Consider the following 72,089-nt stretch of genomic DNA (forward strand, 5'->3'; position numbering starts at 1 on the left):
CCAACAACCTAGCGTTCCACGTGCCAGTCCCCGGTGATTCCTGAGACGAGGACGTCTCATTTTTCGAAGCGAGAGCGAATTATCACAGTGTAAATTTTGATAAAAACAATTTTAGTGACATGTTTTACCTGACTTTGAAATATACTTTTAATTATCTGTAATTACTTTAAACATCACGAAAAACTTTAATTATGCTAATTACTATGTTACTCAAAATGCGCCAATTTAATCAATTTACTCAACATGTCATGAGTTATTCTATCTAAGCCATCTGTCACTCATGCTCAGAATTGTGCTAATTGTCATTGTTATACTTTATTATTTACATGTTACATACATCATTGTTAAGCAGTCAAGTCCTAGGCTTCGGATTGTTCGGGTGCAATTTTTGGATTTCCAGAATTCGCCCTACCGACCTAAGTTATAATAAAGTGCTATTCCATCGTTAGCATTTTTATGTTTCATTGTTGCCGGAAAGTTTTACACTTACTTTCCCCGGTGATAATACTATCAATAATTATCATTCCAGGCACAAAAGTAAAAGGCTGCTAAATAAGTTTGTCAAGTTGGTCACGTCTGCTGCAGTTTGGAGATTTAGAACTTTACACATGTTAGAGATACTGGAGGCACATAATGCCCGCTGTGATAATCAGTCTTGCTCGCGTATGTACATAAACATTATAGAGTTTACATCAGTTGTCTGTATCAATCTGTTTTTGTGTTCTCTGTATAAACTGACATGCATTTAAACGTATGTCTGATTATTAATCCCGTTATTATGGGACTCATATTGTCGAAGCAAGGTGTTTATGCATTGTTATAATCACGAGGATACCTTCAGCCTTTCCCTAAAGCTGATGAAAATGACGTATCTAAGCTTTTTTAGGAGCGAGTTTCCTATCTTAAAATTAGAATATATGCACTATTTTCTTATTCGCAATATCTGTAAATCTATTTTCCTACATAAATATTTAGGCCTGCCGTTTACTGAGATTATACATTGCATTTTTAAATCTTTACACCCTGCTCAATTTGTAGTTTAAACTCTAATTTCAACATTTCTCCCATTTTCACAACATCCTGCATTTAATCGAGGAGACCCCCTTGGTAGCTGTTTGTCATTTGTATGTATTGATGCGCCTCTGGCGCGCTGACTATGAGGAGTTGATAAAACCAACTCCCAGAAATCGATATTGTCGAGTCAAACCGTGACTGCACAAAGTATCGGCATCGTACCAATCTCATTTGCTCTGGGCTCAATATTTCTTCTTTATATATATATATATATATATATATATATATATATATATATATATATATATATATATATTTATAGAAGAATACGATCATGTCATAAACTCAGGGATTCTATTGCTATATCGCTTTTACAGCAATATGTGTGTTTCGGATCGGGGAAAACGGAACTTAAAGACGCTGACATTTTCAGTGGTTTGCGTTTATCATGGACTTCAATACCACTGGCCCCGTGTTTAATTTTGGGGATTCACCTTAGGGATATTCCCCACATACGTGTCATATATCTTTCTTTAACAGAATATTATAGGCTTAATCAAAATTTTTATTCTAAGCAGAAATGTCATTGTTAATAAATTGCTCTATTCTATGTTGCATTATGCGATTTTTCTTAGAATAAAAAACGACTTAATAGCTTTTTTTAATGGCGATGAAATCCTCTTGGTATGTCTTATATGTGTATTAAACAGGAAATTTTTTTTGTTTCTAAAGGTTTGATGTAGAGTAAGTAATCGAAGTTGTAGCTTAATTTAAGCGTAATCTTATATAGGATAATCATCAGGATCATCATTCGATAAAAAGCTCCAGTTCTGAGTTGCCGTGCCTTATTAACGACTCCCTCAAACTGAACTATGAAATCAGATAACTCGCCAGAAAACATAGACACATTTATATTAACAAAAATAGCTTAAATTAACTAGATAAAATATGGTAGAAATACATTAATCTAATGCTCTATTTACATCAGTGGGCTCTTGTGACGTCATAAAACCACAAAATCAAGAACGATAAGCGGGCAAGAAAAGTAACAAGTGGAAAAGTTTTCACTTTTATTTTTCTGTAGAGCAAAGGCCAAAAAATATTACTATGACCTTGGGTAAATAACAACGACTGACATTGAGATAACATTACTTTAAACTTGTTTATTATCGTATGTAACAATGAGAAACTGATAATTATCTGAAATCGTGAGTAAAAATGTCTAACTGATCAGGACGGCCGATATTTTTGATGACCGTAATATATACAACGGTTATCAGTTTGTACTCAGTGATGAAATGCCCACAAAACCTGGATAAAAATGGTTAAAAACAATTACTAATGATGGTATATGTTTGTATAGATGACAGTTAATACCCCCTTGAACTTATGTAAATTTGCCTTCATCCCTTCACCATTTCCAGACCTTGGTTTCTTATAATATAAATAAGAGTTAAGTTTTGTATAATAATAAAAAGTTTCACAAAGAAATCTTATATAAACTAATGAAAAAAACAAAGTCAAAAGTAGAAAACTACCTTTTACCATATTCATCCTGTCAAAATTAACATCTGTTAAATTCCCCTTTATTTTCCCTGTAAACTCCTGCTATTGCAAAGCTTTTCAATTAAACCAATACTGACAACATTTATTAAATCACCAATGGAAAATAAACATATTGTCATGTTAGTTAGTCAATTTATGTTTTTGAAAAGCAGAAAAATTCTAGAGGCAAATTAAAGTTAGTGCTAAGATAAAGAGCAATACATTTTCTTCCATAATTATTTAATGTAATTCATCATGAATTGTTCTTAGTCTTTCTAGAAACATTAGTGAACATGAAAATCTGCATGAACAGTATTTTTTATACGCTGGCATGTTTTCTATGTGGCTTTAAGAATTACTAAAATGCATCTTACATGCATCAAAAACAAAGTAAGCAACATCTACCCTTAGGGCTGCTATCATTTCTTATGAGAAAAGTGTCGATGTACAATGCTAGGCTTTTCACATTTTTTGGCATTGTTTCCTATATAAATGATGAATTAAAATTTTGTATCGTTACCATTTTATTTTAATTATATTATTTGATTCGCTAAACAAAACATGTTGACTACTTAAGGACATTGGCAAGTCAGGGTTTTCCGGAGAAAAAAGGTTTAATACATGGGTTTTTCACTTATGAAAAAGTTATTGAGAGTGATCTCCCGTGTAGAATTCTCTAAGCGGTGAAAACTAATAAAGCGTATGATACAGCGGTAAACAAAAAGCACGTGTACTTCCTTCAACGGGTAGAATCATCTATACAGCAAGAAAGAAAAGTAGTAATGGCTTTGTTGTGCATTGTATTCAGGGGACAAAGAGCCAACAGGACGTCATTTACCATGAGTTATGCTCAGTATGCTGGGAAGGGCTAAGCTGTGACATATGCTGAAAGGTAGACCGACAGAGATCAGTTCTTTGGTCGTGTGAAGGAAGCAGCATTTAGTAACTACGAATGAAAATTAAAATAAATCCATGCCAATATTTTTTTGACAATATGTTTCAATCAATTCAGTCAATTACATGATGGAAACAATCAGCTGGTCTGACTCTCTTGACCAGTATGAATAATATGTAATTATAGCTGTTAAGGGAAGTAACTCAAAAATAAAGATCGGTGCTGGTATGTCCTTGTCTTGTTTCTATATATACATTTTCAGCCAAAATATCTAGAAGTCATAGGAAATGAAGATACAATAATATATATAATACAAAAACTATATGAAATAAGTGGGTTTTGGAGAAATATTATGGTGAAAAATTATGTAGGTCCCTTTAATCAACATTTTACATAGGAAATGCATTGAGAATTGCAAAAAACACTGATTTGAGAAAATCTAAAAAAAGAAGGTTGGCTTGGTATGTTAAACAATCCAGAATTAAGCCTGTTTTTTACAATTAAACCTACTCAAGAGTTCTTGAAAAATTCTATACAATAACCAGGAACCTTGCCAATGTCCTTAAAGACACGTCAGCGTCGTGATTTCCTGGACCTCATGGGTCAAACTAAAAATAAAATCATGATTTAATAATTTGTTAAGCAAATCACCGAGGTTTTTCCAGCTAATTTAGCATATAAAAGGAGTTTCTGTTGTAGTTGTCATAACGTAAGCTTTGTTAAATCAGCATGTCTAAAGCCTTAAGTGTCCTTCTGCTGGGATTACTCTGCACATATGGTAAGATGTACAATTTAAATACTACATTAATTGGAATCAATTTAAAATCACAATTTATTCGATGATCATCCGCGAATCATTGTCCTTATTGTACATATATGAAGCCTGAATTTAACCTTTGTTTTCTTGGGGGGGGGGGGGGGGGCATTTACATGTTTTCACCTTTTCAAGAAAAGGTTAATTATTCTCACGAGAAAAAATCGATTATCAGTTAAAATGTATTGTGGTACTTAAAGACAAGATCAATAACATCGCATTTTTAGGTATGATTGTTAGCCTTTGGGTGTAAACTTTTATATAGATTGTTTGGGTTTGCAACTGTGATATAACAAATGCATGGTAAACGTTAGCCATAGCATTGCGTCTGTTTTCAACGAGTTGTACATGTAGGTCATTCACGACCTGTTTGACAGAATTTTCAACTACGCTGCAGTTAGCTGCACAACTGTAACATTTTAGTTTTTGATCATAACGTTACAGATACTGTGTTGCAATTTATGGTGCAAGATTTTCTGCGCATGGTTGGGGAGAATTTATCCACTTGCCAGCTATGGTCAATCAACAACCTTTCATTCCCTAATTCCTAGCATATTTTTTAACCAACCTGTATATTTTATCCACCTTCTAACCATTTATAGTTGTGTCTACAGAACAATTGACTCGTTTGTTTTGAATTTTTGTCGGGTGGCAGAAAATTCAAAACAAGGAGTATATTGGTCTAAAGACATGATTGTAAAGGGTTAGAAGGTGGATAAAATATACAGTTTTGTTAAAAATTTGTCTGGAATTGGGGAGTAAAAGGTAGTTGATTGACATATGCTGAAAAGTGAAGAAATTCTCCCCAACCGTGCTCAGAAAATCTTGCGCCATAAATTGCACCATATTTGCATTACGGGATCTGTAGCGCTATGGTCAAAGACTAATATATAAAACCACAACGCTGAAGTAATACAATTTCATTAATAATTTTGCACCTTCAATACAATCAAATGAATTTGAATTTGTTAGAGCGTTCGCTCTAGAGTCGCGGCATAAGGAGTTGATCCTTACGTCGCGGGTTCGAATCCCACTGTGGGACGTGAAGACCGGTCCTTCGGATGAGACCGTATAAACCGAGGTCCCGTGTCGCAGTAGGTGCTGGCACGAAAAAGATACCTCACTGCTTAATGGCCCTAAGTGCCGAGTATAGGTCAAAATTTGTAGCTCTCCACCGGCAAGTGGTGGCGTCTCCATATGAGTGAAAAATTCTCGAGAGGAACGTTAAACAACAAACAAACAAACACTCAAAAGATTATGGCAATTAAATTTTCGCTTTAGAGTTTGTGTCAAAATTTGAAAAATATTCACACCTGTATTAGATAAGATAATAGCCCTGCAGTTTCATATATCAATAATTAAGGTGGATATGAATTATTTTTATTTGAAGAGGCCAAAAGTATTTGGTTATGTTGCGACAGTAGAAATATCATAATTTCAGCTGTTCATAATGCGGGGGAAAATGTTACTGCTGACTATATGTCCAGATCATTAAGTGACTCAACTGAATGGAAATTGAATGAAAATGTTTTAATGAGGTTTGTAGAACATATTTGATCTAGATATTGATCTTTTTGCATCTAGATTCTCATGCGTTCACTTCAGATTCATTTTCTATTGACTGGTCGAATTTTGAACCTTATATTTTCCCTCCTTTTAGTTTGAATGGGAGAATTCTACAGAAGATAGAGGAAGAAAGGGTGAGCAAAACTGTTATTCCAAACTACTTCGTTTAGTTCACAACAATCAATTACACTCTTTGAACAAGAGGAAACTTTTCTATTCGCTTGCATAGTATCATGAATAAACTCAAAGGCAGAGGCATTTCTAAAAACTCTATCAAATTCATTGCAAATTCATAGAGACCAAGTACCAATAAAAAATACAAATTTATATTGGCAAAAGGAAACTTTTGGTGTCCTCAAAGGAATATCAACCCCATGCAACCAGCTTTCAATTAAGTAATTATTTTCTGAAAAGGCTGAAAACATTTACTCATAAAACCCAATAAATGCATACAAAGCTGCAAATACTCAAACACTTTCAGTTTCTGGAAATTTTTCATTTCATCAGAATCCTTTATTAGTTAGATTTATAAAAAGGTGTATTTTTGAGTAATGGAACTATTAAAACATGGGATGTTGGACAAGTTTTGATTTATCTAAAATCTCTGTACCCTTTGGAGAAATTTGAAATATCTTACATTAAAATTGGCATCTCTGATAGCATTGACCACTGCTCAGAGGGTTCAGACATTACTATAATTAAATATCAATAATATGTCTGACCATGTTGAATACGTGCTGTTCACTACTTCTGATTTACAGAAAACTTACAGACCAGGTAACGACTTCCAAAACATAAGTTTATATCCAGACAAAAGTTGTGTGTTATACACTTTGAAATATTGCTTAGAGAAAACAAAAGAAAAAGAAAAACTAGATAAATTTGTAGTTTAATATAAAACTTATAAAGAAGTTACAACTTGTACAGTTGTTAGTACATTGTATTGAACAAGATCAGGTATTGATGAGAAAATATTTTCAGCCCATTCGTACAGAAGTGCCTCCACAGCTTTCGCTGGTGGTGTGCAACTTAAAGAGTTCCTAAAAACTTCTAATTGATTAAATGCTAAGACCTTCTCTAAATTTTGTAGAAAAGAATTGAATAATGATTATTTGAGCACAGTTTTGGATTCATCTGGACGTTGAATTTGTTGAAGGAGTTGCTGGCTTTTTAATCATCGTTGGATTCTTTCTATGACACTGGTATTTGTTAGATATTTGGAGAACCATTGTGTGCTGAATTTTTGTTTTGATGAACATGAATAAGTGAACTTTATTGAGCTATGCGTTTCGGTTATGCATGTATTGTTAAAATTTTTAATGATGTACATCATAAGTATAATTGATTTTTTTTTGGTAATTTCATAAATAATTTAATTATCTTATTAAATTGAATATCTCTTCACCTTAGCTGTGGAATTAGTTATTCTTTGATTTTCTTTAGTTTATTTTTTGGAGTTATTGTCTTTACGGCTTTAAATATTCCCTGTAAAGCAAAGTAAGCCTGGAGGCTCAATGACAGAAAATGGAGCCCTTATTTAAGCATCCTTCAGGATGTGATGAATGAGGGTCATTTTCCGAATTAGCCGTAAGGCTACGAGGGTTTAAATACCCTCCCATTTGTTTTTCTTTCGCTAATATTTGTCTGTTATCCCACCGCTGAGACAAAAATGTAAAAATATGTAACTTTATAATCATGTAGTATGCTTTAAATTGACTCGAAATGTTGGTATGGTCAATCGCATCGTCTCGGGCCTTTCCGTCAGAGGTCGGAAAAACAACCTCGAATGTATTAACATCACCGGATGTTAAAGAATTTATACAACATGGAGTCGCTTCCTTTTTATTAAAACATTGGAAATACAGAGTTAAAAGTCACTCCCGTATTATATTTTAGGCAGGGGCGTCGGCAAGTATTTGACATTGGGGAGGCGTACTGGATCGAAAAGGGGGGAGGGGGGTTCTAAACAACTTTTTGTGACTTAAACTAAATAATTAAAATTTCTGTCAAAATTTTGATTTTTTCCCCCATTAAGTCAATAGCTAGAGGTATTTTCTGATTTAAAAAGAACAATTAAACATGCAACAAATTTTGTGTGTGTGTTTTACGTTACATGTACAATAAATAAAACAAAACCGGAATATTTTTAAATAGCTAGGAGCTAGTTTTTTTTCCGAAACGGCATAGAAAGAACTTTGAAGGGTCTACGACGAAATACATATTATTTTCTATTAATGTATAATACTTATCATTACTTACCGAAAGAATGCATAATTACGAAATTTAAAATGAACAGAGTGATTAATCCTTCATAATCCCTCCATTTTTGAAATGCAGAAATATGTATAAACATTATTAAAAAAAACTTAAGTTGTTTTAAATAGTAATTTTCACCCAGTATTTTGCTTTAATTTAATAGCTTTCAACTTCGATTCATCAAAGATTTCCAAACATCGATCGACCTTTTCTGAGAATAATTTTTTGCTTAAGTTTCGATATGTAAAAACTCATTCATTTAGATGTTGCTTGCCCCCACCCCTTTGTCATACACACTTTTTGTTGCTGTTAGGTCAAACTCGCGCAAATTCCAGCAATTTAAAAGAAAAAAAATCCGGAAACTAAGAGAATCCCCACCCGCCCCCCAAAAAATAGAATTTCCAAAAATGTTGCTAGCTGTTGGTCTGATGAAGAATGTGTAGCAAATTTGCACATAAAGAGCAATAGATACCATGCTTATTGTTTACACATGCCATGTACAGGTACATGTATATACATGTACATCCCAATTTGCGTCTGTGTAAACAATAGTTTTCACACTTAACCACTCCGTTGACCACAGACTGTCGTTATTCTTGCCGCTCCATTTACCACAGATATTTTGTAATTTTGTATTTCTCATTTAAAAATTCATTTATTTTTTTTTCAAAATTATTGGGGCGGCGACCGCCGCCCCTGCCGCCCCTTTGCCGACGCCCCTGTTAGGTAATATCTTTACATTCAATAAAGTTGAGCTCCAAACTCTACAGATAAGAGGTCATTTACTTCAAAGTTTTTTAAAAGGGGGGTTGTCATGGACGCCTACGAAACACATTCGAAGTTGTTTTTCCGCTTGTCGGAAAGGCCCGAGAAGTTTCGATTGGTGGTGAGGTATCGCCTTGTATACAAAATTCCAGCAGATGTGACTTTTCAGTTAGCAAGACTATACATGTAACTACAGTGTATTCTTGTATATCATAACATGGATATTTTGATAACTTTATGAGTTCATAGGTAACCTGAAAATTCATATATGAGAAGATAAAGTTCTTAAAAATATTTACTTGGGAATATAAATTTACGTGTACTGAATATTTTCTCCTTTATTTCTTGTAAAAACGAATTGCCGTTATCATTCCACTTAGACCCAGATTTTTTAAAAATAACCATCTGTTTGAAATATGTCTTAAGAAGTGGGCTCTTCCATTAATATAATATACGATATGATGAATTGTGTCATAAAATATTTTATATACTTTAACCCAATTTTTATAAATAATTTATACAGATATAAATGACTTTCTTTCGTTGTTACTGCAAGATTTAACGCATCGATTCTTACATAACTCGCTTACTTAGTTACGTATTACATTTTTAACTCGGCACTAACAAAGAAAGAAAGCATTTTTTGTTTAAATAAAGTTGGGGAAATCCAGAATACATCAAACATTGACCTATCGACCATCTGGTACAAAGAGATTGATACATTACGAAGGAAATTATCTTACATAATTAACACAACTACATGTATTTTCCTGTTACTATCTATTTTTACCAACTCACCGTTATAAAATACACGTATTTAAGGTTTTTCCCATCTCACACATTTATTCATTCAAAATAAGAAAACAACATTAGTTTCCCTCTGATATGAATTAATATTATTTATAACCACGAAAAATGTATAGGTCACCACTGCACCTTTCTAAGATGTCAGACATTGAAAAAGAGGAGTAAATGTCATCATTAGAAAATTGTATATTTGTCAGAACGTCAAAAAACCAGCAAAAATTACATACTTTTAAATTAAGCAGTTTACAAAAACTTTAAGAAAAAGCAAAAAAAAAAAAAAAAAAAAAAATTGCAGATCTCAAACAACACCTAATTTTGATATTTAAAAAAACTCGTTTATATGGAACTTGATATAAGGAAATCTCGGTTCTATCTTTTTTCCATCCCACTTATCATAACACTTCTTTTATGGATATAGAGAATTTTGGTTATAAGGCACTAAAAATTCATGTTTCCATGACTTCCTTCAATTCATTTTTAAGGGGACTGACCCTCTGATAACAGAGAGAACTTTCCAAGTAAAAATCCTGATGCTACTCATATTTACTTCACCAGATTTGTTTTTGTTTGTTTATTGTTTAACGTCCCTCTCGAGAATTTTCCACTCATATGAAGACGCCACCATTTGACGGTGGCTGCAAGTTTTGACCTATACTCGGCACTTAGGGCCATTGAGCGGTGAGGGATCTTTTTCGTGCCAGCACCTACTGCGACACGGGACCTCGGTTGATACGGTATCATCAGAAGGACCGGTCTCCACGTCCCAAAGTGGGATTCGAACCCGCGACATAAGGATCAACTCCTTACTCCGCGACTCTAGAGCGAACGCTCTAACCACTGGCGATACTTCACCAGATATTAATTACTGCGACCCCATTAATTAATTTCATCAAATCTGACATATTTCCTTTTGCCTGTTTTATTCTATATGATAAAAAAATGTTTAAATCCAATTTTTAAAATCCCTACAGATTGAATTAGTTTATCTTTTAATGGGCCATTTTTAAGCGCTAAGCGCAGCGCAGAGCGCTTTCTGTCATCTTAAATCTACTTCCGTTCGCGATCCAGCGCCACTAAACAAGTTCGATAACTCTACTGCGATATGATTCTAAAAATAAAATGAAATCCCCCCTTTACATATACTCATTATATTGATACGTGAAGTCAGAGGTGCTCCGATAATAATCATTCGGGGTTCTTCATTTTATGCAAAAGGTAGCACTGGTTCTCTGCCCTTGATTCCAGTCGCTAGGAATTGCTTGTTAACCAATGTCAGGGTACCGGTCTATGCAAAAGGTGATCGAAGAAGAAATAGTTCCAGCTATTTCGCTTAAGTTTGAAAAGAAATCTGTAGTCCGGATTGAATTTATGATAAAATCGATGTTCGAATATTTTTTAGAGTAATACAAGTATGACATACACAGTTTCCGTAAATGTTTTGATGGTCAATATTTTGGCGGATGAATTGACCTCTATTAGAGAAGGATGGGATTAGACCGCGCATCGAAGCATTTAATTCGTAGATGAGAGACTGGCGGAAGGAACAAACGAAGTGTTAACAAAGTATTCTGAGCTGTGCAAGTAGGCGGTGATATTCAACAAAGTTCATCTGAAAGGTAGATTTAAATTATATTATCGTTTTGTCTGATAAAGTTTGCGTGACTGTTGATTTTCAACGTTCTTATTATCATTGGAAAGAAACGAAAGGCAGGTTAATTCTCCTTCGTAAAGAGATACATGTTTTTAGATTTGTTGGATTTCTTTTACGAAAATTGTTTAGGTCATACAAGATTCGCAATAAACAGTGTATTGTCACTGATGGATATAAAACGAAAGTAATTTAATAGTGCAGATTAAGGTGTAAACGAACGCATTTTTTTTTTAACGTAACATCACAGACTGAGACAAACATGAGAAAATAATTGAGAATATCATGAGATTCATTGGGTCTTTTTTGAGAATTAGTTTGAAAGTGAGATATTCATACATATTTATGTAAAATAGAGAATGGAATCAAATCGTAACAATTGAATATCATAATGCACTCTTGAGTATCATTGTTCAACAAATAATGAATTATCAATATTGAATATATTTTTAAGTCACAAGTAACATCAGTATAAAGAAATGTTGAAATTGTGAGTTTGATATGAGCATAAGATTTTATTTGTGAGAGTATGTGAAAGATCAGATTTCACATGAGAATCTTTGCATAAACTTCATCTCAGATATTAACAATATTCTCAAAACAAGGTGTAATATGTTTGATCTTTTTATGAGATAAGTTATAAGTTCACTTGTCAAAAGAATAAAAACATTTATATATAAATATTTATGCATTTATAGGCCTAGAGTTGTATTCAATGTCTTGCTAGTAATTAGTGTTTACAGTGATAGTGAATTATGATATCTTCCAAAGTGAAGTGTAATTATATGTAGGATTCTGTAATTAGCACTGATGGTCACAGAGTGTAATTAGCATGAGTATTTGAATTTTTCTACAAAGTAGCAATAAGATAGATACACCATTGGCCTGCAATTTAGGTAATTGATAATAATTAATCCCATCTTTGATATTGGAGATTATCCCAAAACCAGCAACTGTTAGGAACAGATTAACATCCCATTGCTTTGTAATTAGAACAGATGGTCATCAAAGTGTCCTGAATCTTGGTAATTTGCTTTGCAGACTACAGACCACATCAATATAGAGTCATGTAGGGTTTTCTCAATTACTTGCATTCATTGTGCATTAAATGTAGGGCATATTAACACTTTTAACTCATCTCAATAATTTGTAATTAGAACAGATGTTCATCAAAGTGTCCCGAATCTTGGTAATTTGCTTTGCAGACCTAGGACAACATTAATATAGAATCATGTAGGGGTTTCTCAATTAGTTTCATTTAATTGTGTATTAGATGTAGAGTATATCAACACTTTTAACTGACAATAATTATTATAAAAAAGGGAAAACAAGACTCATTTAAATATTCATCACTGAATTGTTCATTGGTCTTTTATGATATCCCCCAGTGTTGCTGATGCTAAATAAAGTTGATTTACTTTCCTATCTTCTATGAAACCTACAATTTAGAGATAATATGTTTAATTGTTTACGTGCATTGGAAGACAAGTTAGGTTATGACACAGATTTTTTAAAAAAAAGGTTAGATTAAATTTATTAAGCATTAGGTTCAACTTTCTTAGAAGTTACATATTTTAATTTGCCCACATGCTAGATAACTTGAAAAAAAGGCTAATGTAATGGATATTCTTGATAGGAAAGTTGAACCGATTTTTGTCAAAGAAACGAAGTTTTCTCAAGTCATTCAAGAGGAAAACAATGTATGACAAATTGTTTCACATTTCTGATGTATACATCAGTGAAAAATATTGAAAATATTGTCAAGGATGATTTGCATTTTATCTTACACAAAGGGGATCTGTTTTATAGAAAAATATATGACAGTGGAATATTGCAAACTGGATATGAACTTCTGAATTTTTCTGACTTGCCGGAAAATGTCAATTTTCAGTGCAGTGGGTTCACAGTTAAGGTCTGCTCTACCTTTTTTGGGAATATGTCCATCACTGGTTCCATAGATAGTGTAGGAGTACCATTGGAGACTAGCTTGAATTCAATTTTTGCAGCAGAGCATAGGCAAAAAAAAAGGTTGCTGTCTTGATTTTTCATTCTTCTGCTGTTGTGATTAAGTATAACACACAGAATGACAATTACTTTGTTTTTGACTCTCACAGTAGAGGCTCAGATGGTCTTTGTCATCCAGATGGAAAAGCTATTTTAACTTTTTTTTTCATCATTTCAAGGTCTGTGTACATTTCTTAGAAATTTGTGTGTTTCACTAAGTCCTAGTTTAGGTTTACATGAAGTGCAGTATGAAATCTTTGGACTTCAAATAGGAATTTCCAAGAAACGCAAGAGGAATACTTTTGATTTAGACATTGGTTCAAGTTTTTCTTCTGCTTCAAATATAGAAGAAGATTTATATGGAGCATCTCAAAGTTCTTGTTTTAGAACTTTTAGAAATAATTTGGCAGATAATGAGACAGGCATGAATTCTACTTCATTCAATCCACCATTACACAGTAATTGTTCTTACAAAAAGAAAGGTAATTTTCTCTCACCACACAACTATACTGCAAAAGAAAAGCAGATTTTGAACATACTGCAAGGTTTTCAAAACTTGTGAGGGCCCTTGTTACATATGCAGTTGTTGCACACAGACATGGTTTAAAGAAAGTGTTGTTAAGGCAGAAAAATTATATCAAGCTCTTGGATCAAACTTTGTACAAAGGTGCTTACTTGGGTTGAAAAGTGTGCTTGATATAGAATGGGTATGTATAACATGTTTCATCAACATGAAAGCAGGAAAAGTTCCAGCTTGTGCAGTAGTCAATGGAATGGGTTTTCCAAAAAAAAAAAACCTCCTGAATTAGATATTACTGAGCTAGAAGAAAGACTTATTAGTCCTAGATTACCATTTATGCAAATAGTTGAAAAACCTAGAGGTGGACAGAAAAGTTTGAGAGGAAATGTGGTCAATGTGCCTTCAGATGTTAATTCAACTGTTACATCACTGCCAAGGACATTGTCAGATTCAGAAACAATTCAAGTGAAACTTATAAGAAAGCTTAATTTTAAGCACAGTGTATTACACAAGACAATAAGACCAAATAGATGTTTTAAAGCATTAAATTGGCTCTTAAAGAATAGCATTTTATTTCAAAATGAAGGGATAAAAATGAATAAGAACTGGAACATTGAATCTGAACAGGATGATTGGCTTGGATTTAATAAGGAAGATGTAAATGTTGCTGAAAATGCACATAGTTCATCCATTGGGATTATTTCTGACAATTCTGCCAATGATTCTGATGATTGGACCGAGGATCCAACTTTTGAAAACAGACTGACTGGAAGCACAGATACATTGCTTCATCCCGTTGATGTGAGATCCCTATGCAAAACTGTAGCATTTGCTCCTGGAGAGGGACAGGTACCTCTTGGGTTATATCAAGATAAGAATGCTGAATATATAGCTTTCCCAACAATATACTGTGGACAAAAACGTCCTGAAAATAAAGAAAGACAAACTCCAGTACATTATAGCACTATTTGTAAATGGGAATTGAGAAGTTTTGATAGACGTGCAGCATGTTCAATACCAAATATTTTCTTTAAACTGAAGAAATTGCAAATTAAGCAAATTCAAGACCGAATGAGTTTGTCCATGAGGAAATGTCAAATGGATGGGAAGAAAGTGACAGTTAGTCAAGTCCTTGATCCAACATCTTTTGATAATATTGTAAGACTTAATGAAGGTTACCGTGTCCTTAGGAAACTACGGGGATCACCAGCTTATTGGGAGAGTGCTAAAAAAGATGTTTTTGCCATGATCCGGCAGCTTGGAATACCAACTTGGTTTTGTTCATTGTCTGCTGCAGAAAGTAGATGGATTGATCTACTTAGAGCTTTAGGAAAACTGGTCAAAAACAGTGATTACACTGACGAGGAAATTCATGGTTTAACATGGTTAGAAAAGTGAACTCATACAGGCTGATCCTGTGACCTGTACTAGATATTTTAATCACAGAGTACAAGTTTTTATTGGTGATGTTTTGAAATCATCTGCAAATCCTTTAGGCAAGGTTGTTGATTACTTCTATAGGGTTGAATTCCAACAAAGGGGATCCCCACACATTCATAAGCTTGTCTGGGTTGAAAATGCACCCGTTTTTGGGAAGTCTATCAATGATGACATAGAGAGTTTTGTAGATCTTCATGCCACTTGCCAAAAAAATGACGAAATACCAGAATTGATAAATTATCAAATGCACAGACATGCTCGAACTTGTAAAAAAAAGGGGCAAAATATTTGTCGTTTCAATTTTCCCATACCTCCTATGTCAAAAACACAAGTATTAGACCCTTTAAGTGAAATCGAAAAAGAGAGATATCCTAATATATCGAAAGATTTTGAGCAAATTACTTCTATGTTAAATGGAATGAAAAGTGGAGTAGACATTTCTTTTGTTGATTTCCTAAAAAATCTTTAAATGTCTGAAGAATTGTACATAATAGCTTTGCGGTCAACTTTAAAAGCACCAAAGATATTTCTGAAAAGAAATTTATCTGAAATCAGAGTGAATTCATACAATGAAATGATGCTGAAATGTTGGCAAGCCAACATTGATGTTCAATACATTCTTGATGCATATGCATGTGCTGCCTACATCGTTTCGTACATATCGAAATCTCAGCGTGGAATGTCAAATTTAATGCATGAAGCTTGCAGAGAGGCTCAGCAAGGAAACAAGAGTTTAAAGGAACAAGTTCGACATATAGGAAATAAATTTCTAACACATGTTGAAATATCTGCGCAAGAGGCTGCATATTTAATATTGCAGTTACCTTTGTGGGTAGTACAAGGGGTTTTGCTTTTATCAATACTGCCCCCATTGAGCAAAGGACTTTTCTTTTAAAACCCCTTGATATCCTGGCTGAAATGCCAGAGAATTCAACAGATATTCAGTCTGATAATACCTTGAAGCGTTATCAAAGGAGACCAAATGTATTGAAAAATTACTGTTTGGCTGATTTCATATCGCATTTTGATGTCATTTCACAGAAAAACAAAGAACAAACGCAAAAGCAGGGTGATGTATTACCAGAAGATGAACAAAATGAACAAGATGAGGATCTGGTGGAAATAGCAGAATCTGATGATCTCATAGATTTGTTGCAGACTGAAGAGTTTTCTATGAAAGATGGAACAGTTCTTAGAAAACGCAAGACACAAAAAATCATTCGGTATGTTAGATACAACGAAGACCAAGATTCTGAAAATTTTTTTAGAGAACAGCTTGTGCTATTTTTGCCATGGAGAAATGAAGCAACAGATTTGCTAGCAGGATATGGGACATATGAAGAACATTATTCTCACAAAATCAATATAGTAGATGCTAACAGGATGAAATGGTATCACTGATTTTTTAGAGAAAAACTTAAACAATCTAATGGAAGATGATCACGTGGTTGCTGCAGAAGTGCAACACAATGAAGAAATTGACTCGCATGAAAAACAGGAGGAAGAAAACATTTTTTTTGGTTGTTTTAATCCTAAGGATGCAGGTCATCAATATGACATAGGTCTGGATTTGGGGATAACAAGAAAGCAAATAAGCTCATGTGACACTACTGTAGATACTCTCAGTCATGGTGATTATATGAGCTTACTCAGACAACTTAATGAAAAGCAAAAGGTCTTCTTTTATCATGTGCTACATAAAATGAAAATAAATGAAGAACCAATAAATTGCTTTCTTACAGGAGGTGCAGGTGTAGGTAAAAGTATTGTTACAACTACACTATACCAAGCTTTGTCAAGGTTTTTCAGAAAAAAGATAAACGAAAATGCTGATGAAGTCAAAACAGTTTTATGTGCACCAACTGGAAAAGCTGCGCACAACATAGGAGGTCAAACAATATATTAACTGTTTTGTATTCCTGCTAATCAGTGTTTAAGATACAAACCACTAGATGTACAACAATTGGATACATTCAGAGTTAAATTTCGCAGTTTACGAATTATTTTCATTGATCAAATATCAATGGTTGGCAGGAAAATGTTCAATTACATAAATCTTAGACTTCAGGAAATATTTGCTACTGAACAACCATTTGGTGGTGTGAGTATTATTGCAATTGGAGACTTATTCCAGTTAAAGCCAGTGTTTAACAGTTGGATATTTCAGAATTTGGAAGAGGGATATGGTACATTGGCAGCAAATTTATGGCAAGACTATTTCAAATTTTATGAATTGACTGATATCATAAGACAGCGAGATGATCATGATTTTGCTGAACTATTGAACAGGTTACGTGAAGGTTTGCAAACAACTTCTGATATTGCTCTGCTAAAGCAGAGGGTGGTGGCTTCAGATTTTAGCTCTTCAGTACCCCATTTGTATACCATTAATGCACAGGTAGATAATCACAATATGCATGCATACTTAAATGCAGAAGACCACAAAAAATGTATAATTCCTGCCATAGATTCTGTAGCTGGAGATGTGAGTGCAGATGTAAAACAAAAAGTCTTATCAAAAGTTTCAGATGACCCTTCTAAGACAATGGGTTTGTGCAAAGACTTGCATATTGTTGAGGATTTACCAGCAGAAATTTGTATCAACATAGACGTCCAAGATGGTCTCACAAATAGAACCACATGTGTGGTAAAAATGTTAGATTTTCGAGTAAAGAATTCAGAGCGTTGCAGCATAATTTGGGTTGCATTTGAAAATGAAAACATTGGTTTAAATGCTCGTTCAAAGTATGCCCACTTATTTGTACCAAAGATAACAATTCATGGACTCCAATTTTAGAAATTACAAGAAACTTCACTGTGAATCAGTTTCGTGCAACTCAGGTTATTCGAAGACAATTTCCATTGCGACTAGCTTGTGCAAAAACAATCCATAAATCTCAAGGTTCAACAATGAATGAAGCAGTCCTTTTTGGGAAAAGAAAACAAGAACATATACATTATGTTGGACTCAGTCGTGTGAGGAAATTGGAAAATTTGTTTATATTGGAGCTAAATGAAAAGAAGGTCTGTGTATCAAAAGACGTTATTCTTGAAATGGATCGATTGCGCACCAACTCAACCCTTCATTCATGCGTGCCATTGTTGGAGGATCTCATAGAAGTAGTAAGGGGGACAGAGAACAGTCAGTCTACAGTCAGGATGACGTCATGGGTTTTTCCAGACCCCACCCACAAAGGTCAAAATAGAGGTCACAGTCAAGGGTGGAGTCTACAGTCAATGACGTCATGGGTTCCCTTAGTGCAAATAGTGAGTCTACAGTCAAGGAGTCTACAGTCACTGACGTCATGGGGTTTTCCAAACATTAGAGGTCATACGATTTTACAGTCATGGGGAGTCTACAGTCACTGACCTTTTTAAAAAATAAGAATAAATACCTTGTAAATCTCAGCTGCCTTGTAATAACGATGGCAACTCAGGGAAAGCAGTACAAATGGAAAATTTTAGCCTGGAATGCTTTAAGAAGAAATGAAAAGAAATGGACTTTACAAGAAAGTCAATGGTTTGACAGAAAGGAAGATTGCATTGTTGATTTCAAGGAAAAAATGAAAAATGGTTATGACGTTGCAGACAGCTGGGGATCTGAAGAATACATATTGAAACGTAGGGTTATGCCGAAAAAATACTTTCCACAGGTCTTAAGAGAATCTGATTTGTACAGTTCAAGTTGACATCAGGGGGTTTTCCAAACCCCGCCCACGGAGGTCATATGTATATAAATGTGCAATGCAGTAGTCTAGCAAAAACATTTTGTTTAAAGATGGCTGAACAAATGGTAATGATGGAACTTCTAACAAGTGATTGTGGTAATGAGTGCAAAGGGATGTTAAAAGAGAAGTTGAAGAAAAAAATCGCGATTGTAATACCTAGCTTTTTTGCGATTGTACTTATTATTTCTTTGTGCATCGCTGTCAGTGTTTTACACGAGAAGAAAAAACCTACCCAAGTAGACTGTGTTTTACGCCCTACATTGAAAAAAGATGTAATTAAAACATGTTCATACGTGGATCGGTACCCACTCTCCAACGAAGTATATGCCATGATATGTGCCAATGACACCATACAGGTTGACATACGACGATTTCAGTCTGGAAAACCGGGGAACGAAGGAATTACCTTGAGTAAAACACAGTGGCAGTACTTAAAAGCATCTGTAGATCATATGGATGGATCTATTTTAAAAGCACAAAATCATATATAAAGCGTTGCAGGAATAAAATGTAGAATTGTCAAAGAAGAGGGATAATGGACAAGACTGTGAAATTTTCAGACAAAAAAACGATCATCCTTATTCCCTATGAAGATCGGAAGGGAGAATGGATGACCATGGCTTTGGACAGATATCGATTTAAAAGAAGAATAAATCATGCATCAAAAATTTTAAGTCCTATACTGGAGAAACATTTACAAATAATAACTCAATCTCATGCACAAAACCTGGACACCCATAAAGATCTGTAATGCCAAAATATACAGCCAGCGTGTTTTACAGTCATCAAATTTCTACAGTCAGTTTAGAGAAAAGTCGCATTCTAAGGGGAGTCTACAGTCACTGACGTCATGGGGGAGTCTACAGTCACGAGCCACGTGACTTAAATCATATATAAACTTGTAACATTTTGAAAATTTTCATCAGTCTTGAGCAAATCTCAGATAGTTCCTTGTGAGATCCTTATCGTCAACAAAGATGGAGCAAAAACATCAAGACGTGATTAAGTCAAACTACTAAACACTGGTGAAGAAAATGATGGCTGTTCCTGTTGCGGGGCATCTTTACGCCTCAAACATAATTACTGATGAAATGAGACAACAGATAGACGCTGAGAAAACCAGCTATGACAAAAACAGGAAATTGATCAGCATCATTTTACGTCGAGGTTCGAGAGCTTTTATGGGGCCTAGAACGGCATTGATGAAAGCCAATCAAGCTGACTTATCCCGACTCCTGATGAATAAGGATGATGACACAAAGTCTGAGTACGAAAAGAAGCTGGCCATGGCAAGATCATTAGTCGTCAGTACTAAAGAAAGAGGAGGTTCCAGAAACGAATCAAAGAAAGCTGATCATCAACAGTCTCAGGAGCCAAGATGTAGGATAAGTTTGGACGACTTTAATGATCTATTCCTCACCGTCATGCCTTTCAAGGGGGAGATTTACGTTCACATCCGTCACCTCGCAGAATCACATTGTCGTTTCATTGCCACCAAGAAGGGAGTTACCTTTCCTTTAGCCCGTTGGTTAAAGTTTGAATCTCTTTTACCAGATATTCAAGACTACATAGACAATACTGGAAAAGAGGATGAAGAAGCACAGTGGCATGTTGGTGGAGGTGTGTTCGTTTCATTATCACCAGGCTATCCGACAGTGGACATAAGACACTTCTGGAAGCCAGACAATGTTCAAGAACCTATACCTACAAGGAAAGGTGTTACTCTGAACAAAAACAAATTTGTCAGACTTAGAGATGTCATCGAGGAGATGCATGAATATGTTCCAGAACTAAAGGACGTTGAACTTTGCATGCTCAGTGAGTCTCATCAAAATCAAGTTGGAATGTTAAGCTGTCCCGAATGTACCCCCTTTGGCTACGACCCACAAGACAACATGTCAATGGAATGTAACGCGGGTGATTTACCAGACATGGAAACCATCGAGAGTGATCTTGAATGACAATGAACACTAAAATAATTAATGATATGAATGTAACATATGTATATATATATATATATATATATATATATATATATATATATATATATATATATATATATATATATATATATATTATTAATTGTGCATCGAATTTTTGTGTTATTATTTCATTCTAACAATATCAAAATAAACTAGTTCAAAACGTGCGATGTATTTTTTTTACAATGATATAAAATGTTACTGTCGAAGAGAGATCGTTAATATGTTCCAGTATGTCAGACTACACGGATTACTTGAGGGAGCTCTACTACACTTCCGGTAAACCGGGGGCATATGCAGGGCCTGAAAAATTATATCAGGCTGTTAAAAAGGAAGGCAAATACAAGATTGGTAGACGAAGGATAAGAGAGTTTTTAAACAATGAAGATTCTTATAGTCTGTATAAACCCATTCGTAAAACATTTCCGCGTTCAAAGGTGATAGTGAACACGATCGATTCTATGTGGGATGGTGACTTGGCAGACGTTTCAAACATCGCATCCCATAACGATGGTTATAAATTCTTATTAGTGCTTATTGACATATTTAGCCGATATTTATTTATAATCCCCTTAAAAAATAAACATCATCAAAACATTGTTGACGGTTTAAAATCAGTTTTCCAAAGAGGACGAAAACCTAAGACCGTTAGAACAGATAAGGGTAGTGAATTTAAAAATCGTTGGGTAAAGACATTTCTGAAGAAAGAGGGAATAAACGTCATGTACACTCAAAATGAAACAAAAGCAAACTATGCCGAGAGGGTTATTCGTACCATGAAGAACCTAATGTATCGTTATTTTATGAAGAACCGAACTTACCGCTTTGTGAATGTCTTGCAAGACTTGGTGAAAAGTTACAACAATAGACCTCACAGATCATTAGGGGGGAATGCTCCAGCCAATGTTAAGCAAGAGAAGGCCGATGAAATAAGACTAGCGGCTTATCTGTCGGGGAAAACAAAACCAGACCTGGCAAAAAACGATCTGAACCAGCCTAAATACTCAAGCAAAAAAAAGTGCAAAAAAGAGTAAAACCCTTTTTCAAATTAAAAATTGGAGATAATGTCAGAATATCACAGCTAAAACACCCTTTCCAAAGAGACTACCAGCAGAAATGGACAGAAGAGTTTTTTAAAGTGAGTGAAAGATACAAAAGAGGTCAAGTACCTGTGTACAAAGTAAAAGATTTGGCAGATGACCCTATAGAAGGTACTTTCTACGAGTCTGAGCTTCAAAAAGTCGTAAAGTCAGAAGATGTTTCTTATAGAGTGGAGAAAATACTTAAAAGAAGGCGTCGTGGTACAACCAATGAAGTTTATGTTAAATGGGAAGGATGGCCCAAGAAATTTAATTCATGGATTCCAGAGAGTTCTCTCGAAAAACAATAAAAGCCACCATTTTCTGCAATTTCTCTCTATTCAAGATGAGCGTTCGAATGGTATTGACGTCTACGGACAGCTCTGAATATTTTGAAAATAAACCCCATTGCTTCCGAGTTCAATTAAATAAACAGATTCAATTTGACGGATATTGGACTGTTGCCTTGACAGAATTTTCTACAGAGAGCTGGATTTCATCTAAGAAGAAATCAGAATTGTTTGTGTGTTGCGATATTTGTGAGGAAACAATTATTGGGGGGAAAGAGGCACCCCTCCTAAGACGCATATACCTGGGAGAGAAACCAGAAAATATCACTTACACACTACCTTATTACATTCCAGTTAAAATTGGCCAATTACAGCAGATTGCTATATATATATAACGGACAGAGAAGGAAATTTAGTTTCATTTTTAAACGGACCGGTGACTTTAACACTTCATTTCAAAAAGTTTCCTTACGTTTTATGATGAATAGTCAGACCTACATCAGAGATCCCAAAATATGGGAAGCTTTCTACAAGAACATGGCAGAGAAAAAATTCAACCCTTACAAATACAAACCAAAACAAATTGGGAGAGGTGTGAGAAGTTACAAGTCTTATGTCATTCCACTGAGGCCTCACTCACAGTTAGAATCAGTAGAAAACAGCACTCAAGTGACCCCTGTAGCTGCCGTGGAGGAAAGAGCTAAAGTGGAACATGCCAAGGATGTAAAAGAGGGAGCTCCATTTGTCAAAGTGAAGGGAAGTATAAAAAGGCCACGTACAGAATCTTCTGTCATTCCTTCAAAGAAATTGAAGCCAACAACATCTCAAACTCCGAGGAGAAAACAGGCATCTAAACCCAAACAAAGAAAGACCACCGGAGAAAAGAAAAAGACGTCCGTTAAGAAACAGCGACGAGTGCCAAGCAAGAAAACACAGTCTAGAAAAAAGAAAGAATTTAATATTGACAACTACAGAAGTATCTTCAAGCTGTAAAAATGGCATTTTTAAGCAGTGATAATAAAGACATAGCACAACCAATGGAACTCTCTCTTTTTGCATCCCCCACAAACCAAGTAGCGGTCGAGAAAGTGTATTTTACAGAAGCAAGACCAATTTCTAGCATAGGAGTGTCTGACACACCCATTGAGATCGTAGTGTCAGGCTCAAGAGCAGAATACATTGATTTAAAAAGAAGTAAACTATACGTAAAAGCCCGAATTCTGAAAGCAGATGGATCGGCACTGGCAGCAAACGAAGAAACTGGTGTAGTGAACTTACCTCTACAAAGCATGTTCTCCCAAATGGATGTCTACTTGAACAACAAATTGGTCTCTTTCAATACCAATAACTACCCGTGGAAGGCTTATCTCAAAACAATTTTGTTCAGCGGGAAAGACGAACTCAATTCACAAAAACAATCTGAGCTGTTCTTTAAAGACGAGGGAAATCTTGCCGACGGTAATGCATACAATGGAGGCAATGCCGGTCTGGTCCTGCGGTATGGTTACACTCAGGAAAGTAAAGTCTTTGAGCTGGAAGGGAACCTGATGGAAGATATCTTTGATATAGATAAATACTTGATAAACGGAGTAAACATCTACATCAAACTCTTTAGATCCAGTGCCCCTTTTGTCATCATGTCTGCCGCTTCTACACCAGCCTACAAGTTAGAATTACAAGACGTCGTGTATAAAGTGGCCAAAGTACGTGTTGATCCAGGTGTTCTGCTGAACCATAGTAAACAGATCGAATCCACCCCTGTGAAGTATACCATATCAAGAAATGAACTAAAAATGAATACCATACCCAAAGGATCTACCGAGTTTTACTGGGACAATATATTTCCACAGGCAGTACCCGATCGAATCGTGGTGGCTCTGGTGGACCAGAAAGCTGTGAATGGGGATTACACAGCCAACCCCTTTAATTTCGAGCATATGGGATTAACAGATATCGGGATATACGTCAACGGAGAAAGCGTACCTGTAAGACCACTGAAGACGGACTTTACGGCAGGACATTATTCAGCCGCCTATGCTCGTTTATTTGAAGCCTCTGGGAAATGGAACAACGATGCTGGACTGATTATCTCTCGTGATAATTTTGGAAATGGATACTCACTTTTTGTGTTTACGATAGATCCTTGTGGATTTGGAGAAGAGTATTTAAACCTGATTCGTAGGGGAAACACCAGACTGGAATTGAAATTCAAACAAGCAACAACCAAAGCTGCCAATGCCATTGTATTTGCAACTTTTTCATCCCTAATTGAGGTTGACAAATCACGTGACATTAACTACATTCAACCATGAATTCAACGCATCTTTTAAATATGGTGAAGACAGATCCTTGCTTAAGATGTTACGTAAAAGGTGTATTTGCTAGTAATACATTGCCTCAAAGGGTTACAAAATTTCCAAGCGCCTTTATCGTCAATACACAACCTTTACCATTACCCGGAGAACACTGGGTGACAATCATCGTGTACAGTCCATTGCAAGCAGACTTCTTCGACAGCCTTGGAAAATCCCCAGCTGATTACAGTCAAGATATACAAAACTTTGTGAAAACGAACAGTGTTGATTGTCGTTTCAAATCCATTCGACTTCAACCTCGTAATTCCGATTTATGTGGACTTTATGTATTAGTATTTCTAATTGCAAGATTGTGTTTAAAAAACTCGTTCAATCATGTGTATGATTTATTTTCTAATGACATTCAATCTAATGATGGTTTTGTAAAAAGTTTTATGCATGAATATTTTATGTATCATTAAAAATCATGAAAAGTATATACAGGAGTTATTTTATAATTGAATAAATATTTATATGTGTGTGACATAGCACCTAACTTCATTTTGAAAAAGTCTGGCGACTGAGAAACATGGAAACAGAGAGTATGAATAAATGGTGGAACAGCCGTTCCTTGCTACCTTTTTCTGCACCTACCACCATTTTAATATGTGGTAGTACACAAAGCGGAAAAACACATTTTACTAAAAAACTTTTACAAAACGCTAATGGTATGTTTTCCATACCTGTGGATAGAATAGTGTATGCTTATTCTGAACATCAACCTATGTTTGAGGAAATGGTGCAGACGATACCAAACTTATCATTACACCAAGGATTGCCTTCTAAAGAAGACATAGAACAATACACCGAGGGTATGGATCACACCATACTGGTACTGGATGATCTCATGTTACAAGTTGCACAATCTCAGGACTGTGTACATCTGTTCACGGTGACATCTCATCATAGAAACATGACCACAGTGATGTTGTCCCAGAACCTATATCCTCCGGGGAAATATGAAAGGACCATTTCATTGAACTGCCTCAATATCATTTTGTTTAAGAATTACCGTGATTCTAGACAGATCATCACTTTTTGATCTCAGATATTACCAGGACAGGTCCCCTTTTTCAAAGCGGCATACGAATCCGCAACTCGACCAAATTTCGGTTACTTGCATGTTTGTTTAGAACCAACACAAAACAGAGAGTATCAACTAAGGTCTCGTATCCTCCCAGGTGAGGAGATGATCATTTACCAACCTATATAAATAAGAATGATTTTGTTTTCTCTACTCATTATTTAAACATGAAGCAAACGGTGAAGAAACACGAGGCTTTTTTAAAATTTCTCTTGTATGCTGACAGTGCACAGCAAAAAGTACTCGTTAAGGCCTTGACCAGTGAACAGTATGATGTGCTTAGTGAAATAGCACTTAACATTTATACGGGGACTTATCCTTTGCCTAAAAAGTATATAAACCAACTGAAACCTTACGAATCACACATTCGATCTCTGGGATCCAGAGAAGTCAGCAACCGAGAGAAACGTCGGATATTACTCAAACATACTTCTTTAATATCACTTTTAATAACACCTATTGTGCAACATTTCCAAAGAAAATGGCGAGGGAAATGATACTCGTGCCGAAACTGAAATATGAACATTTACTTCAAAAATTGGACTATGCCAAGGATCACTCGACTCAAGCTATATCCGAGACCGTCCAGACCTCGAAGCAAACCCCCGAAGATCGAAGCCAGAATTGCGGCGACCAAGTGGATGACACCCACCTGTTACAAACTGGAACTGGTTATGTCAGTAAGAAAAAAGTCGGAAGACCTCCTGGAATCATTAATGTTCGACGGAAGAAGAAAAAAAATTCCCTGGCTTACCTATTAACAATGTTATAACAATGAACAAAAGTGTAATGTTGATCATTTATTTGTAAATGTCATTCAATAAAAAGATAAAAACATTAAGAACTTTTTTTTTTCACAATTAAAATCCAAAGGGCAACGTGTCTAAGTTGGGAAGAATTCTCCTTTTGGTGTACACCATTTTATAATTTTTAGTTTCTACTCTGTTTAGCAATTTCCTCTTTCTACTGTTTCTCGATATTTTACAGGGGTTGACAATTTCGATTTGTCGGTCGTGTGAGGTGCAGATGATGGACTTAATGGCATCGAAATTGATCAGTTTTGAGTTCGCCCAGTTCAGTGTGAATCCCCTAACTTTACATTCTTCTTTCCCCGACAACGTACGATAAGCATAATTCTTAGGACCCCCCGACACAAATTCAACAATGTAACCATCTTGTGGGGCGATCTCGTTAGTTAACTCTCCCAAGTAATTACCAATGGGTAGATAACTTAAGTCGTCCGACTTTTTAGCCTTAAAAATAACACTGTCTGTATCAAAATACAAAACATTCTCTTTTAATTTGTCAAGAACACTGTATAGTTTCAGTCGAGCCCACATGGTGGTAAAAGAGGCTAAGAATATATTGGTTTTGTTATCGAATTGAGTAAACAAAGGGTTGTTACTCCACTCTAAATGGAGTATGTCTCTTGAAACAATGTGAAAATTGTGTGGTACTTTTGTTGGATCTGAAAGCATCTGAAAAAATTTTTCGGCTTCTGCTTCGTGAATAAACATAAACTGTTGCATGCCTAACCTTTGACCAAATTTACCCCAAAAACTATTTAAACAGAGTTTTGCTAAACATCGCAAACCGGGATTTTTTTAAATTTTGTTATAGTCTAATTGTATGCCTTCTTTCTCTTTGTATTCCCTGATGTATTTCCATTTATCTTCTTCCGTAACGCATTCGGCTGGAAATCCCGAAGCCTCCTGTTTGATTTTTAAGAACATATTTACATATTGAGCAAACAATCCTCCCTCACACGACTCGACGTCGTATTTTGACGATTCGGTAAAATGATAGACCTCATAAATGTTTAAAATTTTGTATCCTTTAGACGTTGCCGTTTGAATTTCGGGAGTACACCACGTGCCCGTGATGGCTCTGTCTTCTTCAGAACATGTACATTCATTTTGATTTTCACTGTCCGCACATGTGCGACACAGTGGAAACTTTAATTTTCCATTCGAATTATAAGGAAGTACAGGATGATAAAGTTTTCTAGGGGGGAGAATTTTAATTTTGGCAAGTCCAAAGTACTGTGACAAGTCCTGGAAATTGTCCGTAACAATGGTAGGATGGCCAACGGGGTAGCGACAGTATTTGTTGGTCCATGGATAGAGACTGGTAAAGTCGAAGTACTGTATGGTTTCGTCTTCTGCAGCTTTGTAATGTAGTTTGATGGCATTGGTTCTGCCACCAAAAAAACTGTCACGTGGGTCGAGTCGGTCTTGGAGATCTAGGGTCCACACGAATTGTTGTAATGCCGCATTCTTGTCCAGTTGATATTTAAACTGATGCTCCCAAATGGTAATCAAGTTGTATCCTAGATTTTTAAGTTCTTTTTCTCTGTTTATTTTCATATCGTATAATTCTTTGATTGTTTGATTGGTGGACGGATGTTTGATGAAATTTCGGTCTTCTGGGAAACAGGAGGGACAACCGTGGAACACACAACCTAGTTTAGAGATACAAAAAAAAAAAAAAAAAACAAATTTAATAACATTAATGTATTCGTGGTTAAGTCCAGGTACGCCGCCGCCGCCGCCCCCCCCCCCTCCAGTTTAGGGGGGGAAAGGGGGTAAATGTTAGATATAAAAACAGAACTATATTGCCAGGTCTTACCATAAAATTCGTAAATGGTTCCTTTTCCGTTGGGAGTCTGAACAAATCCGTCACATCTATAATTGGTGCCTGGGACTTGATATTCACCTCCGTTGAGAGCGTGAGAAATGCTAATGGGATTTCCCCGTTGACGGCTTTTTTCCATCAACCATTCTAACCACTGAATGGAAATCTTGCTGTAATTGTCGCGTTTCGTATAACCTTGAGAGGGCACTACTGCTATGGGACTCTTGAAATGTCGTCTTCCTATCTGTATATTTTCGTCCTTTCTTAAGTCAACTAATGACGTCCACGAATCATCAATTTTGACCACTTCTATACCCTCAAGCGTATGGACATCATACCAAGAACATTCCCCATCTTTGGTGATTTCTATCTTGTACTTTCCTTTCAAAAATAGAGATTTGAATATCCCCATGCACACGCTTGCAATGGTGACGTAATCAAATGGGTCGATTCCAAACGTGGTTCTTTTCTTGACGGTTCCGTCTGCTTGTGTAATGTGTTCTTTGATGGTCGTCACCTTAATCATTAATTTTCTAAATTCCAGACAGCCCCGTCTCAGTATATCAACGTCCGAGCGACAATATTGCAACATTTCTTCTCGAAAATTAAAGCTTTCGTTCTGTTTCGTTGCGTGCCATTCTGCAAGCTTTTTCCGCTCCCCAATCGACATGGCATCGTATCCATAATATTTTAATTCTGGATATGGCCCCACATAATTTTGATGGGCTTTAGTGTTAAAAAAATGGGGAAAGTAACCTTTGCAGAGTTCCTGTAGACCAAAAGCTTCTGGTATTTTAGCTAGTTTCATGGGAAGGAAATTGAGGGAATCCACAAAAGTTAAATTCAGTTTTTGGGCAATGTGCATGTACATGATTTTGGAACCATTGTATATGATCTTGCTAGGTCGAATGGAGTGTCGGTCGATGAGAACTTCTAAAACGGGGTACAAGTAAAAACTTTTGGCATTGTGTGCAACTAAAATCGAGTCTCTGCAGTGTTTACTGGTGACGTAAGCACAAAACTGCTCGGCGGCGCTGTCACCAGAAAACACGAGTTCCCTTTTCCCACAAGTGTCGGTACAAGGGGAATAAAATATTCTCCTTTTCGGGTCCGGGAACATTTTCCACATCGTGTTCCACAATGATGACAGGTAGCACCGTCCACTAGTTCCTCTTTTTCGCATTTGTGACAAGTGGTTTGTAGTACGGCAAAGTTGACTTTGTGTTGTTGTAGACCGCAGGACGGATCACGACAGTTCTGACAGAGTCTGCAGTTAGGGCACTGGCGTTCCTCCTTAACACAATGGCGACATCTGATGCAAGACGGTCTGTATCCTTTGTCGCAATGAAAAATGTCATCTTGACGCGTCTCAAAATCGTAGAACATAAATTTCTTGTTTCTCTTTTCTATATCAGACGTATGCGATTTCTGATAACAATTGTGTTCCCCCGTTTGATATTCTCGACAGTTGGGGCATTGCCACTCTTGACAAATATGTAAATCGGGAGAGCGCTTAGCACGTTCCAGAGTGACTCTACAATTTTTGCATTGGTAAAACACGTCACAGGCGGGGGGATAACTCTCTTTCTTGACAACTCTATGTTGTTTATGTCTCTTAAAACACGTCCAAGACCGACAGATCCGACCACAGGAACGACAACCCATTTGGACGTCTGTTTCTGGGCAGTTGTCATGTAAACATACTTCACATGAGGTGGCACAAGAGTGTTTGGATTTATTTTTATACGGTTTTAAACAACTATGGCAAAAATACGACCCCTTAAAAAATCCTTGTATCCTAGCAATCCCGTGCCAGTGTTTTTCCTTTTCCGAATCTACGTGATACAAATAGAGACGAGGCTTACCCTGATCCTCTGTGACCCTGACAAATTTGTTTCCTACTGCAGAGGACACGACGTTGATCGAGACATCAAGTAAATTTTCGAAAGGTTCGATATCATTCACACCTAAATACCTGTCATTGGGCACACCAGCTTTTTCACACAGCCCCATGGCCAGCTCCGTTTGCATTTTTTGTCTCGACGTTTTCAAGATATTGTCATAATATGTTTGAGAAACAGTGCGGTGTTTGAGGGCGTGATCTAGCATCGTTCCAGGATCATTCCCCACTAAATTGTTCCATGTTTCCGTATCTACTTTCTTACACGTTTTTAGAAAACACAGACCGATGGAAATGGCCATACATAAATTGTCATTATTTTGAACATGAAAAAGTGATTTTTTTCCTTTCTATACTGTTTTTAGGACCGAAAAGAGTTGTAATGGGTAATTTTCTAGGGTTACCTCCCCCTTTAGGTAAGTCAATGGACCCGACGGTGACTAGCAGGTTTTCGTCTACGGGTAAGCTTTCGTTCGAATTGAGTACCTTGGTGATCTCAGACATGACGACATCTGCATTCAATATTTCCCAGGACTGCAGCGGCACGACGATAGGATTGTTTAAACTCGGATGACTTAAGACCACCCTTCCCAAATCCGCATCGTGACCCCTGGCCTGCGACAACAGATCGTCGAACATCTCGTGTAATTTGTTTTGGATATCTATTAATTTATCCCCCCTCCACTGTTCGTTGAATTTGACCTTGAACGTGGTGTCGCGGGCCAGATTTTTCTTGAAGGTCCTGGTATCTCTCTTCCAGATATAGTAAGGTTTTGCTAATGTGTCCTTAGAATCGGAACTTTCCCCACCGCCCCCCATCTGCCTACTTGTAGAAGGTCGATTGCCATCATTGAGAGAATGACACTTTTTTTTAGGAGGAGACTCCATATCAGAGAGAACCTCCTGCCATAAATCGTCAATGTGCTTTTCCCACTGGAGTTCTCTTAATCGGTTCTCGACTTTGGCATCACCGACTAAACCATTGGCTGCTGCAAAGAACTGTACGGTTTCTGGGTCGTTCAAGGAGTCAAGGATTTCTTTCAATAAACCGCTGTCTGCCATCTCTTAATTACATATATATATATATATATATATATATATATATATATATATATATATATATATATATATATATATATATATATATATATATATAAATTTATATCCATGACATAGGACAAAAGGTATATTTGGTTTGATTAAAAATAAACATGGCTAGTTATTTGTTAAATGAAATTGAAATACCAGTTAAACATTATTTTTACAGACAGTGTAATGTCACAATTATCAGAATATCCATTCATTGAACTCGAGTACATTAATAGAATAAAGAAAGCAAAATAGAAAGAATACTTTTTTATTGACAAAATTCCTGTAACATAAATTTTAAGTATTTCCTAATACTTAACATATTTTCAAAGAAACGACATTAGGTTAAAACAATGTTAAGTTAAAAAAATATACTGGCCTAATGACAAAAAAATCTATAAATAGCATATAACATGCTTAATATAAACCTTGTACAAACTTGTTCTTTAAAAAACTTTTATATCAATAAACCCAATTGATAACCAAAAGAATTTCTAGCTAAACAAATGTTCAAAAATATTTTAAACCCGCATTGTTATTAATAGCATTATATCAGGTATATAATATTAAGGATTGTAATCTATAAATATTGGATATTAAATATTATTATATAGGAATATGTGCTGCAACAATTAACCCTAATGTCATAACTTATACATCACAATAATAATAAGCAAATGATCAATGTTAGGTGTAAATCACAATTATCAGTTTAAAAAAAAAAAGCTTAAACATCATTTTACATCAATTGCACATCACAAAAATCACCAAATAATCACTGTCATATGTAAATCATAATAATCAACAAATAAGGCAGGAGTTAAAATTTTCCTTTGATCAGTATTCAAGTAAAAGACAAACTGCCGCATAAAATAAAAATAACCAAAAAAAAAAAAAATACAAAAACATTAAAAGCAACCATAGGAAAACACAAAAGAAAAACTAACGAGTCAATGTCCTTAAACGATACCATTGCTCTGTACTACATGTACATTCATTAAAAAAAGTAAAATGTCATTATCAAATTTGTTATAAAAAAATGTGAAATGTCATTAACAAATCTGTTTTTTAAAAAAAAGGAAAATAATGAAAATTAAACAGTCAAAAAGTCCCAAACTTAATGCTTTTTCCCATTCAAAAAAAAATCTGTCATCAAAAATTCACAACTTTAATCTGTTGTCCCCTTAAAAGTTATACAAGTGAATAAAAATTTAAGGATTACACAGTCATAAAATATGTAAATCCCTTCAACACTTGTACAACTGAAAAGAAAAAAAAATTACTTAATACAAAGTCATCAAAATTTCAAATTTTCATAGAATTATTTCAAATCTTCATAGAATTATCCTTTCAGAACTACAGCCTACACATTCATCAAAATATTAAATCTTAAACAAAAACCAAGAAAAATCATCCCATCAATAAAAGCACGAAAACCTATGACTTGCTTTCAAACATTAGTTTCTTTTTTGCTGTTTTGCTTCTAGTATTTGGTGGAGAATACTGGGCTTGTTGTCCCGGCTGTGGAATGGGGGCTTGTTGTCCCAGCTGAGGAGCGGGGGCTTGTTGTCCCGGCTGTGGAATGGGGGCTTGTTGTCCCAGCTGAGGAGCGGGGGCTTGTTGTCCCGGCTGTGGAATGGGGGCTTGTTGTCCCAGCTGAGGAGCGGGGGCTTGTTGTCCCGGCTGTGGAATGGGGGCTTGTTGTCCCAGCTGAGGAGCGGGGGCTTGTTGTCCCGGCTGTGGAATGGGGGCTTGTTGTCCCAGCTGAGGAGCGGGGGCTTGTTGTCCCGGCTGTGGAATGGGGGCTTGTTGTCCCGGCTGTGGAATGGGGGCTTGTTGTCCCGGCTGAGGAGCGGGGGCTTGTTGTCCCGGCTGTGGAATGCGGGCTTGTTGTCCCAGCTGAGGAGCGGGGGCTTGTTGTCCCGGCTGTGGAATGGGGGCTTGTTGTCCCGGCTGAGGAGCGGGGGCTTGTTGTCTAGGTTGCTGAGGTGTGTCTGTGTCTGCTGAAGTTGTGTATGATGATGGTGACAGCAAATGCATATCAGAAATGTTAAGTGCTGGGCAGCAGCGATTTATCCAAAACTTGACAAGTTTCCGTAGCCCATAAAATATTATTAGGGCTGTAACTGTTACTGCCCAAATCAAAAATCCTAAATAAAAGAAAATTAAAGTAGATATACATGCATCAACTATCAACAGAGTATTTAAATTCTAGCACAAAGTAATTTATACTTCGGTACATTTTTTTAAAGTGAGTTTATCTTAATTTTTTCATTTGTCTATTTTGTCTATAATCCTTGTTTCTATTAAAACACATCTTAATTTTTTTTTAAACAGATTGAAATAATAAAACAGTTAAATACCAGTTGCCACATCACTGAGCAATGACTGTGGACCAGCTTCTAAAAAAAATCATTAAAAATACTACAGTAATTTTAACTAAATATTTCAACGTTTTTTATGTCACAATTATTTTCTACTTTAATTTACAAACATGTTTTTTTAATTGTATCTTTGATGGAAATAAATATACCTACTAAAGTACAAATACAATAAATACTGACCCTTAACATAGGGATTGGATACCCTATTCAAGATCCTGGTTAGTGGTGATGTTTCTGCGGATATTGCATGGGTCCCAGTTGTTGTTGCAGACACACTGGATTCTATAAAGAAAGTTCACATTGCAAAGTCTGATAATAAATATATTTGGTTTTTTTTTGTTTATTTTATTTTTTTTTTTTTGCAATGGCGAATTCAACTGCATATATACTTGAACTATGAATACTTTTAGTATACGTTATTAATTAATTACTGACTCTTAACAGGGGGATTGGATACCCGATTCAAGCTCATGGTTAGTGGTGAAGGCTCTGAGGATATTTCATGGGTCCCAGTTGTTGTTGCAGACACACTGGGTTCTGTAAAGAAAGTAACATTGTAATGTCTAGTAAAAAATATATTTGTTTTTTTTTAATTTGCAATGGTAATTTCAACAACATATACTTGATATATATAATTTTATAAAAATAAGTTTTTAAAAATCTTATCTGAATACTTTTAGTATACGTTATTAATTAAATACTGACCCTTAACAGAGGGATTGGATACCCGATTCAAGATCCTGGTTAGTGGTGATGTTTCTGAGGATATTGCATGGGTCCCAGTTGTTGTTGCAGACACACTGGGTTCTGTAAAGAAACATTGTAATATCTCATAATCTGGTAATAAGGAATTCATGATGTCTAGTTATGATGAACAGTAGAATTTAATGTTCAATCCCCACACTTTCTTTCAATCTGCATCATAAGTTTTAAATTCATCGCATATTGCGGGACTGCAACTAATGTTTTAGAAGGTAGTTAAGAATTCAATAAAATTTGATATAATATACATTAATACTACTGGGGGAAATAATCCAGTGGCTGACTTTCTTAGCTTTTTTTTTTAAAAGCTAAACTTGTGAAAATGATTAGAGTAAATATTTCTGACACCATGTACACAAGTGCACAACGACTGATGACGTACATGTAGTATGCATAATCAAGGTCAGGCTAATATACGTAAAGACTAGCAAGTAACATATTGACATTATCCCCCCCCCCCTTCTCAAAATGTCTCATGATAAAATATTAGATCATAATTTAAATAAAACATTCATTGTTATATTAATTATTTGACTATGACTTATATTGCACAACAATCTTTTACCGGAAAATTATCAGAAAAAAATTCAAGTGACTCTTGAGATGACCCCCTTTCAAAACCGGCTCGCATCTTATTATGGGTTGGGGTGTAAGTGAAAGACATAATTAAGTAGTAGAATTGGATCAGGCCGGTGAATCCCCCTCATTAGAGTTAATTCTATCCTGTGAATCGGTCTCGAAGAGGTAGCCCCTCTTCCTTCGTATACAATTACAAATTCACATTCCATAGTAAAAATTTCGAAAGACTATTGGTCTGTTTTTGTCACGTGGTTCGTTTTTTTTCCCACGGTGGCTTTCGGCTTTCCAATTCATAAAGAGGAGGAGAGTTATAAAAAATATACTCACTAATACAGATATTGTTGTTTCGGTTCCTAATGATTGGATCCTGTCCGCCCCATTCACCAGCACGCATAATTTTCACACCACAACTAAATACTTTGATTTCACGTATTCTTGGTGTCCCGAAAATCCGCACGCATTCTGTAGAAACAGTCTAGACGAACTCCAAAAACAGCGTGAACTCCGAAAATGAAGTCTTTGGCTCCATCATGCATTGCGGCAAAATGGCGTCCGATGTAAACAAACAATGGATTGTCGCTCGCTTTCTCCAAATAAACGGCTGCATAATGGCTGTATTTAGTGCATTATTACTTCGTTTTATTTTTTGTTGAATGGATAATTGCATTTATTGAATTATTTTGTGGATATTGACTTATTTATCGCTTCAAACTCTTGCATAATAGTGAATTGGATATACGACATCGAATTCAATTCTGCCGGTAAGAAATATTTTCTTATTTAATTTATTGTCTCCTTGATTTAAATTTTATGTCGTTCCTACAATAAAGGTGCTTTAAATTTATTATTGAAGACACCCAACTTGTATTTATTTTAATCAGAAAATGCGCATTTTTCACCACGGAGCAGAGATATTAACATGTTCATTTTTAGAAGACATGTTGTGTCCTTAATATCTAGAAGAGTGGTTTTTAAAGTTATTATATTGATAGATAATAGTTTTAAAAATGTTTTCATAATAATATCTGTTCGTATGTGATAAAAAAATCGGTAAATAACTATGGTAAAAACTTACGCGTTCAATTCAGATGTCGTACACAAATTAAAAAACCGTAATGCTAATTTATGTGTAAAATTCAGTCAAGTTTTTAACAGTTACAATACATATTGTCCCATTTTGCATATATATCCCTTTTATTATGCATATTTACTTCTCAAAACGTATCATTTTCTCTGTAATTGATCTGACCTGAAACGTTAACTTTAAAAGTAAATATCTCCTTTTTTGCAAATAAAATCAAAAATCTAACAAATACGATCTCTTCCAACGTCTTTTGTTTAGCATTTCTGAGTACTGGCATAATTGCCATACTTTTCAAAACTTTGCACGGACAGTTTTTGTAGACCCATCATTTTTGCTCAAAAATCGCCATTTTTTGTGTGTGTGCGCATGCGCAGACTCTATTTTCGGAGTCTTTTTCAGTCTCAATTTCTTACTTCCGGAAACGCTGTTTTTGGAGTTCGTCTAGACTGAGAAACGCTTGTACAATAGTACACCCCAAACCGTCCAGTACACAATTTACACTGAATACTGTTGCCGTCAATCGAATTTATCAATATGACACCGATCATAATGATCAGTGGGACGCCACGATCCATTGCTCTGGCCATCTTCACATTTATGCCGCAAAAGTTGCACGGATTTTTAATCATGTGACGAAGATTTCGCGGGTGTTTCCATCAACAACCCGACCTTTACACTTTTCATCAATTCATACCACATTTTTTTCGACATCCCATTAATCTTTTTTTCTGTCTCATTTTCTAAATGAGTTATTAGATTTATCTTATAATTCATTAACTTATTTTATATTATATATTACAATGGGATTGGGCACAACTTATAAAAACTTAATTCACCCCCCCCCCCCTACATGTTGAACAAAAAATACAATATTATTGCAAATATAGAAACTCGGATTATTTTAATTATTCTCTTCTTTGATTCAAATGTGACAGTCACTCGACTTTAAGTAATTGGTTTTACAAAGTAGTGTTTAAAACGACTCTTTCATGTTTATTATACGAGTACAATACAAGCTGGCATGGTTATCTTTTTTCAACTTCATCAGTAAATCGTCCTATTGAACTTGATTTTTTTCATAAACTGATTAATTTACAGCCATTCGTAAGGAAAAAGTAAAAAGATATGTTTCTTATATTTCTGCATGACAGGCGTTTTGCTGTGATTTTGCAGGTCTTATATTTACAAACGTTTAAAAATAATTCTAAAAATCGCCCCCTGGGTCCCAACCAGGGCTATTCAGACCCCTTGCCTAAAACTGGCGCCCACTCTAACTTCAAATTCCGGATCCGCCCCTGGTTTGAAAGACGGTTTCGAAATTAACAAATCATTAGGACATTTTTGTATGAGACAAGTGTGTGTCACAAATCTCACACATTCAATCCCATCATTTTTACGCATGTTGGTGGCCCTTTATCATATATAATAAATGTATTTTATAATTCATCAACTTATTTTGATTGTTTATTTTCCCTACACAGTGCTGGCGCTGGCTGAGGATAGCCCTCATGTACATGTCAAGCTGATACAACATCGCCTATAATGACAGACAAGAGTCTCCAGTTTCCCAACCATATATAGAAATGAGCATGTTTCTGATCCTATCCCCATAAAATTGTTCTGGTTTTTTTGTTGTTATTTTTAAGCCCCCCCCCCTCCCCCACCCTTCGCGTATATATTTTTTTCAATGGCATATGTATACTGTACATATCAAAGGGTAGTTACGAACTTAAATATCAGCTAAAATCTTATATTAAGATGAGCTGCAGTGTTATTAAATTTTCTTTTAGGTTTATGGTATTGTTAGCCTCATTAACTGAAAACAAGTTGAAGCATATAAATATTTTATTTTTTTTTATTAAACTACTTGTTAGTAATTCGTGTAGGAATTAAGGAATATATAATATACGGCGGAATTTTTTTTTGTTAAATATAACTATATGTATAATACATATTTTTTAATTTTATGTGAATAAATCGGTTCACCTGACCTCAGTAAATGAGTTATTGGAACAGTTGTATAAAAGCTGTATTTAATGAATGAGCACACGTTAAGTACATACATCCTGACCTATAAAGACCAGGAAATAGTTCAGGTCAGGTCATGATGTATTACCTTTGCGCAGGTGTAGAACAACCGGGCGGTATTTTCAAAAGTGATTCAAAAGACGTTCAGATTATGAATAAAGAATAATACGGAAACTTCTCAATCATTACTCAATCCATCAATTAGAGTGATGATACCCCAACACACACGCCCTATTTCGTACGAGCAAAACGTCCGTCCAAGAGAATATATAAATGGGGGGGGGGGGGGGTTGCAAACAGATTTTATCATTGACAGAATATCAGTGACAATTATGGCAGAAGAATTCCTTGATTTCCTGTAAGTAAAATATTCCTTTTGTTTTAAGAATTAGCTAAATTATTTTAAGGTGCAAAGTTAAGAAGCTTTTCTTTTAGGTTTATGACTGTTAAGTTTTATAAGTTTTTCAATTTTTTTAAACATTATTTTTAATTCGAATTTTATATTTTCTTATAAAGATATGCTAGCTTTATTGTTGGTGAACACAGTTCTAGTTCGTCTTTTTTTCTTTTATTCTGTTTTAAAGTTGATGAATAAGATTATATAAAATACAATATCTATAATTTGTATTTATATAACACATGATTACCCTTAGTACGGGACTGTGTATTTCTCATCACAGAGACGCAAGCAAAACCGCAGATTCCTTTAGTGATTTTGAGGAGTTATGGGTTAAAATGGGGGAGGAATTGGAACGGTCTGCGTTTCCATCTCGGTAAGTGTAATTTTGTGAAACGAAAATTAATCTGATTTAATCACTTTTTGAGTTTTTAATTTTTTTTCCCAAATTTTTAAACCTAGTTCGATGACATCTTTTCTCAAAATTAATAAAATGATAATAATAATAATAATAATAATAAAATAAAATTAAAAATATGAAAGAAAAAACCGTAAGTGCTGTATGTATTTTATTTTCACATTTTCTCTCACTCTTTTATTGAAGTTATATTCCACCCCCTCCCTCTCCAAACTACCATTCGACATTAAGTACAATGTTGGCAAAGAAAATGAGTCATTAAAAAGGTAAAGATTGGATTCTTGTGTAACGTAATGTACCAGAATGTGTTATATGTATATTTAATAACTTTTTAAAAAAAAAATTCTTTAGTCATTACATTTTCATATTGTTTAATTTCTAAACTATTAGCTAACTGATTTTTATGAAGTTAAATTAAATCTTTTGAACTTCAGAAAAGGCAGGTTTAAATAATTTCGATAATTTAGTTTGAACATAATAAAAAGTTAGTAAGTGTCTTTCACCTTCTCTCTCGATCTCTTTAGACCCCTAAGTCCTACACCAGAGAGCCAGGGTAACTGCGGCACCTTTGCACCAGTTGCCAGCTACTCGCCGGCACTCGATTCAAACTGCAGTGCCTTTGCACCAGTTACCAGTAACTCGGATAATGATAAGGGTCGATTTAGTCAGGTGGAAGACTCCATCCTGACTACTTTGAGGTGATGAATGTTTAAACATGGGTTCTTAAAACTCGCAAACCAACAATCACCAAATGTGGGATATAAATTAATTGAATGTGGAATCTGGCACTCTGTAACTAAGGTTGATTCTGTTTCATTAACAGGCGAACAAATCCGGACAAGATGTGTAAATTGGAGAAGAGGATGAAGGAACAGAGCAAGCAAGATGTCTTAGAACAAGTCGAAGTCTTAAAAACAGTCCTGGCCAGAGTGACCTTGGATTGCGAGCAAATTAAAATTATCTTAAACTTTATAGAAGATAAGTTGTCTAAAGTAGATAGCTGTACCTCGGCTAAAAGGGTCAAGTTTACAACGCTCTAGTTGTTTGATTTGTGGTACACCATTTAGTGAAAGCCTGTGTGTATCCGTGTGAAATGTACAGAATCCAACAATACCACCCTGAGCTCACGATGATTGTGAACAGATCAAAATAATAACTGACTTAACTGTTTTAAAAAGTAAAGTTAATGTAACAACTTTTTTAATTTGTTGTAGATCATTTTTATGTTCAGTTTGATTAGTGTATGTTTGTCTGCTTGAAAATGTATTAACTTATATCTTCTTTCATGAGTGCTGCAAAGACATTGAGGGACATTGTGCTTTTAAAATTGACAAATGGTTAAATCCATTTTATATGTACTTGTAAAACTTTGTTAACACTATACCATGCAATACTTTGTAACAGAAAATGTTAATAAAAACTTATGCTTTGTACTATCTCTGTTGTCTTTGGATCTCCTGATAACAAGAAGATTGAGAATCTTAAAACTTTGTTAAAGGATAATGACAATTTACTTACTGTATAGAGTTGATGAATGGTTCTTCCTCTGATGCAAAAAAAAAAGTGAAGTGAAGAAATGCTTCGAATTTTGCACTTTTTATACTGAATTTTGCCTTCATATTAAAGGAGTGGTCCTACGAAAAAACCGCGTTTTTAAACCATGCCTGGATACAATATTTTGTTAATTCTAAATTTAGCAATACTTTACACTGTTGCTGTGGTTACAGATGTATTTAGGATCTTAAAATAAGTTTTCATCTTGCCTTGTTTCTAGGTATAGTTAATTTCCTACACCACCCAAGACGGACTAAAAATCGTAAATTTAGTCTTAACTTTAGAATGTTGCTGGGTATCTGTCTGTAATTCTAAATTTAGTAATTCCTTAATATTGTTACTGTGGTTGCAACCCTGTCCCCAAGGGCTCTGTATTTTTTCCTAAATTTATTATTCTTAGGTATAATATTGGACTGTTGCTATGCAAATCAACTGTCTGTCGCATTGTTGAATGTGGATACAAACCTCAGAATGTTACTGGGTGTGTTTCGATTATTCTAAATTTAGTAACATCCTTATGTTGTTGCTGTGGATACAGCTGTTTCTATAATCTTAAAATTAATAAACAGTGACCGTCCCAAAATGGTGGGAAATCCCAGAACGTTATTGACTGTAGACTCACCCCTGACTGTAGACTACCCCCTTGACTGTAGACTACCCCCTTGACTGTAGAGTCCCCCTTGACTGTAGACTACCCCTGACTGTAGGCTACCCCCTGACTGTAGACTCCCCCCTTGACCTTGTGACCTTTATGGGGAAAACCCATGACGTCATCCTGACTGTAGACTGACTGTTCTCTGTCCCCCTTACTACTCATAGATGATTTAAAGGGAATTTTCCACAATTGCAGATCACTTCATTTGCACATAAATGATATGAAGTCGGAGAGAAATTTACTATCAGCTGATATCATTGCTGTTGGGGAAAGTAGACTTATGCAATCTGATGACAATGAAACTTACATGATTCCAGGATTCAAAATGTATAGGTTTGATCATGAGCAACACAATGCTGGCAGGTCATACAGGGGAATTGTGGTTTATTCTAAAATGAATTTGTTAGATATAAAACGACTGTACATCTTGGAAATTGAAACAGTGTTCTGTCTTGTCATGCATAGGGATGTGCCTTTGCAAATAGTGTTTTTTATTGCTCACCTAACAAAGCCAGCCAGCTCTTTCTTTGTCAATATCTCCAGCATTTAATTGACATACTTTACACAAGTAAGCCTTTTGTAATCTTGGGAGATGCAAATGTTGATTATTTTACACAGACGTGTGTATCTCGCTTTGTTGATAGTCATAATCTCCGACAGATTGTTACCTCAGTAACAACAGATTATGATTCCTGTTTGGATCATATTTATACTAATTTAATGTCTCATTCTGATATTTCATGTGCAACCCTAGAATCTTATTATTCCGATCATAAGCCAGTTGTAGCTTATTTGCCCTTTGAAGTTAAGGATGTCTAATTTCTGCATTAAGATTATTATTACAAGTTAAACTGACCTTTTTCTACCACTTACTGTTTCTTTATCATGGCCAAAAATAAAACATAGGAGTGTGTCTGCAAAACATTCAGATTTTCTCTCATTTCACTATGAAGAGTTTCTATTTCACTTGACTTTGTAAGGCAAAAAAAAAGTTTTAAATTGTAAGAAATAAATGTACAGAAAATGGCTAAAGTTCTAAAGAGCTTAAGTAACAAGGGCACTACAAGACCGAGAATCTCCTCACAAAGAGCATATTGATTTTGATGCAAATTCCATCAATTCCGTTTCATACAGCACTAAACTCACCCACAAACAAACTCTATTGTGCGAGGGGATAATAATTGAAAGTTCCATTATAAATCTGATGAATTCTTTTGCGCACCGAATGCTGAATTATTTGAAAAAAAAAAGCTTTGTTTACATTTTAAATATGTTAACTTTTATGTGTATGTGTAAATTTAAACAGACATATTGTTTCATTGTAGGATGGCACACAAATCTCTTTCTGAGCTGAAGGGAGCTTGTAGCCGACCCACTCCATACTCAGCAAGCATAACAGTAAAAGTTGTTAAAGTAGGACATTCGGCCAAGTTTACAGATGTAAATTGACAAACTGGGGACATTCTGAATTTTAGTATCGCATCAGGGGCAATGCTGGCAACTCTAACGGACAAAAGTAAACATTGTAGAATTGTTTAAGGAAAAACTCTTCATGTTCGAGAATTTGTTGTAAAGAGTGACAAAATTGCCATGTCGCACAAGACCTCCATAATGGGAAGGCCAAGATTGGAAATTCCTGAAGCAATTACCCAAATGGCAATCCAGCTGATCCTGCCTACATCCCCAGTTAAGAAAGTAGTGGATGCAAGAGAAATGCCACTCAAGAGCATATTCACAGTAAAAGGACAAGTGACAAAGGTAAGTTATGAAAAGCATTTGAACATAACTTATTTCAGAGAAAATTTTTTGTTAAATGTTGAAATAACAAAATATATCACTAACTTTTAAGATATAATATGTTGAGGAAAGGAAGTAGACTTCTTGAAATATTCAGTTTTTGAATCCAGAAGATGTATTTCAATGATAAACTGTAACTGAGTAAAACATTGCTAAAGTTTTATTACCAATATTTCTTTGTTCAACATATAGAATGAAGCAACCAAAACGGTGAAAGTTAATGGTAACGACACCACCATTCGCACCATCACACTTCAAGATGATGGAGAGACCATTGACGTAACCTTATGGCGGGAGATTGCAGGGGAGGAACGTAGAATTGGAGAATTTTTGAGCATATCCCACTGCCTTCTCAATGAGTGGCAAGGTCGTCGGAGTTTAAATTCCACACGCAACACTTCAATAGAGGTAACTCTTCAAGAATGCATATTATTAAGGGATTTGATTTGACTAGAAAACAAAGATAATTCAGCAATAAACTATCCCACTATATGAAATAATGATATGCATTCAATGAATAACAAAATTCAAATTTAAACAATTGCTTTCTCTTTTTTTCTCAATTATAATCCAGGCTCCAAACATAACAGGGTACCATTCCACACTTCTAAAGGGGAAATCAAAAAATGTATTTGTGAAATCACTGCTGTTTACTTATGTTAGGAAAATCCATGCAAAAATTATACAAGAAATAAAGTTCATGTTTATGCAAATGTTGCAGAATAACTGATGAGATTTATAAATGTTGTTTTGAAATATAAAAAGATTAAAAGTTAAGGCGTAAGCCAAGACTTTTCTATTTTCAAACAACATTTCAAGACCAAGGAGGTTATCTTGTATCACTGACAACAATAAGAACTTAATGCTAACAATTCTAAAAGAGCTCTGTAATGTTATTTCCTCTGTAGGAAAACAAATTAGATCAACATGCTGCAATTAGATTGTTCCATTTAATATCAGAGGGTCAACTTGTTTAATAGCTTATTTATTGAATGGAATGCAAATGGCCATATACAAGAAATTAGAACTCTTCACTGAACTCTTTAAACGGAAAGTTACAATATTTTGTCGTAGATATTTTTTTTAAATAAAGGTTTTGACAGAAATTTTTAATCTGATAAAGAATTCAAAAAAAAAAAACAAAAACAAACTTTTAGACATTCTTATTTCATGTCATACAATACTAACTCTCCCATTTTATTATTTCAGAAAATTCAGCCATTAGATGTAGAAATTAGCGGGAAAGTGGAAGCTTTGAGTGTATCTGAAGTGTCATTTGATATTGCTGTAAAAGAAAATGGGAAGCATTTCTACAGAGACTTTAAAGTTGATTTCTCAATGATGAAAGAAGCTTTCACTGGAGATCTCGAAGATATCGATTTGATGGAGGCAAATGAAGTTGGGGACCTTCTTTTGGAGAGAATGCCATTCCCTGTTAAATTAAAAGTTCAAGGATACCAGGTATTGCACCTTGAAATTAGGCCAAACAATGTTTTCCTCAACCCAGAAAATGACATGGATATTGGTCAGTAACTACTGAAAATCATAGTCATGACATAAACAGACATTATGAATGAGTAAATTAGAGATTATTGTCTTTTTCTTTCTGCATATTATATTTGTCCTTCAACTATCTCAGCATTGTTTTGGGTGTGTTATACAGTTTAATTACAGTGTATTGACTTTTTAAAGAGTGCAAGAGTGATATTTTCTTTATGTTTCCTGGTTAAGCATTTTTTATATATTTTATGATTTAGACTTTTAGCTTAACCTTTTTTTTCTTAATATCAATTTACTTGTGTTGACTGTTGCATGTGAGTATGTTTCTGGAATTAAACATCTTTGAAGTAATATTGATTTTGAAGTTATTTGAAATTCTCTTTTTCAAATAGTGTATGGAATATTCAATACACAGTGTGCAAACTTTTGAGAAAATGTCTACTTCTTTCATGCATTAAACAGGTTATTTTTTCAAGTTGTACATTACATGGACTAGAGAAATTCTGTCCAGCTATTTCTCATGTTTCAAGTTTGAAATTAATATTAAGTTATCCATATCAAGTATGCATGATAAACATTTTTCAATGTACATTGAATGAAGCATTTATCATAAATCTGTTTTTCCGTGACTGTCAGTTTAGCCCTTTTTTAAATCAATCTACTTGAAACTTGTTAGATCTGTGTTGAATTATTTAAAGACCAGGGTTCGACATTCACGCTCGTCACCTCGTCATTTCCACCCCTGATTGATTTTGGACGACCTGATTTTCAGTCTGGCTCGCCCAAATGACGACCTGGGACGAGTTGGGAATATTCAATAATAATGTTTAATATTTTAAAATAAACTTTATAAGGCCTTGAAAACATTGTTTCCTGTAACCCGACCGACCCATTCAATTAGCAGCCGCGTGGATTTTTCTTTCTGTCAAATCTGTGTTTGATCAATCAGCTGATGTAATTTTTACCAAAAGTATTAAATTAAGTTTTATTTGAGATATAAAATATGTAAACCTAGTCAACAATCAACATAAATATAAAGAGTAATGATCATTATTGTAACATCTAGCATTTCCCCCATAACTTTCCGATGTTCGTTTTCTGCTGATAGACAGCCATGTTGGGTGTTCACTGTAAACATCCCACCTGGTTAATTCAGTCCAGGGATGTTTGACCCCATTTATTTAGGCCTTTTTCGTGAGTGAAAATAATGTTTTAAACTAGAAACTTTATTTTGTGTCAGTATGTGAGGTGAGATTGTATATTAGCAAAAAAAAATTTAATTAATTAAAAAAATAAAATAAAATAAAAATAAATAAATAATTAAATAAAATCCCATCCTACCAACCCTTGATTTATTGGGAATATTATACATGAAACAAACATATTTTTAAAGCCTAATTAGCATTCGGATTCTGCTTATTAATATTTGTTGCTTGTTTTCTTTGTTTGATAAAATACTGGAAGACAGCTTTTGATATTCCAAAATTGTCTGGTTTACATTTTATAATAGCACAACTTCTGTTATCTTAACAAATTTTAAACAATTGCACATTTTTGTTTAGACTTCTGATATTTTGTTCGGGCGACCTGAAATTCATTCGGGCAACCTGAAATCAGTACTAAGGTTGCCCAAATGGCGAGACCAAATTTTAACGAGTGTCGAACCCTGAAAGACTACTTGTTCTTTAGACATGTAGAAATGAAACACACTTCACTTTGTAGAAAAAGGATTAGGAATCTATGGTGTGTATTACTTGTATGTGAATGTATTTCTAGAGTCAACCATCTTTGTGGTAATGTTGATTTTGAAGTTATTTGAAATCCTATTTGTTCCTCAAATTGAAATTGGAACATTCAATGCACATTATGTAATATTTTGAGAAAATTTCTACTTTTTTCCATGAATTCAACAGGTTATATTTTCAAGATGTACATTTTGTTTAATATGCAGTTTTGCCTGTTAATGGAGTGTTGAATTATTTTTTTGTCCACCTTTAATTCTCTTCAGATATGTAGAAATGAAAGACACTTCACTTTTTAGAAAAAGGATTAGGAATCTATTGTGTGTATTACTTGTATGTGAATGTGTTTCTACAGTCAACCATCTTTGTAGTAATATTGATTTTGAAGTTATTTGAAATCTTATTAGTTCCTCAAATTGTAATTGGAACATTATTTTTACACATTATTTAACACTTTGAGAAAATTCCTACTTTCAAGATGTACATTTTGTTTAATATGCAATTTTGCCTGTTAATGGAGTGTTGAAATATTTTTTGTCTAGCTTTCATTCTTTTATTTCAAGTTTGAATTATTTTTACTTATCCATATCAAGCATGCACGAGACAATTATTTTTCAATGTATTTTTGAACAAAGCATTTATTATGTCTGGATATTTAGTTATTTACCATTGAATTTTCAATAGCCTTGCTTGTAAACTATATACATTCTATGCTCTTATGATAATTATGATTGAATTTTTTATGCAGTATTTCCTTACTTCAAATTTAGGTACAAGTACAATGTACCAATCGCTAATGTTTCATTTTCTGTTTCAAATGACACTATGAGTAAGCATATATATTTCTTTCAAGAATATAGTTTTTGTCAAGTGTTGCATGTTTGTATTTTTTTGAGGCATATGAATGAGTAATCTTATTTTGTTTTTGTTCTGAATGCATTACTTTCAGTGAGACGCAAATTTAGCGATTTGTCCTTAAAAAACCAGTATTTGATTTTAGCGAGAAGTAATTTTAGTGATAGAAAGATAAAGGTAACCTACAATATAGAATAAATTTTTAGCAATATTTAAATTTAACAACTTCCACAGCCTCATTAAAAATGCCAAAATTGATTCTCACTAAAATTTCTGCTTATTAAGTATATTGGACACAAGACTATAAAATAAAAGCTGCATTGTAATAGCAATATTTTTTGTACAATGTATTTAATTATGGGTGTCAGTGATAAAAGAAAATTGTTCTTTGTGACTAAATTCATTGATTTAATTTTCATTTCATGATGACAAAAATTACTGGTTGTAAGCATCAACAATGTTATTATTCAAATTTGTCAAAGTTCTCAAATCTTTAGTACTTTTTTAAATCAATAAATGTCAAAACTACAATAAATTTGAGTTAGTTTTTGTCTTCTGGAAAAACTTTCATCATCTCTGGCCTTCCTGGCAAGCTCAGAAAAACACTATCAGTGTATTAACATTACTGGTTGTTAAAAATTTTATATAAAATAAAGTCGCTTCATAGCAATTGCAGTATTGGTAAAAAACAGATCTTATTGTACATTCAGTAGTTTATTTAAGTTACATTATCACATACTGTGAAGTTTATATTCAGATTTTGTAGATAAGATGTCTCTCCATATTTATTTCAATGTTTATAAAAAGAATGGTTGTCATAAAAAATCTTCATAACAAAATCAAGGTTTTACCAATTGTTGGAAAGGACTGACAACTTGCAATTGCTATGGGAAAAGGTTTGCATGTCATTTGGTAAAATATACATAATCAAATTATCCTTGAAAACATTCCCTAGTTAAGAGGGCTTAATGATTATGGCAATAAACTACTTCGCAAATAAAAAATGAGGTATATAATAATTGGTTTACAGTATCATTAAAGAAGAGCCCTGTTTATAATATAAAAGAAAATTGCAATTAAAAATTATTACTTGATAAAATGCATTTTTCTTAACGTTACAGATACATGTAGTAAAATTGTACATGTAATTCGTATCTTTAGAATTTTGTTATATAATTTTTGATCACCCTTTCTCTTTAAATGTCATCAATATGCAAGAAAGCCCACATAGCGCAAGGAAAATGCTTGGAATAAAATCTTGTCAATTGCTTAGCGCTTCCCAGTACTTTCAGTACTTTGATTATAAATGCTATCATGTATCAAGTACAATATGTTTAATATTTATTAGTATTACATTTTTTCCATTGAAAAAATATTTATAAGAAAGATAACTCTTGCTAATGGACGTATTCCTTTCTTACAAGCACAGATAACTGTGTGATATTCTGACTTCGGAAGCAGTGCTTCATTATGTTTTCTAATAAGAATTTAATAAGTATGACACTAAATATTATTTTCATATACACCTCGTATTTTTAATTTAATGTTGCGTCCGCGGACGGATTGGTTTTAAGGATATGAAATTAAACACAAAAATTAAAATCAGCAAATAAAAATATTTGAAACGAAATTTACTCTTTTGGAACCGTAGCTCAGTGAGTAGAGCGCTCGCTCCGTGATCGGAAGGCAGTGAGTTCGAATCTCGGCCGCGACTGACCTAAGTCGATAAAAAATAGGTTGTAATTGTTCCTTCGCCAGGCGCTCGGCACTTTGAAGTGAAAGTGACGGGTCCTTCGGTGAGACCTTCAAAACCGAGGCCCCGTATCACGACAGGGGTTGGCACGATAAAGAACCCTCAATGCTCAATGGCCCTGAGTGCCGAGTAAAGGTCTAAATTTGAAGCCCTTCACCGGTATATGGTGACGTCTCTCTCTCTCTCTCTCTCTATTATTTATATTTATTTATTATTCCAAATCGGGGTCCTTTTGAGCATATTACATACATGATTATTAAACAGAACATATAAATATAATAATTATTCACAAAATGTGATAATAGTAATATTCAGCATTTTCTTAATACATATACTTATTCAATTTACTCATGGTTCATAAGTTGATATAATTGCTAACATGTACAATTTGAAATACACATTGTAAAGTATAAACAAGTACCACCGTGTACCATAATGCAAAAAAACAGAGATATACATATACAAAAATATAAACTGAATAGATATATTCCTCTAAATTGCAAAAGATACCACGGGACAGTGCATTGGTACTTTATAAGTCACCATGTTTGCATATCTTATGAACAAACTAACATTTATTGAGTGTTAAAAGTATACAATTTTTAAATTCTATATACATGTAGAAGACACATTTTATTTCTCCATTGATCAATTCACAAAGGGATTTAAGAACATCATAATTTTCACAATTCAATATCCATATTAATTTGTTCATGTTATCAAGAAGTAAAATTTGTTTACAATGTTGTTGTATACTTTCATACATATCTTTCCTAAGTAAATTATATTTAAGGCATTCAAAGAGTAAATGAATTTCATCTCCAACTTGGTGAGAAGAACAATTTGTACAAGTTCTTAGTTGTCTGGGAATCCCTAAGTAACGACCTCGTTCTATTGGGAAATTATGTGCTGATGTCCGCAACCTTGTAAGTACTTTGCGTTGTTCAGGTGATAACAGTGCTAGGTAGTTTTCAAAAACCAAATTAGTTTTAAATTTTATGTAAGTTTCAAGTTTTCCTTTTTGTAAATTTCTCATATTGTACCATTCATTTGTGTAATGATTATATAATAATTCTTTGCATTTTTTCTTGAAATATAAGGGTTTATTTATGGCAATAATATGGTTTAACCCAGCAATTTGAAGAAATTTACATACTAAACCATACCATGACTGCGATTTACATGTATTAGCATTAAGCTTACTTTGAAGATATGCTGCATTCAATAATGGGAAAGAAGTCCCAAGATTTTCTAGTCTATTCACATAGTTCATTATATTTTTTACAACATCAAGGTGTAATGGAAATCTACCAAGTTCTGACAAAGTTGCAAAATTTGAGCACTTTCAATGAAGACCTAAGATAAATTTACAAAATTTCATTTGGAGATTTTCACACTTTAGTTTGGAGTAAAAATCATGCAAAGATATAGTGTTGCGGTTAAACAAAGATGGGCGATTTAAGATTCCCCAAATCTCACTGCCATAGAGTAATATTGGTTTGATAGTGTGATCAAAGACATGAAGAGATGTTCTAATGCTTGGTTGTAATGATAAAAAGTCTTTCTGCAATTTAAAGTATGCTTTCATTACCTTTTTGTACAAATCATCTTGAGCACTAGAGAAATTTCCAGCTGCATTAAAATACATTCCTAAATATTTATAAGAAGACACACATTCTATTTCTTTACGTTCAAAAAATAAAATTATGTTTAAGAGTTCTTCCCGCTTTATTGAAGATTAAAACCTTACTTTTATTAGTATTGACTTTTAGACACCAATCAGAACAGAATTTTTGCAATTTATCAAGATTACTTTGTAAGCCAGTTGTTGAATGTGACAGTAATATTACATCATCTGCATACATTAGACAATGCACTTTTTTACCATTCAGTATTATTGGGTCATTTGCATCTTTAAGATTACTCTGGTAAATCATTTATAAATATCTTAAACAAATTGGGACTGAGATTGTCACTTTGTTTTACACCAAGTTTTATTGTGAAAAAATCTGTGTGATGATTTTTTATTTTAATGCATGACTTGCTATTATTGTACATACTTTTAATAAGCATATAAAAATTTGTTCCAAAACACAACTTAAGCAATTTATATTTTATACCTGAGTGAATTACAGTGTCGAATGCTTTTCTAAAATCTATAAAGCATGTGTATAAGCGACCATCTCTGTTCTTACAGTAAGTTTCAATTATGTTTCTAAGAATGAACATATGATCTGATGCCCTTGCCATTTTTGTAAAACCAATCTGACATTCATTAATTATTTGATGTTTCTCAAGAAATTTGTCTAATCTATTGTTGAGAATACTATTCATTAATTTTCCTACTGCACTAGGTATGGTTATCCCGCGATAATTATTTGGGTCATGTGCATCACCAGATTTATGAAGTACAGTTATAATACCAGAGGACCATTGATTTGGATAAATACCACCAGCTAAACAGCTATTGAATAATTTTTGCGGACTATCAATGAGTGAGCTTTGTCCATATTTCAGCATATGATTAGATATTCTGTCCAATCCTGGAGATTTATTATATTTGCTTATTGCCTCAGAAATTTCTGATTTAGTGATTCTATAGTCCAATTCATTGAAGTACATATTAGAGTCTAGTTTAGAAACATGTTCCTCCAAAGAAGCAATGCGCGAATTAAAACAAGCTTCACTAGTGTTTAACATATTGAAATGCTGTATCCAGTCACTATAGGATATTAAAGAACCTTTGTCATCTGCACTCTGTTTTGAGATTTTTTTTAATTAATTCCCAATACATTTTTGGGCTATTTTCATGTAATTCATCAATTTTATTAAGCATACTGTTTTTGAACTCTTCATATTTAAATTTTCGGAGTTTTGCATAATTTTTACGAAGTTTGAAGAAATGTCCTCTTACTGTAGGGTCCTTAGGGTATTTAGTAAGAATTTTTGCATATTCCAGTAAATTATTTCTTTTTTTGACTAAATCATTAACAAACCAATATTTATCATTTTTATTGTGTGTTCTTTTTTTTGTTAGATAAATTTCTCTTTTCTTTCAAAGATTGTTTAGCTGCAGAGAGAATAATATCTGTCAATTCAGCACAAGCCTTGTCTACAGAATTCTGTGTACTTTCGATAATCTGATTATTCACAAACCTATTCAGTCTCTTACTTATTTCAGTGCTTGCAAGTACTGCACAAAATTTTTCAGCTGAATTATCTTCCCATACAAATTTGGGTTTTAATTGAAATGTAGGAAGGTCACACGTTGAGGATAAAAAATAATCTGCACACATTTGCCATTCTAGTATTGAATGACAGTCTGAGAATATTGGGTTGAACTGATTTACATGAAAATACAAAAAACATGGCAAAATTTTCTCAGAGGCGATTACGTAATCTACTACACTACTCCCATTTGGTGTATAACAAGTGCATTGCCCAAAACAGTCTCCAAATACTCTACCATTCAATATCCTTAGTTGATTACCAATGCATAAATCTAATAATTGTTTGCCCCTTGCATCAATAATTTCATCTTGACTTTAACGTTGATTAATAGTTCTATCAGGTCTATAATCAGTATTGGTGGGTACATATAAACAGCTGTCATTGGATATAAAATCATTTTCATTGGATACCCTGGCATTGAAGTCACCACATAATACAACGTCTCCAAACTTTGAGTATCTATTAACATCTTTTTCAATGCAATCCAAAATATCTACCTGTAGAGCTTTATTATATGAGGACATTAATGGTGGAATATATATAACACACAAGTATAAATCATTTTTAAATCCAAAGTAATCCTTTTCAAATTTTAACCATTGAAATCTTTGTTGTTGTTTGTTAAAATTTTCACATGTTGTTTGATATATTTGTTACAAAATATTGCCAATCCTCCAAAGTATCTATTATTATTAGATATTGGTCTGCATATAGTATGACAATAAAAGGGCTCAATATTTGGAACAATAAAATCATGTCCTATATGAGTTTCCACAAAAAAGAAAATATACTTTTTCAACTGTTTAACAAATGAGGGTTCATTAAATTTGTTTTCTCCCTTATATATTAGGCCACCAACATTGAGTAGGCCAAATTTTAAACTCTTCATTCTTTTAGCAAAATTACTAAATATTAAACATATAGTATACCATGTTGACCATTAAATGAGAATTATATAATTCTTAACCTTCACTATAATTAAGACATTTTCTATGTCTATATTATATAAAAAGAAAATAAAGATCTACAAAAAGGATTTCCAGTCAGAGGAAACTTCAGTCACGTTTGTTGTATCTGGATCGTCCAACAAATTCTTGTCCACGTGATCGACGTTGTGAGTTGCTTCTGGAGCGACGTTCCACAATCATTTAGCTTTAGGGACCTATGCAACGCATATCGAAAATTGGCTGCCAGTTTGGATACCCCTTTGGTGTTGAGATGATATCCATCTTTGTTAAGTAGTGAAGTGTTTGGGCCGGAATCAATGAACATATTATGATGCTCGACAAAAGTAATGGCTTCATCATTCTCCTATAGAATCCGTTGTTTAGTGATCGCATTGACCATTTCTGCACAATTTTTGTGCGTGTCAACTCTTGGGGTCGTTAAAGATACTATTATTTTGGTAGACAGCCATCTTTGTCTGATGTATTTGATGACTTCATCAATATTTGTGCTACATTCATTAGGATCATCTCCTTTAACAACATTAGTCAATATGTGTAAAATGATAGCATCGTACTGTTGTTCACACTTTTGAAGAAATGTTTGTGCCTCTGTAATGGTGTATGTGGTAAATTTATTTACAGTTGCAGCAGGAGTCAGTTTCTCCTCCTTGATATCATTAGTATTTGAAGTTCCTAATAATAAAACTAAGGGAACAGCTCCAACTGGCTTGTCAAGTCAACTAATCTAAGCAGGATCGGGAAATGGTGTTTTGTAAACTTGTCATAATGTATTCCCTGTACCCTTATGGTACCAGTTGTAATGAAGACTGTTACGTTGAAAACAAGGTTATTCGCATGTGGTTTGTTTTCGCTGAAAATCTGTCTCACGATAGCATTTCCAGTATTTGTTGGATCCGCCCAGTTCTTTGGGGTGTCGGTCCATGTTACTTTTAACCCGGGTCTCTTTCCAATGTTATCATAATATAAAATGGATAATGCTTTAATCCATGTAAATAACCTGTTCTCAGATGTGTAAAAACATACCATTCTTGCACTCTTTTCATAGAGAGTCTGGTTTACATCTTCAAATAACAACAGTTTAGCCTTACCAGTACGTGGCTTGAATTTGGTGACAAAACATGATAACGGGTATTCAGTCATCAACTCTTTTGTGTCGAGATCAATAACAAGATCTTCGAACGCAATACTGCATAGCTCACAGGCCATTTTTTAGGTCAACAAGGTTACTTGTAGACAAAATTTACGAGATCAGTAAAAGCATTATACAATACAAATAAGAAATTATACAATGCAAATGGAAAATATAGAATACAAATGAAAAATTATACAATACAAATGATTTTTTTTACAATACAAATGGAAAATATAGAATACAAATAAGCATTATACAATCCAAATAGAAAATTATAGAATCCAAATGGAAAATTATACAATACAAATGGAAAAGACCGAATATTGCAACGTTTGACATGCCATATACACGAAGCGACGTATTTGTATTAAATTTCATTGTTAAATGTTTATGAAAAATGTCATTTACTTGGTCCTAATTAGACATACCATGTATTCAACATTCATTTATTGACGTTCAAAAATTTCTCATTGTCTTTGTGTACATCGATGCTTTTTACATGTGCCCTGGCACGCTCATTGATTGCATGAAATTTCTCGTGCTTTGAATTGTACTTGGTAATGCTGAGGCTGGAGTACGATGCCAGGCATCATTGTTCGGGGGTCAAGGTTACTTGTAGATTGACCAGACGGCTTTGTCACAGTACAAGTCTGCATCAGTGTTGCTAGGAACAGGAATATGCGGTTTTTGGCGAACACTTCCCCGATGCATGACCGTTTGCCAAACCCAAAAACCAACAGCCTTAAGTAACAAATAAATGAAACGTACATGTAATTACTAAAATACGATGTAGAATAATTTACTTTTCAATTGAATTATAATACATACATACATACATACATACATACATACATATATATATATATATATATATATATATATATATATATATATATATATATATATATATATATATATGGTAAACTTCGGTATCTCGACATCGGATATGTCGACAACCTGGGATATGTCGACATCCTTCCGCGGTCCCGGCAGTATTTACTATATAAATGATTTGCAAAAACTCTGATATGTCGACCTCGGTAATGTCGACAACCCGGGTTATCTCGACGTATATTCCCAGTCCCAAGAGCAAAATTTACCTGGCATATGTCGACATCGGCAATTTTCTGCTCCACTGAACCTAACTGTTTGTCAGATAGGGTCGCTCGTCACGCACGGACGACTCTGGGTATCTCGACGTCGTCAAAGTTTCACACCTTTCACACTCATGTTTGACTGCACGCTGTTTAATTAATTTTATAGACTGTGTTTGTAGGTGAATCCCAAGCCCCTTCGGCGTCTTTGAGAAGTTAATTGAGCTTGGGTAATATCATTGCTAAATCTACACGATTCTGCGTAAATGTACAGAATGTTATTTATATCGAAACGTAACATAACTTTTAAATTTGAAAAAAGATAACTAAATTACAATGAATAACAAACACACTGAAAAATTCAAACTAAGGAATTAAAAAAAAATGTTTTAATGATATTTTGTAGTTAAAATGTATTCAACAGGAAACAATCCAATTAACGACACGATTGACCGAATCAGCCGTAATTCGTGCATCCGTAACATCACTTCGTTAGTTTAGATACACAAATCTCTTTAAAAAAATCAATTTTAATGTACATTCTTCCTGAATGAAATAAGAAAAAAATAATCCGTATTTCATTTTTTTTTTACCGTATATCGGATGTCGACTTTATACGGTTCGAAGTTTATAGAGTGCATTTCGTATCCTGTTCTGACGAAAAGGCAAGTTACACGCGAATGCAGCTCAATGCTGTAACTCTGTGCTGAAACTTTGTGAATTTAGAAAGATTTCGATTAAGAACACGTTTTATAAACAAGATTTTTAAAATAACTTCTTAGATTTTTAATAAAAATAGAGGGAATTCTGAAATATGTTGAGATACAGTCTATATTAAAGTCATGTACATATAATAAGCTTGTCCGTTTTGCTATGCAATGCAATCTTGGACGTCAAGTCTCAACTCTGATATCTCGACACCTCGGATATCTCGACATTTTCCGATGGTCCCGTCGATGTCGAGATAACGAAGTTTACCTGTATATATATATATATATATATATATATATGACATATGGCTTTAGGAGACCAAGGAGGATATATTTTCTGGCTTAGGGAGACCACTGGATTAAGGCGACCTTTTTCGGTCTCCCTATTATTTTGACCTCATCAGTATTGCAAATGTCTTTTTATAGATAAATAAACAGTCTGCCATTAAATATTATTAATCTTTAACTCTGTTATTTAACATTTAAAAGTTGTCTAATTTCTATCATCTTCCCTAAAAAAGAAAAGAATTTATAACCTACGTATAATTTCAAAGGATAATTTTTCTGCATTTTGGAGACCATGAAAAACATGCAATTAAACAAAAAATCTAGCATATATATTTTTTCCGCTTTTGATTTGTTCAAATGAGTGTTTCTTTAACTTAGTTTTCCATGTTTTATGTTAAAAACCTAAAAAGGAAAAATATTGTAAATTTATGAACCATGTTTTGAATTCTTTAGCAAGTGCTTTCCGTCACTTGTTCCGAATGCCATCGGAATCCCCCTTCAGTTTTCAGAAAATGACCTCTGAACACCATGGATGTTGAGAAATTTGGGTAAGTAACTAAAATGATACAGTAATAAGTTGTAATTAAGAATACACAAGACAAACATTCGTTGTTTTTTTTTTTTTTTTTTTTTTTTCCTAGTAATTTAGCTTTCAAGAGGAAAAGTATGATTTTAAATAATCGTTAGACTATAGTTCGGTATATAAAATCCTGAAGGAAATTCGAAATAAAGTTAAATGAAAGGCCCCTATGTTTTTTAATTCTTTTATGCAAGTCCACAAACAAATTAAATATTTAAAGGTTAGGCCGAACGTAGAAAAAAATGATCTCGCAAGTTGACGCAGCTATTTCGAGCTTAAGAATTTAAATTAAACTTTCTGTAAACATCATGCAGGACATGATCATCATGATATAGTATAAATGAAACAGACCCTGTAAGAAAAAAAATAGCTGTAATTTAATAATTGTTTATTAATATAATGTGATCCTCTGCTAATAGAATATATATGCTGTAAAAAAAAATCTGAATCAGGGTGAAGCAGATTTGATATAATACATGGCTGAAGGAACGGGGGGGGGGGGGGGGGGCAGGCCCCCTGTAATTTTGCTGAAATTTAGGTATACTATAGAAAACATTGCTCCTTTATGCTTGGGCCCCCTCAATAATAACCTCTGATGATCTATTTTTCTTTTGCTTTTGGGCCCCCTCAATAATAACCTCTGATAATGTATTTTTCTTTTGCTTATTAAAAAATTTTTTGTTTGTAGCCACCCCCACCTGAAACTGAAAAATGTTGTTTGGTTGTGCTCACCCCACCCCCTCCAACTAAATTACGTACAGGCCTATTCTCCATCCCTGAGGTTTTCTTTCACCAAAGAAAGATTAATTGGTAACAGTTCAGATATATATAGCAATATTTACGGAAGGGAATATTCTCGTTTAATTATGAAGATGTGACAGTAACTCAGTCAAAGCCACAGTGAGTGTAACATTTATTTAATATTATTGTTAATGTTTACAAATAGTGAACTACTGATACTATGAAATTTTAATGGATATATAGAAAATATACAAGTACAACCATTTATTGTCAATCACATACATGAAAAGCTTCTTTTTTTTCAAGCAATTGGAAATTCTTCATTTTTTCATGAAATTATTTTATTTCGTATGTATGATAATTTATTTCGTATTTTAATTCAGTCAACAAATCATTGTCGCAGCCTAGTTCCCTTCATTATTTTCAGCAGTTCAGTGACAGAGATAAAATGATCATTTGAGGTTTATACCCCCCCCCCTTCCCCACCAAATGAAACTGAAAAATGTTTGGTTTTGGTCCCCTTCAACTGAAATTGATTCCTACTTACCATGCTTACAGGCTTAACTATGAAGATGTGACAGGGAGTGTAATAACAATAATTGTTCAGACGGATACGTATCAAATTTTAATGGATAGATAGAAATTAATATACAATTACAACCATTTATTATAAACTACATAAAGATAATTTTTCAAGCAATTTGAAATTCTTCATTTTTTATGATAATATTTTATTTCGTATATGTTTATAGGTTTATTCGTATCAACAAATCTGTGTACGAGTTAATAACGCAGCCTGGTTCCCTGCATTTTCAGTGACAGAGAACCAGAATAAGATTGCAGGGAAACAAGCCTCAATGTTACAAGGTGTGAGGTTTGTTTATTTTATATTTTAATTTACACTTTTTAAAAATTATTATTATTATGCAAAAATCTGTGTGCAGATGAATATTTACATTTTAATGTTATAAGTCGTTTTGTGGTTCATTTATTTGCGGTGACTGTCCCACGTGTGTTTACCTGTTTACATTCACCTACTGACCTAGTCTTCAAAATATACCTTCTGTAATCATGACTGTTGTAATCTTGTTTTTATGTTAGTTTACCGTATGTAACTTGACTGTTGTATAGATTTATAGCGATCACTGCAAGCTTTTAATATTTAGGTGAAGAGAAATTTCAGACTATCAATCACAGGCACTTGTTTCATATACGGTGCATCCCTACTTATTTTTACCACAAGATATCTAACTCAATTTCAGGCACCCCCGCTTCAAGCTCGTATTTTGTTCATGTATCATTATCAATCATTAACCTACTTTTAAATGACATCGTTTGCTTCAAGAGACTTTTTTCTTGTCAAATAAATCGTTTCAGACATCTCTGGTCGAGCCTCTTTCTTGTAAACCACTCATTTATTCCTCGAAAATTACCTCGATACATTTTAAGACTTTAGATGGGATACAACTTCCAGTTGGGGGTAGAATAAAACCAGAGACTTCCGAGTATTCCATTCCTAGGTCTCTGGTTTTATCCTTCATTTATAACCCCAACCGCAAATTTGTATCGAAAAATTACCTTGATACATTTTAAGACTTTAGATTGGATACAAATTTCATTTTTTTCACAGGTCACGAGGTTTCAACTTAAAAAATAAAAATTCTCACCGTTAAGATATGTTGGAAATTTTAGCTTGATGTGTTGATAATTTGCCAAATTATTATGTAATAAAGGGGACTTTATATGATCACCTGGCGCTGTCGCTTTAGTTACAGTCTTCACAACAATTCTTTTTCAGCACATGCCCTTCGGGCTTGTAGACCTATAATTTTTTCCCAGCCCATTCAAATTTGTACATGTCCTACTCAAAATTCTTACATTTACCAGTATTGTGCAACAAAAAAAACCCATTAGGTATAAAGGTTTTATATTAATTTTTTCAGCGTCGTAAACCAACCATGGCCTGTGATTGCCATTTTCTAAAGCGTTTTTGTTCATAAATAACTTTTGAGTTGCATGCTGGTCATTTGTTGGCCGGTTTAGCTGAACTGAATTTCTGAAATGGGATCATGACTGTAGTGCCACAGTATGTGGCATTGATGAACATCTCATAATTTAGCAAGCAACTTCGAGAAAACAAATAGGTTAAACTAAACACTTCAATGATTAGATTGACAATCATTTGACAGGTCGTATCGAGAATGTAGACAGGCAATCCATCGACATTACATATAGCAACGTTTAAGTGAATAATGGGGGTAGGACAGAATAAATGGCAAGTAAAGATCGTACAACGAAAGAAGATTCACATATGCCCTCTTCGGACATGTAATTTGGCAATTTTTACATGCCCGGCTGCAAATTTAACAGGTCCCTGGCATTGGACTCCCGGGTTATTTGGAAGACTGTTAGTTTAGTTTCATGAGGTCCGACAACATTGATTCTCAATGTCTGCTCCCTCTACCCCATACACTTATCTTGATAAAATTATATAAATGATATTATTAATTATATAAATTGATATAAATTATATAAACCGGTCTTGTTTATATAATTTTACAATGTCATAAACAGCTGCTTAAGTGCATATTATATTGTAAATGGATTATATATATAGGATTAGGGAAAGATCCTCACTTGATTATGGCAGCATATTTAGCTCGTAGGAGTTTATTATCTACCACACATGATCAATGTCACTTTTGGACGTGAATGACTTTTGACACCCTAACTTCAGTTCAAATCAACGTTAACTTTATGTGACGTCTTTCTGAATCTTTTTTGGCATGTAACTTGGGTAAAAACAATAAAGTACTCTTGATGCATTTGATTTCTCTTAGCCCGTTTAAACATTTCCAAGGTCTATACCAGTTTTTGCAGGGGCGAAACTATGTAGAAGTTGGAAAAGAAACCCATCCCCTTTTTGACGTATTTGGTTTTCGAGGGGTGAAAATTTTCAATGTTACACTCAACTACATGCAATATTTATTATATTATACTGAATATGTTTTATACAAATACAAATAATAGTGAACCTTGAGCGCATATATCTGCGCAGTCACTATTTTTTGGAATATCACCCGTCGTCAAGCAATGTTGACTGTTGCGACACTGGGCGTAGCTTCATTTTTCAGCGGATAATAGTGCTTTTTAACAAATGTTTCTTGACGAATCAGATTAATTCATCTAATATACCTGAAAGTACAATATTAATTAATTGTCATCATTTTCCTATATTAGCATTTTTACTGGTAATGGTTTTGAAATGATAGGAACATGCACTGTTCAAAAAGTCTTAAAATGTTGTTTTGGCTCAATTTCTTTGTTAGATTACTTTGTTGAACTAAGGCAGGTCAATTAAAGTAACATGATCCTATAGATTCCATGTACATTTAGTACTGTAATGTAGACAAATTTATTGTTCTCACAAGTAGTTCTCAAACATTGATTTAAGTTGGTCTCCTGAAGGATGTAATAATGCAATTGGTCTGCTTAAGGTACAGTGTATAATATAGACATGCATATTTTATTTTGAATTTGTATTATGTCAATCATTAGAAATATGTGGATCTTAATTAAAAAACATTGTTTTCATTAGAATTTAAGATATGTATAATAGGCATATATTCTTCATGCTTTTCCATAGTTAAGTCCTTTTTTACAGGGTCTCTGCTAGAATCATATGGACCCCAGTGTAACAAATCTATGGAAAGAGAGAAAATCTCAGCTCAAGGGTCAACATGTCTTTATTCCAAGAAAGGTAAATTGATAATTTTTTCTGCTAAAATACTCTTTTATAAATTGTAATATCAATGCAAAAGAATGAACAAACAATGTACCTAACAACATTTTGAAAATGAAAGTGCAATAACTGTTAATAATTATGATCAATTGAATGAATGTTAATAATCCAATCAAAGTCCTTGTTGTATATCATTTTTGCTAGGGCTGTGTATTGAGCAAAAAAAAAAAAAAAAGAAAGACATTTTTTAATGCGATATGCAATATATTGAATTCTTTAACAATTCTGTCAAAAAAGTCTTATAAATCATTATGCATGAATTTTATAAAAATAATAATTGTTTTTTACTCATTTTTAATTTTTTGTCTCAACGTCTTTAAAAATTACACTTCAAATTCAAACTTTTCTTGACTGTAAAATCAACATGTTAAGTAAAGTTGTCTATGTATTTTTATGATTTTGTAATAATCATCTAAGATGTGCTACCTCCTTAATGATTATATCATTTTTGATCAGTTTTAATTCAAAACAGTTAAATATAATCTTTGGTGATTGAAATTCCCAACTTTTTCACAGAATTACATAAAAAACTGTCTGCCCAAAATGTATTGGAATTAATTTATTTTTAGCTCACCTGAGCCAAAGGCTCAAGTGAGCTTTTCTGATCAAAATTTGTCCGTTGTCTGTCGTCGTTGTCGTCTTTGTTGTTGTTGTAAACTTTTCACATTTTCATCTTCTTCTCAAGAACCACTGGGCCAATTTCAACCAAACTTGCCATAAAGCATCCTTGGGTAAAGGGGATTCAAGTTTGTTCAAATGAAGGGCCACACCCTCTTTCAAGGGGAGATAATTAAGAATTAGTGAAAATTTAGTGGTATCTTTTAAAAATCTTCTTTTCAAGAACCACTGGGCTGTAAAAGTTGAAACTTAGGTGAGACCTTCATTACATAGTGTAGATTCAAGTTTGTTCAAATCATGACCCCCAGGGGTAGGATGGGGCCACAAGGGGGGATCAAAGTTTTACATAGGAATATGTAGAAAAAAAAATCTTTAAAAATCTTTTTCTTAAGAACAACAAAGCCACAATTAGGCATATTGATATGGAATTATCCTCAGGTAGTGTAGATTCAAGTTTGTACAAAATCATGACCCCCCCCCCCGGGCGGGGGGGGGGGGGGCACAATGGGGAATCAAAATTTTACATAGGAATTTATAGAAAAAAAATCTTTAAAAATCTTTCTCTCAAGAACAACAAAGCCACAATTAGTCATATTGATATGGAATCATTCTCAGGTAGTGTAGATTAAATTTTGTACAAATCATGACCCCCAGGGGTAGGGTGGGGCCACAATGGGGGATCAAAATTTTACATAGAAATATGTACAAAAATCTTGAAAAATCTTCTTCTCAAGAACAACAAAGTCACAATTAGTCATATTGATGTGGATTCATCCTCAGGTAGCGAAGATTCAAGTTTGTATCAAATCATGACCCCTCGGGGTAGGGTGGGGCCACAAGGGGCGGTCAAAGTTTTACATAGGAATATACAGAAAAAAAACTTGAAAAATCTTCTTCTCAAGAACAGCAAAGCCTTGTTAAGTCATATTGATATGGAAGCATTCTCAGATAGTGTAGATTTAACTTTGTTCAAATCATGACCCCCAGGGTTAGGGTGGTGCCACAATTGAGGATCAAAGTTTTACATAGGAATACATAGGAAAAAAACTTCAAAAATCTTCTTCTCAAGAACAGCAAAGTCATGTTTAGTCATATTGATATGGAAGCATCCTCAGGTAGTTTAGATTCAAGTTTGTTCAAATGATTGGGGGGGGGGTTAGGGAGGGTCCACAATGGGGGATCAAATTTTTAACAAGGGAATATATAGGAAAAAAATCTTTTAAAATCTTCTGCTCAAGAACAGTAAAGCCATTTGTTATATTGATATGGAAGCATCCTCAGGTAGTTCAAAATCCAAGCCCCCTCCCCTTTAAACTTCTCAATACTGAAGTGATTTGTGCTTTTTCCTAGCCAATGTGCTCAGGTGAGCGATGTGGCCCATGGGCCTCTTGTTTTTGATACAATATATTCATTAATCTAGATATGTATCAATATGTTTGATGCAGCCCTAATTTTTGCTGGTTCATAAAATAACTAAAAAATAAACAAATGCCAAATGTTGGCATGGTTGGCATTGCAACTGTATCTTACACATTCAAATCAGGCCATTCTTACGAGTTTTGGAACATGTTGGGTTCTTCACTAGTGCCGCTACTACAGAGAAGACAGCTTGTTTTCAAACTGTGTCATTCAAAGTTTCAATATATGAGAAACACAACAAATCTGAATGCTTAGCCATTACACTAAATGATGAATCTACTTTATTGTGTTATTTATTGACATTTGACAATCATGATTTATAAATCATTTTGAAATTTTATATGTATCATATCATAAGGTCTGTGTATTATCCCAACCCTATATACCTACATATCACGATGTATCATTTCAGCATTTATTTGTTAGTTTCTATGTTCAAGATTGCTTTTGAGAATTTTTTTACTCATATTGAGATGCCACTGTCCCACATGCCTGCTAACGTGGAAACAAAACTCCCCTCTGTAACAAAAGAGTGCACCAATGGAGATAATCTCAAAACTTGTGTAGTAGGATCAACTCCTAACAATGCACCACTTTTCAGCATTTATATTCATTGCTTAAGGGTTTATTCTTACTAATGAAATAAGTTGTGGTGATCAGACTTGTCGAAATCCGTCGGTCCTGTCGGCAAGGCCGATAAAAATTTGTCTGGACCGATAACTCTCAAGAAAATGTCGGTCCAAATGACCGTTTGAAAAAAATCTCGAGTGAAGCAAATTTTAAAAAGATCGGGTTTGTGGTGCGCAGGTGAAAGTCACAGAAACAGCAGAAATGGCCGTGTGGTGACGATGGTCGATTAAATTTGTTACAGCAAAGACATAAAACGTGCCATTTATGTCTCTGATTAAAGATTCTCTATTCTAAGAAAAGAAACTTGTGAGATTGAAGGCTGTTGAAAATAATAAACGGCATTTTAGTGCAGTTTTTATTTTACTTTCTCAGCGTCAAAATAAAGTACGTATATCTGGTCTGACAAAACTTCGTCCGGTCCAGCAGAACATTTGACTTTGTCAGACCAAATGTCTGACAGTGATTTCAAAATTTCGACAAGTCTGGGTGATGCATATATTTACTGTAAGACATTTGTAATAATGAAGCATTTGTGAGATATACCTTTTATCAGTTATTTACAAACAAGGCATTTGAAGAGGACGAGCACAGTGCATTTTTTTTTTCTGAAGTTAAGGTGATTTTAAGCAAAAGAACATTTCTTGTCCATATTTAGAAAGCAAAATATTTTGACCTAGTTTGAAGTTTTTTAAACCCATTAAACTTAATTGTTAAAAAATTAAGTATGTAAACTAAATTTTGAATAAAGAGTTGGTCCTCTGTGTAAAACTTGCTCTGTGAGCAAGTTGAAATTACAACGCCTTTCATGATTCCTTCACAAAAAATGGGGTGATGACCCACAATATTAATAAATTATAGGTTTTAAATAATATTTTATATTTCATAAATTAAACAGTGAAATTTACAAAAAAAAAGAAAAAAAAATTATTCATTTTTAAACTGTTGTTACATTTAGGCATGTGGGTATATGTACATATCCTGTTAAAGTCTTTGTGTATCACATTATATCATGATATACTTCAGACAAATTAGTACACCCGTAGTTTTGAATACAATTCATACATTGATTTCATTTGCCACAATGGTCTCTTTAATATTGCAATAATGCATTTGGTCTTCCTAATGCATGTATAATGCAGGTACTGTATATACTCTGTGTCCAACTTATAGGTGAGTCGTAAAAAGATTAGTATTTTGAAACCAGGTTAAAACATCAGAGCATTGATTTGAAATTGTCAATTGATTCTGGCAAAAAGTTGTACCAATTTATAAGCGGGTCAATAGCAAATCCCTCCAAAATAACCTCAAAAAATACAACTGACTTATAGGTGGACCACCTTATAGGCAAGTATATATACGGTATAGTTTTTGTTGAATTTTGCTAACAGCAAAACAGTACTATATATGAATAATGAATTTTGGAAAAAAGAGATTATTAAGTTTAATGATGCATGTATGTAGTATAGAAATATTGTTCATATGCCTGTACATGGTACAAATATGCATTTTACAGAGTGTACATATGCCAGAATCATATGGACCCCAGACTGGCCCTGGTGATTCCGTAAAGAAAATAGAGGAAAAATCAGTGCTTGTGCTCATTGGACAAAGGTAAATAGATTTATTTCATAAAACTAAACATGTAAATTACTAGGATATTAAAATATCACAATTAAAATACATGTACTGATTTATATATATATGGATATCAGTTGGTCTCCTTGATAGAGTTAAATGCATTTGTTATCCCTTTTAAGTGGATCATTTAAATATTATGCAGTTTATTTAGAAGCTCTTTATTATCTGCACTGTTCACTTTTACAGGGTGTATGCCAGAATTTTTCAAGAACAGTCCGAATCTGACATGGAAAAAATGAAGAAAAACAGCCTTCCTGTTTATAAATCTACATTCTGACAAAGGGTAATTTTGTTTAGTTCAATTAGAAGTGCACATTTAATTTCAGTTGCTTTCCTTAATGATATACTATAGCATTTTTATTCCCTTATGAACAATATGTATACTTGTAAAGCATGTATCACAAAATCTTCTGCAAACAAAGTTTTGGGTGTATAGTGTTTGTTGTTTAACGTCCCTCTTGAGAATTTTTCACTCATATGGAGACGCCACCACTTGTCGGTGGAGAGCTGCAAATTTTTGTCCTATACTCAGCACTTACGGCCATTGAGCATTGAGGGATCTTTATCGAGCCAGCACCTACTATGACATGGGACCTCGGTTAATACCTCTGTCTCATCTGAAGAACGGGTCTCCACGTCCCACAGTGGGATTCAAACTCGCGATGTAAGGATCAGCTTCTTTCTCACTTTCTTACTCTAGAGTAGACGCTCTAACCACTGCATCTGCTCTACTTTGGCAACTTTGGGTGTATATAAGCATAGGAATCATCATGTCCATCTGTCTGTTCATGTGCTTGGCCACTTTAATGATTAGCTTTTTTGTTCCAATTCTGGCTGAGATAAATTGATTTAAGTCATCTAAATACAAACAAATTAAGGGAAATTACTATGGTATTGGAATGAACATTTTGGAATACTGTCTAATTGTTCCATTGTAGTTGGTTTCTTTAATGTTGAAATAATGCATCTGGTCTTCCTAATGCATGGCATACACTGTATGCATGTGTAATGTTAAAGTTGGCTGAATGTAAAACAGTTCTTGCATTATGACAAAGGTAAATAGATTTAGTTCATGTAACTAAACATGTAAATTATTAGAGTATTAAAATCTCAAGTTTTGAATACTGATTTACATGTGAAGAGTAGTTGGTCTCCTTAATGCAGTAATAATACATTTGGTCTCCCTTATGCGTACTGTATATTATATAAATTTAATGACTGACATGTACGAGGGTTGATCCAAAAGTTCGTGGAATTTCTTCATATTTTATTTATTTATTAGTGAAAGTGGTTGAATACTGATTTACATGTGGATAGTAGTTGGTCTCCTTAATGCAGTAATAATACATTTGGTCTCCCTTATGCATACTGTATATTATATAAATTTAATGACTGACATGTACGAGGGTTGATCCAAAAGTTCGTGGAATTTCTTCTAGTGTTGTACCGATAATCAGAAAACATTGATTGTCGACAAAAAATGCTACCAATTCCGATGATCGATTATAGTTTTTCATAATCGATCAGCGGAAACATACTTCTAATACAATACATTCCAGAATTATCCATTTCTGGTTTAAAATTTATTTCTTCTTAATGAAAGAAAATGGCATCTGCATCTGATACTAGCCAACTAGCATGAAGCAGAGGTGATTAAGAACCGAAGATGCATATATAGGGCTTAAAAATAATTATTTTTGTTTCCTGTAATAACCCGACCGACCCATTCAATTTACCCCCGGGTGAATTTTTTTTTCTGCCAAATCTGTGTTTGCTCTTTGGTTTGATCAATCAGCTGATTCTTTTTATTCAAAAAAATATTAATTGTATATCTTTTATTTGAGATATAAAATATGCAACTTAGTCAACATTCACCTTAAATATAAAGAGTGATCAATTCCCCCCACAACTTTTTGAAGTTCGTTTTCTGCCGCTAGGCAGCCATGTTGGGTGTCCACTGTAAATATTTTTAGGTCTAGAAAGTGTAAAAGAAGCAAAACAACAAAGAAAATAATACATTATGTATTTTATATATTCATGTTAAAGAAATAAATGAAATTATTGTAATAGTCTGCTTTTTGTATACAAAACTATGAAGAATTACGATTATAATTGGTGAAATCACATCAGAAGCAGTAACCGATTCCAACCGATTATCGATTATGAAAATAACCGATGTCTCATCACTAATTTCTTCATATTTTTTTTAATTTATTAGTGAAAGCGGTTGAATACTGATTTACATGTGGAGAGTAGTTGGTCTCCTTAATGCAGTAAGAAGACATTTGGTCTCCCTTATGCATACAGTATATTATATAAATTTAATGACTGACATGTATGAGGATTGATCCGAAAGTTCATGGAATTTCTTCTTATTTTATTTATTTATTAGTGAAAGTGGTTGAATACTGATTTACATATGGATAGTGGTTGGTCTCCTTAATGCAGTAATAATACATTTGGTCTCCCTTATGCATACGGTATATTATATAAATTTAATGACTGACATGTACGAGGATTGATCCAAAAGTTCATGGAATTTCTTCTTATTTTATTTATTTATTAGTGAAAGTGGTTGAAAATTACAAATAAGAATATAGACACTTGTTGAATTTTTTAAATAAAAAAATATTTTAAATATTAATGATAGTAACTCTATGGCAGTTGCCATAGCAAAGGATGTTTTAAAATGCAGGGGAGACATTTACTCGTTCATTATCATTTTAATTCTTAATACGTGAAATAAGAAAAAACCTGCACTAAGTAGCAAATAAAATGAGAATTTTGTCATTATTACGATTGCTTGACCACTAATATACCTGTCTGTGAGAGTTTTACTGATTTAACCTGATATTTAGATTATTAGTTGATGATTTCTTGTTATACCCCCCGCAAACGAAGTTTAGGGGGGGTATATTGGAATCAGCATGTCCGTCTGTCTGTCCGTCTGTCTGTCCGTCTGTCTGTAGACGAGATTTTGTCCTGACCATTTCTTGGAAACTGTTGGAAGGATTTGTCTGAAAATTTGTACACTTATTATTCGTCATATGAAGGTGTGCACCTGGTATCTTCATTATGATTGGGTAATTTTTCTGCATTTTACAGGTGTTTTTTCATTTTTATTATGTGGTTTTGTCTGGATCTGTTCCCAGAAACTATTGCATAGATTTGTATGAAAATTTGTACACTTATTATTTACCATATGAAGATGTGCACCTGGTATTTTCAACATTATTTGATAATTTTTCTGCATTTTACAGGTGTTTTTTTTTTTTAAATTTTTATTGACTTAGTCATTTCAGGTTCATGTCTAAGGTTTGAGACATAGAATCTAGAACATCTGTACAAAAATGTGAACTACAGCTTAAAACTACTCATTAGAACTAAAAAAAAAACCCACAAAGTATTAAAAACAGTTTTTACATTACACAGCAGATAGTGTAAATCCATTTGTCCCTTGGGAGTAATGAGTGGACATGCATCCAGTTAAAGATTAATTAATGAGTTCAGTGTGGGAAGCTGTTAGGGCATCTCTGATCAGGCAGGTCTTATCTATATCTCCGGGGAATTGGGCAGAAAGAAATAAAGATCTCTGTTGTCTAAGTCTCTTAATTGTTATTTATGTCTGTCAAAATACATAGTTACTAAAACCAGCCTTTTATTTTTAAAATGAGTTTGATATAAAGGTATTAAAATCAATTTGATTTTGTATAATTAATTATTTTTTTTTTTCAACAATCAATTTGCAGAGTGTCATGTCTCACAAAGATGACAGATAGTTGCAAACTATTTTTTCATTGTAATAAAAAACACTGTAATTATTAGTGTTGATATTTTATTAGGCTGCACCTTAGTTTCATTCAATAAAATAAAGTGCCCCACCACAGCATTATACGCCCATCAAATATTGTTAAATTATCATAAACAGTTTAGATTCAATTGGTCGAATGACATCTTAGTGAGACAAGGCAGTCTGCAATTTGTTGTAAAGATATAAAAATTCAAATAAAAAATGTACAATAAATAATTAGTTTAAATTATATTATACAATATCATATAAGTTTTAATTATTATAAACAATATCAAATTAGTTTTAATTACATCAAATTTATCTTGAAAGTAAGACTAGCCAACAAGAACAATTCAATACAACACAAGCAATTAATTAAGAGACTGATTCCTTTTGCCCATTTCCCAAGAGATGTAGATAACACCTGCTTGATCAGAGATGCTCTACCAGTTATCACCTCACACTAAACTCATTAATTTATCTCTAATTTGACATGCAATTTTCTGCTATCAAAATTTTCCTTGACCAGTGCCTGATCATTACACCCATGGGAGAGGTGGAATTTTTCTTGTTACAGATTGCTGTAAAGAACATAATGAAAAAAATAAGACTAAATAATAAGCCGGACATGAAAAAGCTAACAGACGGACGGAGGGACATGAACGCTATAACATAATACGTCCCGTCTTAAGACGGACATATAAAAAATATAATGAGTAATTAAATTTTCACTGGAAATGTTTAAGGAAATTGTGAACACCTCTCACATCTAGAAAACATTAGTGATTTGGTACTTTCTCTGAAAAACCCAGCGGGGGGTATTTGTCCCTATTGGACAGTTCTAGTTCATCTTTTAATTGTTAGAGAATGTCACATTTCAGTCAAGTTATAAGTTTTGTTAAAATCTTAGGAACACTCTGACTTAAAGGGGTATACTACTGATACAGGATGGAGAAAAATGCATTTAGCAACTGATTTTCCAGTGGCGTGAGAAATTTAAGAACAATAGAACTTCCATGAGGTTGATCAAAGGTGTGGCTGCTTTTGGAGGGTCTGTTTTTCTCATAGACAAATTAAGCGTTGATGGATGTTGACCGCTGACGTACTGTGCTGGACTTTGCTACTGAAATTGGAACATCATATGGAAAGATGGGGAGTATTTTTGAAATATGAGTGTAATATAAAGATAAGTCGATTGGTGTGAGAGGATACCCAGGCTTTTCTTGAGAGAAAAAAGGAGAAAAAGGCAGAAAATTCTGTAGAATTACTTAGTTGAATTGAACATGAGGGTGAGATGCTCCTATAACATGACATGACATACTTAACTTGACGTTACGTCGAAGTCTCCCCCGGATTTTACAACTATCAGTGTTCAGAAAGCTCATGTGACCTTATTGGTAATTGGAATGTGGTGAAATTTTCCAGTATTGTTGCATAATGACTCTATATTATAAATATGCCTATTGTTTGCTTTCATCAAATCACAATAAAATTTTAGAAATAATTAAATTCCATGAACTTTTGGATCAACCCTCGTATTAGAAAAAAGATGGATCCAAGATTGAACAGGTTATAATTCACCTGAGTCATTTAAATTACTTATTGCTATCTATTTTTGTTCAGTCATCATGTGTCAAGTATTGTCTGTAAACTATTGAACATTTTCAGCTTCTTTTCTGGAACCAGTTTCAACTAATTTCTCGGTCGAAGTACTGTATAGGGGATTAATTTCAGGGGTTGTATTTTCATGTTTTTCTCTCCTCTGACACGATCGCGGTTTGTTGAATTCGTGGAATCGGTATATAATAAAGGTTACATGTACCTCCCTTCAATGTCTATATCCGTTTAATCCATAGCATAGCTAGAAGGCATTAATCAGCGTTATGTATTCACTTCATGAACAACAGGGTAGATTTATATATACATCAGCAAGTTTGATAGTTATTTGAATTATTTTTTAAAACCAAAATGTCGATAAAAACATGATAATGCAGGTAACAAATACACGTCGTAACATAGTTACGTACGGGTATTCAAAACCCATGACCCTAGTGTTTTGATTGATGAAACGTCATGTAGCGTTGGCTATTAAAACAGTTTTTTTTTTTTTTACAATACAGGTTATTATCTGCTGAGTGATCTAAATTAATGTCAAGCGTGATAATTAAAATAATTGAATGACAAGTACGATTCGTAATTACTGAAAAGACCATGCACTGAACGTATATTTACCTATCGTAGTCTATTCTCAAATTTCCAAATATAACATGTAGGTTATTGAAAACTTATTCACTGTTTCTTGAATTCACGGATTTATTCACACCGTGAATATAGCGAATATTAACACCGCGAGTTATTTTCCCCCTATACAATATACAGACATAATATAGAAATGATTTTATCGACTTTCTCAATCTATCATGAATTTAAAAATGTAAATATAAGCATTTAATTGTAAGTATTAAACATTTAGCATCTCATAACCAGAGTTGGAAATTACTGACTGCCCGAGGCAGTCTGTTTTTC

At 34.0% G+C, this 72,089-nt stretch overlaps 4 protein-coding genes, 1 long non-coding RNA gene and 3 pseudogenes across 5 annotated transcripts in view; 5 read left to right on the forward strand and 3 right to left on the reverse strand.

The window, feature by feature from the left end:
* Positions 1-19,979: 19,979 nt before the first annotated feature.
* On the forward strand, positions 19,980-20,963 carry LOC133178999 (uncharacterized; annotated as a pseudogene).
* A 2,385-nt stretch (positions 20,964-23,348) lies between these two features.
* Positions 23,349-24,665, forward strand: LOC133197263 (uncharacterized protein F54H12.2-like). The gene has a single exon (XM_061333223.1). The coding sequence runs from the start codon at positions 23,349-23,351 to the stop codon at positions 24,663-24,665; it is 1,317 nt and encodes a 438-aa protein (XP_061189207.1).
* A 2,730-nt stretch (positions 24,666-27,395) lies between these two features.
* Positions 27,396-29,095, reverse strand: LOC133197272 (uncharacterized). The gene is made up of 2 exons (XM_061333235.1): positions 28,420-29,095; positions 27,396-28,252 (listed from the first exon to the last, which is right to left on the reverse strand). The coding sequence occupies exons 1-2, from the start codon at positions 29,093-29,095 to the stop codon at positions 27,396-27,398; spliced, it is 1,533 nt and encodes a 510-aa protein (XP_061189219.1).
* Positions 29,096-32,768: 3,673 nt separating this feature from the next.
* On the reverse strand, positions 32,769-35,592 carry LOC133179007 (protein ALEX-like). The gene is made up of 6 exons (XM_061313687.1): positions 35,467-35,592; positions 34,504-34,605; positions 34,234-34,335; positions 33,979-34,080; positions 33,778-33,816; positions 32,769-33,564 (listed from the first exon to the last, which is right to left on the reverse strand). The coding sequence occupies exons 1-6, from the start codon at positions 35,531-35,533 to the stop codon at positions 32,852-32,854; spliced, it is 1,125 nt and encodes a 374-aa protein (XP_061169671.1). The 5' UTR covers positions 35,534-35,592; the 3' UTR covers positions 32,769-32,851.
* A 2,991-nt stretch (positions 35,593-38,583) lies between these two features.
* LOC133197282 (uncharacterized) lies at positions 38,584-40,106 on the forward strand (annotated as a pseudogene).
* Positions 40,107-42,601: 2,495 nt separating this feature from the next.
* LOC133197292 (uncharacterized) lies at positions 42,602-44,605 on the forward strand (annotated as a pseudogene).
* A 7,991-nt stretch (positions 44,606-52,596) lies between these two features.
* LOC133190964 (cytochrome P450 1A2-like) overlaps positions 52,597-72,089 on the reverse strand; it is a 90,652-nt gene continuing 71,159 nt past the window's right edge. Inside the window, exon 6 of the mRNA XM_061326646.1 lies at positions 52,597-54,994. Within this exon, the coding sequence (XP_061182630.1) occupies positions 54,769-54,994 (226 nt within the window). The 3' untranslated portion in view covers positions 52,597-54,768. The remainder of the gene's footprint in view (positions 54,995-72,089) is intronic.
* Positions 61,343-72,089, forward strand: part of LOC133190974 (uncharacterized) — a 16,449-nt gene continuing 5,702 nt past the window's right edge. Inside the window, exons 1-3 of the long non-coding RNA XR_009721640.1 lie at positions 61,343-61,426; positions 65,649-65,746; positions 65,960-66,056. This is a non-coding gene — a long non-coding RNA (uncharacterized LOC133190974). The remainder of the gene's footprint in view (positions 61,427-65,648; positions 65,747-65,959; positions 66,057-72,089) is intronic.

This window comes from Saccostrea echinata, unplaced genomic scaffold, assembly GCF_033153115.1.
Source record: "Saccostrea echinata isolate AGI-Se365-2 ecotype Australia unplaced genomic scaffold, CSIRO_AGI_Sech_v1 ptg000001l, whole genome shotgun sequence".
NCBI classification, from domain to species: Eukaryota; Metazoa; Mollusca; class Bivalvia; order Ostreida; family Ostreidae; genus Saccostrea; species Saccostrea echinata.

Coding starts and splice junctions, on each gene's coding strand:
- LOC133197272 (XM_061333235.1), bottom strand. CDS start 29,095: ATGTCGATTGGGGAGCGGAAAAAGCTTGCAGAATGGCACGCAACGAAA. Junction 28,253..28,419: donor AACCATTTACGAATTTTATG/GTAAGACCTGGC, acceptor TCTCTAAACTAG/GTTGTGTGTTCCACGGTTGT.
- LOC133179007 (XM_061313687.1), bottom strand. CDS start 35,533: ATGCGTGCTGGTGAATGGGGCGGACAGGATCCAATCATTAGGAACCGA. Junction 34,336..34,503: donor ATCCAATCCCTCTGTTAAGG/GTCAGTATTTAA, acceptor CTTTCTTTACAG/AACCCAGTGTGTCTGCAACA. Junction 33,817..33,978: donor ATCCAATCCCTATGTTAAGG/GTCAGTATTTAT, acceptor GATTTTTTTTAG/AAGCTGGTCCACAGTCATTG.
- LOC133197263 (XM_061333223.1), top strand. CDS start 23,349: ATGGCATTTTTAAGCAGTGATAATAAAGACATAGCACAACCAATGGAA.